Here is a 70,691-nt window from a genome sequence, read left to right as displayed (position 1 = left end):
AACACATCATCTTCCCACAGTCAACTTCCTCTTCTTCTTCTTCTGCTCAGAAGATGAAACATGTCATTGTTCATTTCTGTAAAAGGGGAAGTTGTGACAGAGTTTTTGGCTGTTTGGACATTTACAAGATATTCAGACAGATTAAAACATGAAACAGACTAAGATTAAGAATGAGGAAGTGACACCATATGAACCACAGGAAGTAGGTGCAGCTTCTCTCGACTAAAGCACGACTTTAGAAACTCAGATGATCATAAGAACAGAGACAGAAGAAGGAGAGAGACAGAGAATCATGATGGTTGAGTTCAAATGGATTCAAATGTCTTTATTTCTCACAGCGATGCTTCAGTCCACAGGTAAGAAGACGTATATCACATATAGAAATGGAAGGTGCATTGCAATAATGTACTTTATTAAATATATTTGATTGAAGTAAGACAACAAAATGTGTTGTTTGTTTACAACATGGTGAGTTTAGTGAACTTTTAGAAACAAGGATAAAGAAATATCACAGATTTTTTCTCATTTCAGTTTATTTTCCATATTTTTCTCTGATCTTGTAAACAGGAGCAGCTGAAAACCTTCCAGCCTCCTTCACTGTCAGAGTTGGAGATGACGTCACTTTGCCTTGTGAAAATATGATAAAGGAACAGCAAAAATGTGACGGCACTGTCTGGACCTTCAATGATTCAAGAAGCACATCAGCAGTAGAGCTGGTTACATTTGGACAGATTGGTGAAAATGCCAAAGCTAAATCAGACAGACTGAGTGTTACAGAGAACTGTTCTCTGGTTATGAAGAATGTCACAGTCGAGGATGTTGGTCGTTATAATTGCCGGCAATACAAATCAGACATACGTCAAGGTCAAGACTCTGTGGTTTATCTGTCTGTTGTCTCCGGTGAGTATTTACATCATAATGTTTTCAGATCAAACTGTGAAACATTACAATAATTATGATCACAGTGATGAAGTTAAGTTTACTCTTGTTGTCTTTCTCTCACAATATCTCCATCTTCACCAGTGACTGAACATCAGAAAGATGATGTGGTGACATTAATCTGCTCTGTGTCGTCATATGGACGATGTACACACACAGTGAAGTGGCTGTATGAGGGTAAAGAGGTGGATAAAGATAAAGAAGGTGTAACTACATCACAGTCTCTCTGCTCTGCCTCTGTGCATGCTCCGACTTATCATCACATTTACAAGTCAGAGTTTAAATTTCTGAATTGTTCAGTGACTGATGGTAACAAAGAGCAGCAGCTGTTTCCCTTCAGACTTCAGTCATCAGGAAAGAAACCAGGTGAGAATATGTTGATCTTCAAACTGATGTGAATAAGTACAGAAAATATTTTGCAGTTTTAATATTACATCACAACACAAGTTGTGTACTGAACAACTTTTGTGATGTGTTCATCTCTTCAGGTGAGGCGACAACAACAACAAAAGTGCCTGAGACTGATGATGCTTCATCAAACCTGCGAGGTAGTGACTGTACATTTTTATCTCCCTCTCAGTCAGTCTCACTCAGACCACTAAACTCATAGTTAGTAAAGTCAGAGGACCTTTAAATGCATTGTTTTCTGGTTTGTGTTGTTTCATCAGAAAATGGTTTAATGTTTTGAAATGCTTGAAACGTTTTAAATTGGTCTACATTCATACGGACAGAAACAAACAAAAATTTGAAGTTGGAAGAATGTTCTCAACCCACAGCCATGTGGTCCTTCAATTCAGCTTGTTTCTTTTTGTAAACACAAAATAACAAATGATACTTTTAATAGTTTCTGTTGTATTATAAGTGTTTTGTTGTGCTTACAACGTACAGCTGAAAGCTCCTTAAAGAATCAGTAAGTGGACATTGAGTTAAGTGGGTAATGTGTTTTGTTTGCTTGTTTGGTCAAAGTAGATTCAGATTGTGTTTACATTGGATGCAGTCTTTGTACTAAAAGTCTCAAATTAAAATGACATGTAACTCTCTTCAACAGGAAGCTGCAGCCAACATGCTTCAAATATTTTCATTATGTTTCCAGATTGGCGGTGGCTGCTCATCATTCTGGCTGTGGTCTTAGTGGCACTTTTAATAATTGTTGTGAAAGTCATCAGGAGGAAGAGAGCTGAAGGTGAGAGCACAGAGAAAACTTTTTTAAACAAGATGTTACAACAAAACTGGATTTTCTTTGTGGAAGCTAAAGTCAACTCTCTTTTTTGTCTTTTCAGAGAACAAAACACAGCTGGAGGACAATGTTGTGAGTATAATATCCTGCACAGATGTACTGCATATGTTACACAGGTGTTTTTATTGTACCCTGACTACATGTGTGTTAAGTGAACTGTAAGATGCTTTTTGATCAAACTGTGTTTATTCAGGGACTGACCTCAAACCCAGCAGTGACTCAGTCTGCTGCAGAAACCAGTCAGGGCACGGTGAGATCACACGCTACCGTCTTGATGGTGTCAGATTGTGTGATCAAGATAAAAAGGGAAGTCAGATAACACAAGGGACTACACTAGAGGAGAGCATGAGTAGTCAAACAGAGGTCAAACCACCACAGATAAACTGCTACACAACATGTTGACACGTCATTTGAAACATGAGAGATAGCATGAGCACGTTGGCAGAATTAAAAGAATGTAAAATAATGTTAAACTAGAACAGAATAAAGTGAGAAGTATGAGTCAGATTAAATCTACATGTTGTCCTCTCTGTGCAGGCTGACCCTGGAGATGGTGTTTGCTACGCCTCCGTCAGCTACACCAGGAACACCAACAGGAGAGATCGGGTAAGAAAAACAGGAAATCTTCAGACTTCAAACTGAATCACTTTTGTGTTGTTGTTATTTCATTGTGTTGTGTTCATGTGCTGCTGGATTTCATAAGGTTGCGTTTACTTGCATTATTCTGTATAATATAATATTGTGTGATTTATTTGTTGTGTTGTTTGTTTATTGTTTTCAGGTTCAGGAAAAAGATGAAGATGATGATGATGATGAAGCAGTGACCTACACCACCATCAAAGCTTCCTCTCTTTCTGCTGGAGCGTCTGCTGATCCCAGCAACCTGTACGCCACCGTCAACAAACCAAAGAAATAAGAGGCCACAGTGTAGCCACAGCTCGTACTGATACACTTGTTTTACATTGATAATGGATTTTAGTGAATGCTTGAAGATCTTTTTGAGGATTTTTTGCTGTAACAAGCCTTTTATCCAGTACGGGGTGCAGTAGGTTAACTAGTAGCACATTAGCACAGCATTATGTGGCTGCTTGAAATGTAAATTTACATATTATATGGTACATTTTTCTTGATGAATTTGCAATCAGGAGCTTTAATATGATAATCTGTAAAAAGAGTAAATGCCAGATTGGCTTTGGCGTGTAGGTATCAGGAAACAGGTGCTCTGAGGATCCCAGGTCATTTCATAAACCAGAATACAGAGGTCACACTTGTATTTTGCTTTGTGATCAATAAATCATAACCAAAACATAACCAATCCCCTCCATAAATGAATGGTACAAAACAGGAGGGCCGACTCCTCAGGTCAAGACTCCACTTACACCTGAAGGAGAAAAATCATTCCTTTGAGGACAACAATGTAAACATCTTGGCCAGAGAAGACAGATGGTTTGAAAGAGGAGTAAAAGAATCCATCTATGTCAAACTGCAACAACCGTCTTTGAACAGAGGAGGTGGCCTACGAGACTACTTATCACCCACCTACAATGCTGTACTGAGTTCCCTCCGCAGGCAGCTCAACAACCATTCATACCTGGGCTCACCTAGCCTTAGCAACCCACATGAAGGCCGGTTGGACCAACGACCCACAAGTGGCCCTAATGACTCTGAAACTCAGAGCTCACATGTCCTTAACAACTCTGTAAGGACACTCCCACACAGAGTTTAAAAGCCTGCAACTCCCCTCCAGTTAGTTAGAACTGAAAGAGCCTCTTGGATGAGAGGTGAAACGTCTTCAAGGAACTGAAACAAGTCCAGTTGCCTACGATACTGCACCTAGATTTACCATGACCTGGATGACTGAGAACCTTCATCATTCCAAGGCACTGTTTTGCAAAAAATAATATGCTAATGTTGGACTTCAGTTAAAGATGTGCTAGTTTTTACAGTTATTTTTGTATCTCCTGTTTTGTTTGATATGCATGTCATGGCCAAGAAAGCTGGTTGTGTTTAGTTGTCTTGTGTCAATGTTGTCTTATGGTTTCCGGTTTTATTTTGAAAGTTTACTCTCCTCTTGTTTCAGGTAACTTGCCCCTGCCTCTTGTGTTTTTCCCACAGTCTGATTGTCTTCCCCACCCTGATTGTTTCCACCTGTTCCCCATTACCGTGTGTATATATGGTCTGCGTCTCCCTTTGTCTGATGCCAGTTCGTCTTGTGTGCCAGAGAACCAGCTCGTGCCATTGTCTCGTCAGTAATAGCCAGCATTTTTTTCCATGCCCCTGTCTTGTCAGGTTTTGTACTTTTCTTTGATACTTTGTCAAGCCCTTGTTTTTGTTAGTAGGTTTTCCCTCATATGAGTGGTTTTTCGTTTATTAGCTATAGTAGTGTTTTTTCCTCCTTGTGAGTGATTTTCAGTTGCACTTTAATAATAAAAGATTTGTTTATTTTTCACTTTGGCTCCTGAGTCGTGCATTTGGGTTCAAGTCCTAGTTCAGTTGTGACAATGCAGTCATTTTAACATCTATATCTCTCTCCAGAAATCAATAAATGAACCAACTGACTTATGTATTTTCAGCCTTTATCGACGTAAACAAAAAAATTGCATTTTTTCTTTTATATTTTGTAGAGAAACATCTATAAAGTAATAAATTGCATCTTAAGCTGCTTAAAGATGATCAAAACTGTAATTTTACTATATATATTATAAAATATATATATATATATTTTTATCGTGTGGAAAAACTTTTTTTCACAAGGATTTTTTTTCCTGCATGTGTGAAAAAATGTCTTTTACAAGAGGATATTACTTCAGGGGAGTTTTATTTCCTCTCTGCACTCTAAACACAAGATGCATCTATCACAGTACATGTTATGTAACATGACTGTCATGTCTTTCTTTTGGTGAGGAATATGTCATACTTGGCGCTAATCTGCTCTTAGTGTCACGGTTGAATATTGTATATTATCAGCAAGTCAGATCAAGGATTTACATTTCATGACCTCATATGTAATATTATTCAAATTCTGATATTTGAGCATTTTCTTGCTACACAATAGTTTATGGTCATAGTGTTCACTGTCAGTTGCAGCAGGTAGATTAAAGTGTGTTTGTGTTTTCTCATGTTTAATGTTCAAAATGCCATTATAACATCAACAGTAGTAGTTACCAGCAGGCTCCAGCAGGGGGAGCATACAACTGTCATAATAAGGGTTAATGGTCACCTGTGCTTTAGGAGAATGTGTGTATCTGCTGAGTAGACTATTTGTAATACAGTATGTTCATGTATTGTGAGTGGGATACACAACGGATTTTCATACATTTGGATCTTGGCAATATAAATTAATATGGTTATAATTCGTAGTTATTATATAGAATTGGATGTTTATTCAATACAGCATTTATAGTGCATTGCTTGTTTAATCAGTCCTTCAATTAACAGTTGAACCACATAGGTAAATCTAAAACACCACTGAGGTACATCAGCTCATTTTCACTTGATAAATATTCCAGAGGGAGGTCCACATTTCACTTGTGTGTCCAACTTTTCAAATCAAACATTCTCTGCTTGTGTCTGTGTTTTTGTGGTGGTTGGTTTGTATTACAAACAGTGCAGTGCAGTGCAGTCTCTGCACCTTCACCAGTCAGCTCATGTGGAACATCCTCACCACCTGCTCATATGGACTTATGTATATTCTATACTAAAGTCAGTGACAGGCCTCACTGAGTTGTTACACTTGTGTTCAGAGTGCAGAGAGGAATTAAAACTCTCCTGGAGGAACATGGATGCTTTTCATCTCAGTCAGGACATGAGTGGTGTTGCACTTCTATGGGGTTCCATTTGTGCCAAAAATATGTCGCCATGCGTACTGTCTATGTCTACTGAACATTTGAGAAGACATTTGTCTATGTCTATTAAACGATGAACTGTCCTTGTGTCATTCAACTTTGTCATTACGTCGTGTCGTACAAAGTGTTGTTATGATGTGTGTTGTGATGTGTTGTTTGACAGTGTCATTATGATGTGTTGTTTGACAGTGTCTTTACGTCGTTACTACGTGTCGTTACTACGTGTCGTTACTACGTGTCGTTACTACGTGTCGTTACTACGTGTCGTTACTACGTGTCGTTATTACGTGTCGTTACTACATGTCTTCTTGATGCTTCGTCTGACAACATCGTTATGCCTGGCTACTCGGTAAACTTTGAAGTTCAGTTGACACTCCTTAATGCAACAAGCCACAAACTGTGTTTATTGCCAGAATTGGGACTTTTCTTGGAGGGCATTGTTGCAATGGACATTGGTGACAGTTGGCCCTGTGTTTCCAGTGTAATTTTGTGTGAAACTTCTATATTTTGATGACGCATAGTAACGACGTTGTCAAACGACACATCGAGATGACATGTAGTAACGACACGTAGTAACGACATATAGTAACGACGCATAGCAACGACACATCAAGACAACACATCACAACACACATCATAACAACACTTTGTCAAATGACACATCATGACAACACGATATAATGACAACGTCAAATGACACAAGGACAGTTCAACGTTTAATAGACATAGACAAATGTCTTCTCACATGATCAGTAGACATAGACAGTGCGCATGGCGACATATTTTTGGCACAAATGGAACCCCATATCAAATAGGCTAAGCTGCTAACCAGCCGGTTTGTTTACTCATGTCACGCGAGTCTGCACATGCCCTTCCACACGTGTTGTTCCAAACAAACTGTTAGCTACGTTAGTTTATCTTCTGTTTTAGTCCAGACAAGCAGTGCCGGGCTATCCGCTGAAGGAAAGTATTCCTCAAAATGGCAAAATTATGTTGTGTGTGTGACGTGATCAGTGTGTGTACAAAGTTCCAAAACCAAACATACTTTGTCAGAATTTGTATGTGTGTAGAGGAATCACTTCCTCCAACTTTCAAATTAAAACAAACAATGTTTATTTTGTGACATATTGTTACAGATGAGCCAGCAGGGAGAGAGAAGAGAGGAGAGAGAGGGAGCACTAGGCCCCAAGACGAGTCAGGGAGGAGAGCAAAGAGCGAGAGGAGAGTGGAGAGAGCTTATGAGGAGCCAGGGGGGAAAGCAGAGAGAGAGAGACCACCTGAGCGAGAGAGGAGCGAGGGAGGAGAACGGAGAGAGAGACAGGGACCACCAGAGACAAACAGGAGCGAGTAAGGAGAACAGAGAGAGAGAGGGAGACCACTACAGTGAGAGAGGATCCAGGGAGGAGAGCGGAGAGAGAGAGAGGGACCAGTCAAGGATTTAGGGAGCAAAGAAACTGGCAGACGTGGAGAAAGAGGAGAGACTGACTGACAGACAAGGACATTAATACTAGACAGTACGGAAGACAAGACCATGGAAGACCAGAAGAACAGAGACCAGGAAAGAGAAGTTAGAAGTACAGACAGGAGACTGTCATAAGTACAGACATGTCACAGACAACTACAATGATAAAACAGAAGACACACAACATGGAAGACCAGGGATAAAAGAGGAAAATGGAGACTAGGAAACAGAAAAAAAGAAACTGTTGTCCCTACCAGGTTGGGCTGGTAGAGACACTGATGGTCCAGTTCAGGTACTGAACTAGACCAATGAGAAACCAAAGAGAGACTGTCAATCTTTATTTTCTTTGTTTAATGGTAAAGGTCTATATGCTAATGAATCATGTTTATTATTCTTATGTACATGCTGATTGGATTGTAATTCCATATCTTTGTGGTAGTGTTTTTCAGGTCCTGGGATGGATGAGAGGGAACTGTGGGGTGATGTTAGACACACACACACAAAGAAGCACACTGACACTCACCAAAAAGTTAACGCGCACAACTTTAACCCCTGTTCTTTTCCCCTTAGCCCCTGATGTTCTTGAATCCTAAAATTGCCCCTGGCGCAGGATAGTCTGTTGTCGAGGATTACGCCCAGGTTCCTCGCAGTCGATAAAGGCAATACTGTGATGTCCTTGGGCAGCGAGGGCAGTCTTTCCCCGGGATGAAGAGGAGTTCAGTTTTATGAAGGTTGAGCTTGAGGTGATGCGCAGTTATCCAAGCGGAGATGTCTGCAAGACATTCCGAGATGCACGTTGTAACGTGGGTGCACACAATGTCTCTGTGTGCAGAAGAAATCATTTTAACTCACTTTCATTTAGCATTGTTGTTTACATATTTGTGTGTGTGTTTGAATGTGTTTTCAGCCTTAATGGAGTCAGTAACAGTCTTCTCTTTATTATATCTGTTAACAATATCATCTGCAAATAAAGACATCTTCACCACTTCACTCTACACTGTGTTTTGTGACTCCGTCATGTACTACCAGTGTCATAATGAAAAGTAAATATTCTCTACTATGAATGTCTTGACTCTACTAGTAGTAAACCTTCCCTCTGGTGGCTTGAACAGCTCTGTTCTCTCTGGACATTAAAATATGTCTTAATACAGATAGAAATAAAGTCAAAGTGAGCTGAGAATGTCCAGAAATCTAATAACTCAGGCTCTGACCTAAAATGATGTTAATACATTCCACACATCTTAAATGTCCAACTAGTCGTGTCTGCAGTGAGCACACAGCATGAAAAACCTCCAGACCACAGGTGAAGTATTGTAAGTGTCCAGTTGAAGAGCACATATTGTGGAGGTTTGATGCTGCTGTTGTACCCACATTCTCATCAAAACACTTCCCCTTCACTTCTCTGAGAGAAACAAGTGCAGAGAAAGAAGGAGGAACCAACAGGCCTCAGTCCACTAACATATCATCTTATCTGTGCTCTTTCCAGATGCTACAATATCACCATATGAAACCACGGACATCAAGAGTCAAACTGTGCTGGACAAGGAGTTTGACTCTTCACCTGTCTGTTCATGTGTGCTGTCAAATTCTTTTGACAGTATACATGAACACATGAACCATGAATCCTGTCTGTTTTATGATAAACACTATCTCAGGAAACAGCAAACATTTATCTGAACTAACCATCTTCAGGCGGTCAACTTCCTCTTCTTCTTCTTCTTCTACTTCTTCTTCTTCTCTGGAAGTGAAACACATCATCGTCACAAAAACATCGTGGGACTGGACAAGGCGTAAACTTGAGACTCAGTCATATATGTAATATATTTTTACAGCATTAGATTGGCTCAGTGGATGCAGAACAACATTCCTTTGCACAATTCAGATTTTGACAGAAAAATAAATAGACAAAAACAACAGAAAGACTTACTGCTTAAAGGTCTCAACCACATTAATGCGACAACTGATGCATGAGAAACAAGACTGACACCCTGACAAGAAGTCACACTTTACTACTCACAGGAACGGCTGTGTGGATCGTACACCATAACTAAAGTTCAGAAGCTCGTGCAGTTCAGAGCTTAAGGACATGAGATAGAAGAGAAGATCAATGGACTCATTCAGGTGGATTAAAATGTTTTTATTTCTGATTCTGCTGCTTCACGTTACAGGTAAGGAAGAAAAGGACACGTTTCTCACACATTTACAGACATATCCTCAAATGAACCCTGAACATATGAGTCAAATTTAAGCCGCTAAAGTTTTCAGCTCAAACTGTCTTGTTAGAGCAAAACACTGAAACACGACTATGATTACAGCGATTAAGTTAGTTTTACTTACTTTTACTTGAAAACACATCGATGAGGATGTATGAGAAAAAATGTTAGAATGTAAATAGCACCCACTTAAAATGTCTGTTGTTTTTGTTCTGCTGGAGCGTCTGCTGATCCCAGCAACCTGTACGCCACCGTCAACAAACCAAGGAAAAAAGTAATCATAGCATAGTTACAGCTCAATTCATTACAAAGTTTTACTTTGATAAAAGACAGTGATTAATGTTTTATTATGTTTTTTATTAGAAGATCAGTGTCAGAATGTATTGCTGTAAGAAGCCTTTTTGTCCAGCAGGGGGAGCAGTAGATTAAGTAACAGCACAATGTTAAAAGGAGCTGTAGTAACCAGCGTTGGAAGGAGTATTCAGATCCTCTGATTAAGTCTAAGTACTAATACCATATTGTGAAAATACTCCGTACAAGCAAAAGTCCTGCATTCAAAACCTTACTGAGATAAAAGTCAGAAAATATTAGCAAAATGTGCTTCAAGTATTAGAAGTAAAAGTACTCATTCTGCAGTAAAATGGTCCCTGTCAGTGTGTTCTGTTATATCAGATGTTTTTGGATCAATATTACAGAGAGGAGAGTTTTCTCAACTCATCTATCCGTTTATCACAAAGATTCAACATCAACACAGCTGGAGTAGACATATAAAGTTGCATAAATGGAAATTACCTTGAATTTGTATTTAAAGTTTGACCAGTGTACACCACTTTAACACACTGTGTTTAGGGGAGAACTACTGATGTGAAAAACTAGTATAAAGTCTTTTGTCGCTCCAGAGGAGCCTGCATGTAAGCTGATACATTGCTGCTAGTGATGTCAGTCAGTGGCTCGGTTCCATTGTGGGTAATGTAAGACCCAGGTTTCGAGGTAAGATAAAATAAGAAAAGAAAAGAAAAGAAAAGAAAAGATGTACCTTTACTGATCGCCAAATAATTGCCATTTTATAACCTCAAAATACCCCTGTCTGAGAGTAACAGTAGTTGTTTATTACCTTATTTACTCTAACTCTGCTCATATTAAATAGTCAGAAACTAGTGTGTAGGTGACATACCAGCCTATTCAAAGAGCAAAACGCATGAAACTGCATAAACTTGTATAATTCCCTTAAAGTTTTCTGTCAAGGTTAGGGCTTTAAAAGCTGATATAAACTATAGATTGCTGGATTTGAAATCGTATTATCTACATGGTGCATCAATCATCCAGAGGCTGGTGCCTCAGGAGAGAGGAGAAAGAAGAGAGAGTGGGTCAGTTGTCTACACGATCACCCATTGGCTGTTTTAGGCTCGAGGGCCTCTGTTGTGAAATGAGGGTGTTTTTGATATACAATCACGTTTGTTTATAGTTTGTTTTTTTTGCCATTTTGTCACCAATGAATCATGGAATACTGTGTTTCTGGCTTAAAATTCCTTAAGTGGATATTTGGGAATAAGAGAATACAGTTTTTTGTTGTTGTTGTTGTTTGAGTTTGATGCACTACTGAAACATCCAGACACATTATTGGTGAGATGACAACACTTCATACATGCTAGTTTGTTGTCTAGTTTGTTTATTTGTTCATTTTACCTTGAACTAGCCTAGGAGTGCAATGTTAGACCAGTGGACTGCTTTTCAAACCCTGCAGCAGTTTATCAGATTACATGCAGCTTCCTGTTGAGCCACAAAATGGCAAACTACTTTTTTACATATGCAGTAGCACTCCCCGAGACCTATAAACACACTTTAATGTGAGAAATTGGTGGAGTTACCCTTTAAGTATAGTACTTGTGTACATTTCCATCCACCACTGGTAATAACACAACATTTTGTGGCTGCTTGAAATGTAAATGAGCATAATATATGGAATATTTTGCTTGATAAACTTGCTGTCAGGAGCTTTAACGTGCTTGTGTTGAGTTGCAGTGTACTGTTCTTTTGTCTCCTGTTATCGTTTACATGCAGTAATATTAACATCTAAATGTCTGTTCAGATCATCTTTGATGTTTTATATGAGAAAATGATTAAAGGAAACTAACAGGAAGTGGGACAGCCATCAGTGAAGGAGGGCGTTAAAACCTGATGCAGTCGGCAACAACTGCAATGTGAGCAGAAAAATAGATGACAGCCCCGATAAAGAAGTTACACTTTACCAATTAGAGGAAATGCATTCGACAGTTCTCTGTGAGAAGTTTAGAGACTTACAAGTACAGGGAGCAGAGAGAGAAGAGAGGCACGATGGTTGAATTCAGATGGATTAAAATGTCTTTATTTCTGATGCTGGTGCTTCACTTTACAGGTGAGGATACATATGACATGTGTATGACTGACAGACACATTAAAAAAGCTAATTTATCAATATGATTAATGGGACTTTATGACCTAACCTTCAGTTAGGCAAGACAGTCAAGCAATAGTGAATTTGATTAATTCTGGAAAACAGAAAAAAAGGATGAGGCATATTTGCAATTATTTTTAATCCAAAATTATCCTCAAACTGACACTAATAGTCATATTTTTATTTCTCTTTTTTGTTTATGTTTTTGTCTCTTCTTCTCAGCAGCAGTGACCGGACAGTTGGTCTCCTCCGTCACTGTCAGAGTTAAAGATGAAGTCACTTTGCCTTGTAACAATGTGATGGATGGTCAGAATAACTGTAACAGCACAACATGGGTATTCAGTGGTTCAAGTAGCACATCAGTGGTAGCGCTGGTTGATCTCGGACGGATTGATGAAGATGTCAAAGCTAAATCAGACAGACTGAGTGTTACAAAGAACTGTTCTCTGGTTATAAAGAATGTCACAGTCGAGGATGTTGGTCGTTATGATTGTCAGCAATACAAACCAGACATACGTCAAGGTCCAGACTCTGTGGTTCATCTGTCTGTTGTCTCCAGTGAGTATTTACATCATAATGTTTTCAGATCAAACTGTGAAACATTACAATAATTATGATCACAGTGATGAAGTTAATTTTACTCTTGTTGTCTTTCTCTCACAATATCTCCATCTTCACCAGTGACTAAACATAGAGACACTGATGTGGTGACATTAAGCTGCTCTGTGTCGACATATGGACGATGTAAACACACAGTGAAGTGGCTGTATGAGGGTAAAGAGGTGAAAAAGGATAACCAAGGTGTAACTACATCACAGTCTTCCTGCTCTGCCTCTGTGCATGTTCTGACTTCTCATCACATTTACAAGTCAAGGTTTAAAAGTCTGACGTGTTCAGTGACTGATGGTAACAAAGAGCAGCAGCTGTTTCCCTTCAGACTTCAGTCAACAGGAAAGAAACCAGGTGAGAATATGTTGCTCTTCAAACTGATGTGAATAATTACAGAAAATATTTGTTTATTTTATGGATTTGAAGTTTTAATATTACATCACAACAAGTTTTGTACTGAACATTTTGTTGAGTTGTGTTTATCTGTTCAGGTGAGGAGACAACAACAACAACAACAACAACAACTGATGATGCTTCAACACAAGGTATTGTGTCAGCACTCATTTCTCTTTGTCTCTCTCTCTCTCTCTCTCTCTCTCTCTGAGTGGGTGAGCATTTCAGCGGGTGTGTGTTTCTATCTTTTGTATGTATGTTTGTTTGATTGTTTGTTAGATTTATTACTGCAGTTGTATTTTGTGCTGTAGTTTAAAGCGGTTTGGTTCCGGAGCGGTAACGACCGGCCCCGGCTGGAAGTCTTGCCGACTCATGGAGTCAGAGGCGTGGGGCTGGAGAAGCTCACACGCCGACACGGAGTTAAACTCTGTCCGACTGTTAATTGCTCTGTGGAGGATTGCAGTTTAGCAATCGGAGAAATGGTCGGTTATGACGGTATAAAGTCCACATCTAGGATGAACAATGGAGTCGTCATTTTCCTGGACAGCGTTGATAAAGTGAGCATGGTTGTTGAACGAGCTGTAGGGATCCAGGACACCTTTGTTCAGGTGGTACCGCTGGTTAATCCAGCCAAAAAGATCATTTTGTCCAAAGTCCTCCGTTCATTGGTGATGACATGTTGCAGAGAGAACTGACGAGACACGGACAGTTAATGTCTCAGTCAAACTGATTCCTCTGGGCTGTAAATGTCCTCACCTGAAACACGTTGTCTCCTTCAGAAGGCAGGTCTTTATGGTTCTGAAGAACAACACTGACGAGTTCAACTTCATGTTGAAGTTCAGAGTGGATGATTTTGCATCGCAGTCAATTTCACAATCCATTTTCATACACTCACACAGAAACTGCATGTATGTATTCATGATTTTATTTCTTTTAAGTCAAAAATATCACACCAAATAAAAACTGAAGAAAGAAACAAGTGATAAATGAAAAATACAATATAAATTAAAGCTGCAAGCAGCGATGAACGGGCCCTCGCAGGCCACGCGGGTCGGGGCGTGCTGCTGGCGGGGCGTGCTCCTTACCCGGACCCATTGCCCCGTTATTGTGCGCGCATGTCTTAACTGATAGCCAAAAACGGTTTTGTGTTGATAATAGCGCCACCTGCTGGTGATTTTTGGTGTGTGAGTTACAGATGCCAGTGTATACCACCCCAATCAGTTTCATGTCCATAAGTGTTATGGTGTGGGCACAGTGCCAATTATAAAATGAAACTGCCACCAGAGCGCCACCTACTGTCAGATCGGTAAGATCTTCGTCAGTTATCCTCAGGAGGCCATTGGCAATGAGTCTACCAAGTTTAGTGTTAATCCGACCAACCAACGTTGAGATATAAAATAGTTCAATTTAAACAGCGCCACCTAGGGGTCATCAGCCGACATTTAGCACAGAGCCTAAGGGGCTCATGTGGAATTAGTATCCTGAGTTTCATGTCATTTGGACACACTAATGTGGAGATATGCAACACTTCCTGTTTGGAACGAAATCTGCAGGAAGTTGTTATTTAATAACTTGAGTACTCTTTGGAATATCAAAATTCTTTTAATAAATTTTTGTCAGGAGGGTCCACAGATGCTGTGTGCAAAGTTTTGTGCAAATTGGTGAAATTGCCTGGGAGGAGTTCGAAAAAGTAGGTTTGCGACATTTGGCGAATTTGCAAATTGAGTTCTGGCGAGAAAGTGGGCGTGGCCTACATCACACAGTCCAGCTGAATTCAGGGAACACGTAAATATAAGGTTTAACAATGTGCACCATATTATGTGGGAGTTATTAGGCAAAAACGGTTTGTGTTGATGATAGCGCCATCTGCTGGTCATTTTTGGTGTGTGAGTTACAGGGGCCGGTCTATACCACCCCTGTCAATTTCATATCCATAAGTGTTATGGTGTGGGCACAGTGCCAAATATAAAAAGAAACTGCCACCAAAGCGCCACCTAGTGTCAGATCGGTCGCCCCTGTGTCAGCTATCCTCAGGAGGCCATTGGCAATGAGTGTACCAAGTTTTGTGTTCATCCCACCAACCGATGTCGAGATATAAAATACTTCAATTTAAATAGCGCCACCTAGTTGTCATCACCCAAAATTTAGCACAGAGCCTTAGGGCCTCATGAGCAAGTAGTATCCTGAGGTTGACGTCATTTGGACAAACCAATGTGGAGATATGCAACACTTCCTGTTTGGAACGAAATCTGCAGGAAGTTATTATTTAATAACTTGAGTATTTTTTTGAATATCAAAATTCTTTTGATAACTTTTTGTCAGGAGGGTCCACAGATGCTGTGTGCAAAGTTTGGTGCAAATCGGTGAAATTGCCTGGGAGGAGTTCGAAAAAGTAGGTTTGCGACATTTCGCGAGCTAGTGAAAAAAAACGCCAGGCAGAAATGGGCGTGGCCTATATCAGGAGATTCAGCACAATTCACTGAACGCGTGGATATAAGGTTTTTGAAGGTGCGACAAAGTATGTGGGAGTTATTAGCCAAAACGCACTTTCCTTGATAATAGCGCCACCTAGTGGTGCACGTTCACAACAACAACAGATTATAAAATTTTTCGCCAAGCCTAATGACTTTGCCAAATAAAATCGCCTTTTCATTCACATTCAGGCAGTGAAAAATGCGATCATTTTGGACGAAGGAATAAAATAATAATAATTAAAGCTGCAAGCAGCGATGAACGGGCCCTCGCAGTCCACGCGCGTCGGGGCGTGCTGCCGTCGGGACATGCTGCTGTCGGGTCATGCTGCTGTCGTTACATGCTGCTGTCCGGGCATGCTGCTGTCGAGGCTTGTTCATGCAACAACTTCCGTAGAGGAAACAGAACTGAAGGCAGTGAAGCTGCTGTTTCGTCATTTAGCAATAAAAGCGCCACCTATTGGTCGATTTGCACGAAATTTTGTAGAAATGCTCATCTTGCCATGGAACACAACTGGGAAACGTTTTGTGTTAATCGGACTGTATTTCATCAAGATATGCAAGACTGTGTGGTTTACCACAACGTGCAGGAAATTGTTGTTTTATATTTTGGTCGTTCTTTAGGCTATCACAATTCTTTTAATAACTTTTTGTCAGGAGAGTCCACAGATGCTGTGTGCAAAGTTTGGTGCAAATTGGAAAAATTGCCTGGGAAGAGTTCGAAAAAGTAGGTTTGCGACATTTGGCGAATTTGCGAATGGAAATTCAGTGCGAACGTGGGCGTGGCCTACATCACACTGTTCGGCTGTATTCAGGGAACATATAGATATAATGTTTAACGATGTGCACCATATTATGTGGGAGTAATTAGCAAAAAACGTTTTTTCTTGATAATAGCGCCACCTGCTGGTGATTTTTGGTGTGTGAGTTACAGGGGCCAGTCTATACCACCCCTATGAATTTCATATCCATAAGTGTTATGGTGTGGGCACAGTGCCAAATATAAAATGAAACTGCCACCAGAGCGCCACCTAGTGTCAGATCGGTAACCCCTTTGTCAGCTATCCTCAGGAGGGCAGTGGCAATGAGTGTACCAAGTTTTGTGTTCATCCGACCAACCGATGTTGAGATATAAAATACTTCAATTTAAATAGCGCCACCTAGTGGTCGTCGGCCAACATTTCGCACAGAGCCTTTGGGGCTCATGCGCAAGTAGTATCCTGAGTTTCACGTCATTTGGACGCACCAATGTGGAGATATGCAACACTTCCTGTTGTGACCCGATTCCACAGGAAGTTGTTATTTAATAACTTGAGTATTCTTTGGAATATCAAAATTCTTTTAATAACTTTTTGTCAGAAGGGTCCACAGATGCTGTGTGCAAAGTTTGGGGCAAATCGGTGAAATTGCCTGGGAGGAGTTCGAAAAAGTAGGTTTTTGACATTTCGCGAGCTAACGAAAAAAAACGGTAGGCGGAAATGGGCGTGGCCTATATCAGGAGATTCAGCACAATTCACTGAACGCGTGGATATAAGGTTTTTGAATGTGCGACAAAGTATGTGGGAGTTATTAGCCAAAACGCACTTTCCTTGATTGTAGCGCCACCTAGTGGTGAAAATTCACAACGACAACAGATTATAAAATTTTTCGCCAGGTCTGATCTATATTCCAAGTTTGGTGAGTTTTGGGGTATGTTCAGGCAGTGAAAAATGCGATCATTTTGGCAGGAAAAAAAAAAAAATAATAATCATTACAATTACAATAGGGTCCTCGCAGTTTCACTGCTCGGGCCCTAATAATCATTCGAAAAACAATAGGGACCTCGCAGGTTCCCTGCTCGGGCCCTAATAAGGCATTGCACAAACATTAAAGAATATTCTATTTACATACAAAATAAAAACAGTGAACATGAAAACATGTGACATAAAATGAATTAAAAATACAATATAAAAAAGAATGTCACAAAAACCTTAATAAGTTCAGTGAAAGCTCTGGAGTCTGAAGTGGAGGAACTCCAAGGCTTAGCTGAGGCCACGGGAGACCAGCGCCATACTGACTTAAAAAGTCTCTTTCAGCCAACCTGCTGAGTGTCTCAGCTCAGGCGGTTCTGGTTAGGTCCCACTTTCAGACTGTAGCTCAGACAGATGTTCCATCACACTTCTTCTTTGGTCTGGAGCGCAAGAATTGACAGAAGAGGTTAATTCACAGTTTAAGGTCTGACACTGGTCCGGTGCTGACTGATCGCACTTCAATCCACAAACATGCTGTCAATTTTTACAGTAACCTGTTTAAATGTGAGCACAGAGAGGAGCATGCAGTGTCTCAGAGCTTCTATACTGGTCTTCCTCAGGTTGAGCAACAGAGTAATGTAGAGTTGGAAGCAGCTCTCTCCTCTGATGAGCTCTATGCTGCTCTGCAGAGCATGCAGCAGAGTGGGAAAGCTCATGGAATAGACGGTCTACCTGTTGACTTTTATAAGTCTTTCTGGTCGGTGGTGGTGGGGGATCTGTTGGCAGTGAGTGACAGTCTCACCGGAGGGCGTCTGCCACTGAGCTGCAGGAGGACAGTCCTTACCTTACTGCCTCAGAATGGTGACCTGCAGTTCATCAAAAACTGGAGGCCTGTGTCACTGCTCTGATCTGATTATAAGCTGCTGTCCAAGGTGTTGGCGACCAGGCTGAGCAGAGTGATGAACAAGTGATTCAGTGTGATCAGACCTACTGTGTACCAGGCAGGCTGATTTCTGCTAATATTATTTTGATTTGTGACTTTTTAGAGATCTGTAAGCTGTTTGGCCTCAAAGCTGGCATCATATCAATGGATCAAGAAAAAGCTTTTGATCGTGTTGAGCATGAATATTTATGGCTCACGTTGAGCTCCTTTGGTTTTAGTCCTGGTTTTATTGATAAAGTTAGGGGTTTTGTATTGTGACATTCAGAGCATCCTGAAAATGAATGATGGTTTGAGTGCTCCTTTTCAGGTTCAAAGGGGAGTTAGACAAGGCTGCACTCTCTCTGGCATGTTATATTCTTTAGCAATCGAGCCTTTGTTGCACAAACTTAGAGCTGACCTTCAGGGGCTGACTATTCCAGGTTGTAATACACCTTTAAAATTGTCAGCCTATGCAGATAATGTGGTCATCCTGGTGGACAGCCAGCAGGATATTGATGTGTTGGTAAAAGATGTCGTCCAGTTTGGCTCAATATCCTCAGCCAAAGTTAACCGGGACAAACGTGAAGCTCTCGGTGTTGGTGGACTGGAGAAGAAGCTCAGTTTAATTGGGGGGTTGATTTGGAAGACAGGGGGGCTGAAATACTCAGGAGGGTTTTTAGGTGATCCTTTGTTTGTTCTTAATAACTGGGAGAATGTTCTCGAAACGGTCAAAGGTCATTTAACAAGGTGGAAGCAGATTAAAACCAAAATGTCCTACAGAGGTCGAGTCCTCATCACTGACAATTTGGTATCATCCACTTTATGGCATCGTCTGTCATGTGTTGACCCCCCACCTGACCTGCTGTCAAAGATCCAGGCTCTTCTTGTTAACTTCTTCTGGGACAGACTGCACTGGGTGCCTCAGTGTGTGCTGTATCTGCCAAGGAATGACGAAGGACAGGGCCTGATCCACCTCAGCAGCAGGGGGGCTACCTTCCATTTCCAGTTCTTACAAAGGTTTCTGTGTGGTCCTGCTGATTTAGTGTGGAGGCTGCTGGCTTGCACCATTTTGAGTCAGTTAGGTGGACTTGGACTGAACAGATCTTTGTTTCTGATGGACTTAAAGCAGCCAAACATCAAGGAATTACTTGATTTTTATCGTGGACTGTTTAAGGTGTGGAGCTTGTTAAAGAAGAAGAGGCTGGGACACTACAACTCAGTGTACTGGCTGCTCCAAGAACCAGTTATCTATGGGACCCGTTTCAGTGCAGGCTGTCAGGTGGGGTCCACTCTGCTCAGGCAGTTCTGTGTGTCTAATGTGGTGACTCTGGGAGATGTAGTTCAGCTCGCAGGTGCAAACATGGACAATGCAGCTCCTCTTGCCTGCTGCTTAGAGGTGAAATCGATTCGGGCTGTCTCTCTGTTGCTCAGTAAATGAGAGAAGCTCTCACACTTAGTGAGCAGACTTTGTTACAACAGTATTGTGACGGCTTTATTAAACCTGATGAGAACGCTGTTTTCCCTTCGGTGAGCATTACCCCAGACTTCAAGGACTGTACAGGACTGTTCTTAAAAAGTGGGATTCCTCTGAGTTTTCTTTTCAAGATGCAAATAGAAAATGAATGTATAAAACGTTTGTCAAAGTTTTGCAGAGGGACAAACTGAATGGTAGAACTGACACTCCATGGAGAGCTCACTCAGGCCTTAGTGATGGTGTTGGACCTGAATGGAGAGCGCTGTATAAACCACCATTGATCAAAAGAGTTGCTGACCTGCAGTGGAGGGTTTTAGATGGTATCGCCGCTGTGAATGTGTTTGTCTCTGTCATTAACTCTGATGTAAGTCATGTCTGTCCATTTTGCACTCATCGTGAGACTGTTTTTCATTGTTTCATGGAGTGTTGTTGACTGCTGCCTCTGTTTACAATGTACACGTTTTCAGACTATTTGAGTGAGTGAAAGTTTTTTCGAAACATATGTTCATTCTGGGCTCCAGGTACTCTCAGAAAAATAAAGACAGCCAGCTTTTTAATTTCATTGTGGGGAGGGCAAAGATGACCGTGTATCTGAGCAGAAGAAACAGAATAGAGAATAGAGAAAGCTGTGGATGATGATGCTGACAAAAACAACAGAAAGACTTACAGCTTAAAGGCCTCAACCACATTAATGCGACAACTGATGGGTGAGAAACAAGACTGACATCCTGACAGGAAGTCACACCTTACTACTCACAGGAACGGCTGTGTGGATCGTACACAAAAGCTTAAGTTCGTAAACTTGTGCAGTTCAGCGCTTAGAAACATGAGATAGAAAGGAAGATCGATGGATTCATTCAGGTGGATTAAAATGTTTTTATCTCTGATTCTGCTGCTTCACGTTACAGGTAAGGAAGAAAAGGACATGTTTCTCACACATTTACAGACATATCCTCAAATGAACCCTGAACATATGAGTCAAATTTAAGCCGCTTTGTCATGTCTCTCTCTCATTGTTTCCTCATCAGTAGCTGTACAGACGAAACCCTTTGCTGTCACACCTGGAGCTCAGGTCAATCTGCCTTGTATCTGCCTCTAACCCCAGGAAACTATCCTCCATGTTCTCTTCCCTCTCACCCCTCTTACCCCTCCCCCTCCTTCCTTCCTCACTGCTGATGACTTTGCAACTTACTTTACCAAGAAAGTAAAAGACATCATCTCCTCATTTACTTCTGTTCCCATCCAGAAAGCATCTCCCCCAACCCTCACCTCTGATGGCCTTATCTGCTTCTGCCCTCTCTCCTCTGAAGATGTTCACACACTAGTTATGTCCAACCGTGCCACCACCTGTTCCCTCAAACCCATTCCCTCCATCCTTCTCCAAGACGTCTCACATGACATCTTGCCATTCCTCACCACCCTGATCAACTCCTCCCTCACTTCAGGCCTTATTCCAGCTGCTTTCAAGACAGCTACAATAAAGCCACTCCTAAAGAAGCCCACCCTATACTCAGCTGATATCCAAAACTACAGACCTGTATCTCTTCTTTCATTCCTCTCTAAAATCCTGGAACGCGCCGTCTACAACCAGTGGCCCTCCTCACACTGACTGAGTCCCTCCGTGCCACCAGAGCCTCGTCCCACTCATCCGTCGTCATTCTCCTCGACCTATCTGCCGCATTTGACACAGTCAACCACCAAATCCTCCTCTCCACTCTGGCTGAACTTGGCATCGCTGACTCTGCTCTAACCTGGTTCACATTATACCTGACAAATCGCACCTTTCAGGTCATGTGGAATAGCTCCTTGTCCAAACCCTGCTTTCTGGAAACTGGTGTCCCTCAATGCTCAGTACTAGGACCACTTCTGTTTTCACTATACACTAGATCACTAGGCTCTGCAATCCCACATCACATGGATTCTCTTACCACTGTTATGCAGACAACAGCCAACTGTTCCTCTCTTTTCCCCCATCATCCAACACCGACGTTGCAACGCGCAACTCGGAATGTCTGGCAGACATCTCCGTCTGGAGATTGATAACTGTGCATCACCTCAAGCTCAACCTTCATAAAACTGAACAGATTTGCCCTCTACAACATCTGCAGGATCCGGTGTTTCCTCACAAAGGACGCAACACAACTCCTTGTCCAAGTGCTGGTCATCTCCCGCCCGGACTACTGCAACTCGCTCTTGGCTGGACTCCCAGCCTCTGCAACTAAACCACTGCAGTATATCCAGAACACTGCACTGCGCCTCATTTTCAATCTACCCAAATTGTCCCATGTGACCCCCCTCCTCTGTGACCTCCACTGGCTCCCAGTTGCAGCCCGCATCCGATTCAAGACGATGATACTAGCCTTCGAGGCCGTCAACAGAACTGCACCCATCTACCTCCAAACACTGGTCAGACCACACGCCCCAGCACGAGCACTTCGCTCCACTACATCAGATGGCCAGCTGGTACCGCCATCACTGAGAGCAAACAAAGGTGGCTCAGCGAAGTCACGACTCTTCTCTGTTCTGGCGCCTCAGTGTTGGAACAAACGACCAATGTCAGGACAGCAGAGTCACTTGCCATCTTCCGCAAAAGACTCAAGACTCACTTGTTCAGACTACACCTCGACCCCGCATGTGAAGACACTGATTATGATCTGTCTGTTGTCACGAGTTCAGCTCAAACTGTCTTGTCAGAACAAAACACTGAAACACGACTATGATTACAGCAATTAAGTTAATTTTACTTAAAAACACATTGGTGATGTGGCTGTATGAGAGTGAATGTTAGAATGCAAATAGCACCCACTTAAAATGTCTGTTTCACCGCTTCGTCACGAAAACCTTGAGTTGTGATCTTAAAGGAACAATTCACCAAAAATTTAAATTCAGTTATTTCCTTAACCCCATGATGATGGAAAGTCTGGTGAAGTTTTGTAGCCCACAAAACATTTCTGGAGCTTCACAGCAAAACAGCATTTCAGTATTCTCCTAAACAACTGCATGTGGGTGAGTAGATAATGACTGAATTTTCATTTTTGGGTGAACCTATCCATCCAGTTTTCAAGATGATATAATTCTTCTGCATAGGGTTACTGAAGGTCGTAAGATGGATGATGGAAATTTCTTTGTTTTCACTTGTCCAGGTACGACCACAAAACCAGCCACAGCCAAACCAACAACAACACCAACAAGTAAATCAACAACAACAACAGCAGCAGCAGCAGAAAGCACACAATCAGAGACAAACACAACAGCATCTACCATCATTGTAGATCCATCAGCAAGACAGATAAATAAATCAAATATAAGACATATACTATGCAGTTTAAGAACACATCACAGCTCATCATTCATCACAACCCCACTGACAGTATTTTGCCCTTCTTGATTCTCTTTCCAGCTTGGTGGTGGTTCGTCATCGTGGCTGTTGGTGTAGCAGTGCTCATAATAACTGTTGTTGCACTCATGAGATGGAGGAGAACTGAAGGTGAGAACATTCACAGGTTAAACTTTTAACAAACAAGATTTTTTTTTTTTTAACCAGAATTTCACTGCGGAAGTTCACAGTGACACATTTTGTCTTTTCAGGGAACAAAACACAGATGGAAGAAAACACTGTGAGTTTACATCATACAAACTATAAACCAGCTGTTGAATGGGGCAAACAGTGACTACTGGAATTACACCAGTTGAGCTGAAATGAAGTGGATAGATGAGAGAGTGAGTCACTTTAAAACTTCATGTTACTGAGCAGCCATGTTGTCTTCTCTGTGTAGGCTGATCCTGAAGATGGTCTTCACTACGCCTCCGTCAGCTACACCAGGAAGACCAACAGTAGAGCCCGGGTAAGCTGGTGATGAATGAAAACACTTCACGGGTCAGAAAAACAGTAAAGATTCTTTATTTTACCTTTAAAGTTCACAGGCTTCATTTATAAAAATGTTCTTAGATTCATTATACTGAACTAAATCTTCAGATCATTTCCAACAGTGTGCTTACATTCAATTCATAAGAAATGCTGGGCATGAAAAGTCTTGCTAAAAATGGAAATAGACAACTTTTTAACTTTCCCCACCCTCTCAGTGTTTCCCTCTGGTATTACTGTTGCTGCCACTTTCACAAACACAGCGTTAGCAGCATGACTAACACTGGCAGCCTGGCTACTGTCCAAAGTAAAAAACAACAGAAATAATCCCAATTTGACCTGGAAACCCTGATCTCAGTGCTGTGAAAAGACAGAGTAAAACAGTCAGTTGTATTAATAAGTGGGCAAACACATACCAGCGTGGGAACAGACTTTGACACAACACCGGTGCTCTCCATCCTGTGAATGCCCGTCCGTTCACTCTTGTTTTACCTCGGTTTCAATGGCAGACACACTTCATTTGTACTGTAATTCGACCTTTGTTCTTCCAGGAAAAGTCCAGACCGCTGACAGTCTGAATAGCATAGTAAAAGTGAGGTCTATAAGGAACCAATCTAACTTTAAAACACCAAATCAGCTTAAAATGACAGCACCTGCCTTGTAATTTCCCCTGATATAATACCAGCAAAAATGAGGGTTTAGTCAGGAAAAGCCACAGGAACATCAGAGGAGATCGAAGCCAGGAAACATGTATTATTCAGTCGACTGCATAGTGGGTTGACAATCACAGCTAAACGCACAGCTTGGGAGTGTGTTGCTGCTGCAGTGCACATTGCTCATGTAAAGTTCACCACAGGCTTGGACGCATGTGTGTCCCAAACTGTAGTACCCCAACATAACCAGAGGGGAAATCAAGTCTAGACTTTGCTTAGAAATGCAAAGTCTAGATTTCCCCGCCAAAGTAAAGTTTTAAACATAATACATAATACTACTACTGTTTTTCTTAAGTCATACTTGTGATCTAAATTGTTTGTGAGTCTGTTTTATAAATGAGGCCTCAGGTCTACATGTAAAGATTGTGAGTCAGTGTGTTCAACATTGGTTCAGAACAAAATGTTTCAACAACTACTGACTAGATGTGTATATGTACAAACAAATCCTTAACACCAAATCTTCAAATTAAACTGACTTCATTGAATCAGTTCTGTGTTGTTTTGTTGCTCCTTTTAATGTTGTTTCATATTTCCTAAGCATCCTGTTGTGTTTATGTGCTGCTGGATATCATAATGTTGCCTTTACTTGTATTATTCTTTGTCATTCAATGTTATGTAATTTATAAGTTGTCTTGTTTATTTATTGTTTGCCAGATTCTGGGTAAAGATGAAGATGATGATGATGATGATGATGATGCAGTGACCTACACCACCCTGAAAACTTCCTCTTGTTCTGCTGGAGCGTCTGCTGATCCCAGCAACCTGTACGCCACCATCAACAAACCAAGGAATAAGTTATCATAGCATAGTTACAGCTCAATTCATTACAAAGATTTTACTTTGATGAAAGACAGAGATCCTTTGATTAAGTCCAAGTACAAATACCATATTGTGAAAATACTCCGTACAAGTAAAAGTCCTGCATTGAAAGCCTTACTGAGATAAAAGTAAGAAAATATTAGCAAAATGTGCTTCAAGTATTAGAAGTAAAAGTACTCATTCTGCAGTAAATTGGTCCCTGTCAGTGTTTTCTGTTATGTCAGATGTTTTTGGATCAATATTACTGCTGCATTAATGCGTATGTGTCGTTTTACTGCTGTAGATGTTTCAGGCTGAGCTCATTTTAACACCTTCCTATACTGTTGGCTGTGGCTGTCCTGTGAGAACCACATATCTCTAAAAGGTTTCATGGTGTCAGAAGAACAGCCTGTTTTCAGCTTTATGATGATGAAGTTTCCAGCTAGTTTAATTAGTTTAGGAAGGAGGAGATTTTTCTCAACTCTTCTATCAGTTTATCACACAGATTCAACATCAACAAATCTGGAGGTACGTGGTTTTCACTGGACAGGAAGAGCATGAAAAACTGTAATCTGAGAAGTAACTTGTAACCAAAGACAAACATAGTAGAGTAGAAATATAAAGTTGCATTAATGGAAAGTACAAGTACCTTGAATTTGTACTTAAAGTTTAACCAGTGTACACCACTTTAACACATTGTGTTCAGGGGAGAACTACTGATGTGAAAAACTAGTATTAAGTCTTTTGTGGCTCCAGAGGAGCTGCTAGTGATGTCAGTCAGTGGCTCAGTTGCATTGTGGGTAATGTATGTGCCAGGTTTTGAGGTAAGATAAAATAAGAAAAGAAAAGAAAAGAAAAGAAAAGAAAAGAAAAAAAAAGGAAAGATGTACCTTTATTGAACGCCAAATACTTGCCATTTTATAACCTCAAAATACCCCTGCCTGAGAGTAACAGTAGTTGTTTATGACAATAGTTATTTATTTCCTAATTTACTCTAACTCTGCTCATATTAAATAGTCAGAAACTAGTGTGTAGGTGCAAAATGCATGAAACTGCATAAACTTGCATAATTCCCACAAAGTTTTCTGTTAAAGTTTAGGGCTTTAAAGACTGATATAAACTATAGATTGCTGGATTTGAAATCTCATTATCTACATGATGCATCAATCATCCGGAGGCTGGTGTATAAGTGCCTCAGGAGAGAGGAGAAAGAAGAGCGAGTGGGTCAGTTGTCTACACGATCACTCATTGGCTTATTGGAGTTTGACGCACTACTGAAACATCCAGACACGTTATTGGTGAGATGGCAAAAATTCATACATGCTAGTTTGTCATCTAGTTTGTTTATTTGTTGATTTGACCTTGAACTAGCCTAGGAGTGCAATGTTAGACCGGTGGACTGCCTTTCAAAACCCATGCCTACATTACCCAAAATGCAACTTAGCCACTGAGTGACATCACTGGAAGCAGTTTATCAGATTACATGCAGCTTCCTGTTGAGCCACAAAATGGTAAACTACTTTTTTCACACATGCAGTAGCACTCCCCGAGACCTGTAAACACACTTTAATGTGGAAAATTGGTGGAGTTACCCTTTAAGTATAGTACTTGAGTACATTTCCATCCACCACTGGTAATAACACAACATTTTGTGGCTGTTTGAAATGTGAATGAGCATAATATATGGAACATTTTGCTTGATACACTCGCTGTCAGGAGCTTTAACGTGCTTGTGTTGAGTTGCAGTGTACTGTTCTTTTGTCTCCTGTTATCGTTTACATGCAGTAATATTAACATCTAAATGTCTGTTCAGATTATCTTTGATGTTTTATATGAGAAAATGATTAAAGGAAACTGACTTGACTTTAGTCACGAAAAGAGGAAACTGTGGAAACCACGATGGTCAGTTCTCACTTATTCCAGGTACTTGCAAGTCGGTGTAAACCACACAACAGCTCATGTCAGGCATCGGTGAAGGAGGGCGTTAAAGCTGATGCGGTCGGCAACAACTGCGATGTGAGTGAAAAAATAGATGACAGCCACGATGAAGAAGTGACACTTTACTAATTACTTCTCTGTGAGAAGTTTAGAGACGTACAAGTACAGGGAGCAGAGAGAGAAGAGAGAGGCACGATGGTTGAATTCAGATGGATTAAAATGTCTTTATTTCTGATGCTGGTGCTTCACTTTAAAGGTGAGGATACATATGACGTGTATATGACTGACTGACACATTAAAAAATCTAATTTATCAATATGATTAATGGGACTTTATGACCTAACCTTCAGTTAGGCATGACAGTCAAGCAATAGTGAATTTGATGCATTCTGGGAAACAGAAAAGAGGATGAGGCATATTTGCAATTATTTTTAATCCAAAATTATCCTCAAATTGACACTAATAGTCATATTTTTATTTCTCTTTATTGTTTATGTTTTTGTCTCTTCTTCTCAGCAGCAGTGACCGGACAGCCTGTCTCCTCCGTCACTGTCAGAGTTAAAGATAATGCCACTTTGCCTTGTAACAATGTCATGGATGGTCAGAATAACTGTGACAGCACAACATGGCTCTTCAGTGGTTCAAGTAGCACATCAGTAGTAGTGCTGGTTGATCTCGGACGGATTGATGAAAATGCCAAAGCTAAATCAGACAGACTGAGTGTTACAGAGAACTGTTCTCTGGTTATAAAGAATGTCACAGTCGAGGATGTTGGTCGTTATGATTGTCAGCAGTACAAATCACACATACATCAAGTTCCAGACTCTGTGGTTTATCTGTCTGCTGTCTCCAGTGAGTATTTACATCATAATGTTTTCAGATCAAACTGTGAAACATTACAATAATTATGATCACAGTGATGAAGTTAATTTTACTCTTGTTGTCTTTCTCTCACAATATCTCCATCTTCACCAGTGACTGAACATAGAGACACTGATGTGGTGACATTAAGCTGCTCTGTGTCGACATATGGACGATGTAAACACACAGTGAAGTGGCTGTATGAGGGTAAAGAGGTGGATAAAGATAAAGAAGGTGTAACTACATCACAGTCTTCCTGCTCTGCCTCTGTGCGTGTTCTGACTTCTCATCACATTTATGAGTCAGGGTTTAAATTTCTGAAGTGTTCAGTGACTGATGGTAACAAAGAGCAGCAGCTGTTTCCCTTCAGACTTCAGTCATCAGGAAAGAAACCAGGTGAGAATACGTTGATCTTCAAACTGATGTGAATAATTACAGAAAATATTTGTTTATTTTAAGGATTTGAAGTTTTAATATTACATCACAACAAGTTTTGTGCTGAACAGTTTGTTGAGTTGTGTTTATCTGTTCAGGTGAGGAGACAACAACAACAACAACAACAACAACAAAACCAAGGACAACGACTAAATTAACACAAATAATGGAAAAAAACACAAAAGCAGGAACCATCTCTGCAACCAATGATGCTTCAACAAAACCAATAGGTAGTGACTCAACATTTTGAATCAAACATCTGTCTGTTTGTACTGTCTCTCTCTGTCTCTCTCTCCCCCCTCCCTCTCTCTCTCTCCCTCTCTTTTTCCCTCTTTTAACCACATATTGAATGCAACATGCAGTTGAAAGCTCTGGGAAGAATTAGTAAGTGGACCTTGAGTTAAATGAATTGGATGTTGGAGTTTTTGTACTGAAAGTGTTTGATGTTAACTGAAACCATCAAAAAAATGATGGTAAACAAACACTGTTGAAGATCTCATGTAACTCTTCTGTTTTAGCTGAATGATTTTGAACTGAACAGGAAGCTGCAGCCAACATGCTTCAAATATTTTCTTCTTTCCAGATTGGCGGTGGCTGCTCATCATTCTGGCTGTGGTCTTAGTGGCACTTTTAATAATTGTTGTGAAAGTCCTCAGAAAGAAGAGAGCTGAAGGTGAGAGCTCATGAATTTTTTTTAGATAAAACGTTTTAATAAAAGTGGATTTTCTCTGTGGAAGCTGAACTCAATTCTCCTTTTTGTCTTTTCAGAGAACAAATCACAGATGGAGGACAATGTTGTGAGTTTTTTAAATTGTTCTTCACTATAAATTCTGATTCTGTAGCTGAGACATTGTCAATAGACGTTTAAAAAATGAAGGAACAACATTTGCTAACTAAAATAGACCCTATAATAAATACATTTCCTAAAACCTATGATAAATAAAACACATAGTTAAAAACCAAGCAGCATGTTAAAGGAATAGTGCATCAATAGCCGCGAAGCTGCACTTCAGCCTCGTTGTTCTGGTTTTGAGGCTATGCAGCCGTCTGCCTGACGGGAGGGGAGTGAACAGTTGGTGTGCCGGGTGGGTGGGATGTTACATGACGCTCTGCTTCTGCACCTGCTGACATAACTGTCCTCAAAGGAAGGGAGGCTGCTGTTGGTTATTTTTTGAGCAGATTTAACCACTTGTTGCAACCCCTTCCTGTCAGCCGCAGAGCAGTTGCCATAGCAAACAGTGATGGGGGATGTCAGTATGCTCTCCACCACACACCGGTAAAAAGAGGTCAGGACAGCAGGGCCTGCTTCAGCCTCCTAAAAAAAGTACAGGCGATGGTGGGCCTTCTTTATGATGCTAGCTGTGTTGGTGGTCCACGTGAGGTCATTGGAGGTGTGTAGGCCCAGGTGTTTGAAGGTGGATACCATCTCCACAGCAGCTGCTTAAATCTGCTGTGGAGTGTGATTTCCCCACATGGGTCATGATGATGTGCTAATGAAGCAGGATGATGATAAACTTTCACAACTCCTTTATTGCTCAACAAGATGCTGTAATGTTAGTGTTATTCACAATAACAGATCGACACAGCTGGTCTGTTGTGTTGGCTCTCTGTGTATCAACTTATATCCTGTGCACAAACTTACCAAAAAGAGGGAATAAATTGTATCTGGTGTGCAGCCTGTGACATTTTCGACACTCATGTAGTTAAACATGGCCACAACATATATACAATTTACCCTTAATAGCCACTCCAGGCCTCTGTACATTCTTGACACACTGAAGTTGTAGATTTGAAGATGTTTTGACACTCACACTACCTGTCCCTGAATCTTGTGCAGATGTACTGCATATGTTGTACAACATCTGTATTGCGTGAAGTGTAAGATACTTTTTGACCAAACTGTGTTTATTCAGGGACTGACCTCAAACCCAGCAGAAGCTCAGTCTGCTCCAGAAACCAGTCAGGGCACGGTGAGATCACACGCTACACCCTGTACAGTGTAACACCCTCTGAAATATAACTGTGTTTACAGCCTGTACAGTCTTGAGGGCGTGAGAATGTGCAGTTTAGAGGAAAAGGGAAGTCAGATGCACCAGAAAAGAACATGATGTCAAACAAATGAATACAAACATTTTGACACATCAGTTGAAAGTGACATAATATGACATCCTTGAAAAGTTAGTGTATAAATCTACTTCTCACTATGCAGCCATGTTGTCTTCTGTGTGTAGGCTGATCCTGAAGATGGTGTTCACTACGCCTCCATCAGTTACACCAAGAACGCTCACAGCAAAGCTAAGGTAAGTTTGCATTTTGTCACATTTATTGATGTACTGCTGGATATGTTAATGCTCCTTTGCACTGTCATCTTTGAAGGTGTTGTAGTATGTTGTCATGGTTTCCATTTGTCCTGCTGTTATATTTATATTGTGTTTTTTCCTGCCAGGTTCGGGGTAAAAACGATTATGAAGACAGCGGTGAAGTGACCTACACAACTGTGAAAGCTCCCTCCACTGATCCCAGCTGCCTCTACGCCACCGTCAAAAAATGAAACAAACCAGGCTCATGTGATGAGATCTTTGTTAATCTCTGTTAATGTTTTTAATGATCATTTTCAGGATAAATCATTGTATAAAGCTTCTTATAGTGGAGGTGTAGTGGGTTAACATGTGGCAGAATGTAAAAAGGAGAAGCAATGACTCAACATACTGTATATACGGGTGGATGCTTAAAATGTAAACTAGCATAATATATAATACAATTTGCTTGATGAACTTACTGTTGTGCACTATATTTTCTCTTTTTTTTCATTATTGTTGCTATTTTTTAATTCAATATGCAATAATTTGATTGTGTATGCTTTAAATATCCCGGCATTAAAGTATTCAAAGCAAAAACTGAAAGGAGTTGAGGTGAGACATGATTTATTTGAACTACATAAATGATGACAGTTGAAAATGAGCCTGTATGGTTAAATCTGGCACATTTACATGATAGACTCTGGCATTCATGTTAATTAATGTACATTGTACCTTAAAATAAACATAAAGATACATTTAGCCCCAGTACTCTAACTCAAGTAAACGTCTTACAAGTAAAGAGTTTTACCAACAGTACTGATTATTCAGGTAAAATGGCTTCTGTCAGTGTAATATTACTATATATTATACCATTTGAATATTTTACTGAGGCAGTTAGCAGTATTTTTATGTTGGGTGTGGTAAACTAACCTATATTACATACTGTTGGGTGTTTTAATTTACTGAGTAACAATGCATTGTATATTATATGCACATTATAGTTTTTAAAAATTAATCTGCAAAGTTTAACCCACCACTTACATATATGTATTTTCTGCAGAATGCATTTAAAACGTAATGTAACGCATTTTTAAAAGAACTCATTTAGAGTTTTTAATTAGTAAAACTTCTGTCGCACGGAAATTGTTAATAGGCTTTCTTGGGCACCTTTATTTTGAAAAACTGTTTTTCATACCGGAAGTGCCTGCCCGTTGACCCAGAATCGGTTTCCGTCGCTGTGATGTTGGAAGGATTGTAAATTTGGTGCTGATTTTTTTTACCTTCACAGTGGACAAAACACGACTATATTTTTAAAATCATCTTTATTAAAACACGGGAGTGAATGAGAGCTGCTCGGTGAGTTTAAAGGACCAAACGAGGAGAGAAAGGGAACGTTAGTTAGCTGTTAGCTAACGTCTGTTCAGGTGTCAAATGTCCGCGACAGCAGCGGCTGTAAACAAGAAACATCTTAGCTAGTTATCGCTGTCACATTCTCCAGAGTATTTTTAACCTGCTGTTTGCGTTCTTTTGCTAAAATATCAACAACAGACCTTAAAAATACTTGCATTTGTATCGTAACGTTAGCTTACAGCGTTTGTTTTCACCTGCCGTTAGATACGATGATATTCTAGTTAGCATTAGCATTAAGCTAGCTCTGTGCTCTGATCCAACCCCCCGGCTGTGCCTCTGGTTTGCGCTCATGTCTGGTTTGCCTCCTCCTGTATCAGATGTGACTCTGGCAGCCGTCGACCATGAGTAACAGCCACCCTCTGCGTCCACTGGCCTCCGTATCGGAGATCGACCACATCCACCTGCTGTCGGAGCAGTTGGGAGCCTTGGTGCTTGGCGAGGAGTACAGCGATGTCACCTTCATCGTGGAGGGAAAGCGCTTCCCGGCGCACCGGGTCATCCTGGCAGCTCGATGTCACTACTTCAGGTACATGTAAATGTCTACCCAGTGCTTCCTGACACCTGTGTTTAGTCACTTCGACAGATCCTTTGGTAAGCTAACTCCTGTAAGTAGGGATGTCCCGATCAGGTTTTTTTGCCCCCGAGTCCGAGTCCGAGTCCTTTGATTTTGAGGACTTGCCGATACCGAGTCCCGATCCGATACTTTTATAAAACAATAAAAAATGAAGAAGAGAAAAGAAAATTGTGCAGGATGTCCCTTTTATTATATTTTAACACGTGTACTGTTGTAAACTGAGCACATAGGAGGTAGGCAGCTTGAACATTCTTAAGTCAGTACAAAAAAATATTCTTCACATTAGAAGTAGAACAACTACTAGTGCAACATTAGAACTTAGTGCAATCACAGACTCAATAGTCTAGTATATCACAGACTCAATATAGTCTAGTACAAATATAGCAGCTTAACTTAAAATGCCCACACAACAGACATGATAGCAGAGGGCTGCTTCAGCTTCAAAACAAACAGGCGTGCTCTGCGCGCATGCGGTGTTTCTGCGAGCTGTCTGTCTCTTGCAGAAAGGGCTCTGGCTGTGTGTCATGTGACACACACAGACAAGGTCTGATTCGGTGCGGTGCGGTGGTAGTAAATACTAATTTTATTCGAATTTATGTTTAATCACCAATAGCCAATATATTAAAAACTGATAAAAATAATGACTTTCAATTAGGGCTGAACGATTTTAGGAAAAGATCTAATTGCGATTTTTTTTGGCAGATATTGCGATTTCAATTTGATTCACGATTTCCTTCAAATCAAGCTTTCAGTGCAATATTCACATTGTACAGTAACATTAAAACATTAAATGCTATTACTCTAATGCAAGGATGAAAACTAAAGTTAAAAATTGCTTCCAAATGTATTTATTAACAAGAAACATGCACGGCTGATGGCTGCAGTTACCCTAACGGCCGCAACGGCCGTCGTGTCACTATTGAGTCTTATTTCTTGATCCTGCCCCAAGTTCCCAAGTTGGCAAAAGATGCTGTAATTGTAGTCTGTTTGCTACAGTGGGCCTGAGTATCATTTTCACCGGACTTTTTCGTTATGCACTCGTCATGCAAATGCCTGTGGTGATTTTTCAATTGCCGGTATAAATTGGTTGTGTTTCCGCTGGATGTTGCAACTTTAGCGCGACAGGTTTTGCACAGTACCTGTTTCTGGTGCACGTCTGCAGCCTCAAACCCGAAATACTCCCAAATGACCAACGTGCTGTTTTTCTTGGGGATTAAATCCCCTAACTCCGCTTCTGGTCCAGCTGGAGCCATTTCAGATAACGTTAAGGAGCAGGTTAATACTGATTGGTTAGCGTGACCTATCCAGAGTAGCATGCCGCTTCTGATCGGTGAGCTTGGCAGGATGGTAAAGAGACGGCATGTATGTGTAAAATAGTTGACACAACAGATCCTGGGTCAGTCAGGAGCGCTGCAAAAACCGCAGCTTTGGCGATCACATGATCGCGTTGTCTGAAATCGCAATTTCGATCAGAAAACGATCAATCGTTCAGCCCTACTTTCAATATATATATGTACATATATATATATCCGATCCCTGATCGGCTCATAACGTCCGAGTCCGGATCGAGTCTGCAATCACGTGATCGGCCCCGATTTCCGATCACGTGATCGGATCGGGACAACTCTACCTGTAAGCACTGCTTGTCCAGAGAGTTGTTGAAATCCACAAGCCCAAATACACTTTGAAGCACAAATGCCAGACATGTCTTTGTTCCAGCTTCTTTATTGTGAGGATTTGCAGATTTTCTTCATGTTATGTGACAGTAAGTTGAATAAGCTGTTATTTTTTTTTATTATCAATTAGTCTGCTGAATCTTTTCCCTATTTTCCATACTAATTGTTTAGTCTATAAAATGTCACAATTTCCAAGAGGCTAAAGTGACATGTTAAATTGTGTTTCTTTTGTCCAACCAACAGTCCAAAACCCAACGACTCTTCGTTTGCTTTCATAAATGACAAAGAAAAGCAACAAACCATGTAAGAAGCTGGAACCAGCAAATGTTTGAGTTAATTTGCTTTAAAAAAGACTTAATTGTTATCAAGATAGTTGGTGATTCATTTTCCTCCAGTCGACTTTTTGATTAATTGTCTAATCTTTGCAGCGCAAGTGAAATTACTAACATCTGGTGTTTGTGTTGTATCTTACAGCAATTTTACAAGTTTTCCAAACGCACAATATTTGTGTTTTGTGCTCACCAGGAGCGTATAATCCTGTATATGTGATTTACACAATTTTCATGCCTTGTCAGTTTTTGTTATTCGCTACTGTCAGAATGTGTTGGTGTCAGGCTGCTGGCAGCTGGTTCAGACATTTCAAAGCTCCACACTTGTAAGAGTAAGACCTGTTGAAATTTCAGTGGAGAAAGTTAATTAGAAAACATACTGAATGGTCTCCAACTTCCTTTTAGGGCGCTTCTGTACGGTGGGATGAAAGAGTCCCAGCCTCAGGCCGAGGTGTGTCTCGAGGAGACACGGGCCGAAGCCTTCTCGATGCTGCTACACTACCTGTACACGGGCCGGGCCAGCCTCAGCTCCGCCCGGGAAGAGGTGCTGCTGGACTTCCTGGGCCTGGCTCACCGCTACGGCCTCCAGCCACTGGAGGACTCCACCTCCGAGTTCCTCCGCACCATCCTCCACACCAACAACGTCTGCCTGGTTTTCGATGTGGCCAGTCTGTACTCCCTAAGTGCGCTCAGTGCAGCCTGCTGTGCCTATATGGACAGACATGCACCTGAAGTGTTGAATTCTGACGGCTTCCTCACACTCTCAAAGGTAAGAAGCTGCAGGATTGTAAAATAATGTTTTGTTAGGATTTCATCTGGTTCTTTCCTACATTAGGCTAGCCTTCATTTCTTCATATATTGTGTAAATTGTTTGAAATTTTAGAATAATCTAGGAAGTGGATGTCTCTAATGTGGCTTTGGTGGATCATAAACCTGAGATACAGTGGCCTCTAGTGGCAGGTAAGGGATTTTACAAGACAGTGCAACAGAGTTCAGCCTGAAAAGCATGTGTGTCTGAAACCACAGGCTCTTAAGACACAGCATGTCACTTGATGCAACTTCAAGTAAAGTTTATCACACAGAAGCAATCCCATAATCTTTGCATTCCCAGGTAAAGATATTTTTCAACTGTTTAACTGATATTGCATTGCTGACCTGATCTTGTTTCTTTTTTTCAATTATCAATTCAATATAAATATTGATCAAAAACATTTGGCTTGTGACAAATTCTTATCTCAAATTTTCAGAGCCCAAAGTAACGTTACTCTTTCTTTGTCTGGCCAGCTATCACCATGTATTTAATTAATACTGATAGGAAATGCAGGAAAACAAGCAAACATTCATCACAAATGCTGTATTTCCACTGCAAGGTACGGTTCGGCTCACCTCGACTCAATGTGCTTTTGGTGCCAGGTACTTTTCTTTAATTAATTTTCCACTGCAGATTGTACCCCTTTAATTTAGGCAGGATTCTTCATCTTATTATTATCGCAGTGCTGGTTGAAACTGTTGTGAGTGTGAAACATTCAGCAAAAATGGAGGAGATCATTTCATCTGCAACCAAAGAGAGTCTGTGGACAATGTCATAATTTTGTGGGCTGCCATTTTAAAAAGTTTTCTGGGTTGAGTAAATAAAAAAGTTTTGGTCGCTATGTGCAAGTGACAAATCTCTCTGACCAATCAGTGGTCTGCAGTGTTTTTATTCCACCTGAAAACAAAAAAGAGTACAGTTGAGCCGAGCTGTACAATACAGTGAAAATGGGGCATGAGAAGCTTTAGCCACTACATGTTTGCTATTTTGACTTCAACACCTGTTTGATTAAAATACCTGTGTTTGCAGATGGCTCTGCTGACTGTGGTCAGACGGGACTCGTTTGCTGCCAGTGAAAAGGAGATCTTCCAGGCCTTGTGTCGTTGGTGCCGGCAGCACGTGGAGGGGACCGACACACAGGAAGTGATGGCAGCGGTGCGGCTGCCCCTCATGACCCTGACAGAAATGCTGAATGTGGTGCGACCGTCTGGCCTGCTGAGCCCTGACGACCTGCTAGATGCCATCAAGACCCGCTCAGAGAGCCGCAACATGGACCTCAACTACCGCGGCATGCTCAGTCAGTGCTCTTACTCCTCCATCTGCTTTATGTTTTTAGTACAGCTATGTGTTCTTCAAATTTTCAAATGATCTGTCTATTTCATGTCTTATTTGCATATACATGTCTTCTTCTCTGGTTTCAGTCCCAGAGGAGAACATTGCCACCATGAAGTACGGAGCTCAGGTGGTGAAAGGGGAGCTCAAGTCTGCGCTGCTGGACGGTGACACCCAGAACTACGACCTGGACCACGGGTTCTCAAGACATCCCATTGAGGAGGACGGCAGGGCTGGGATCCAGGTCAAATTGGGCCAGGCGTCCATCATCAACCACATCCGCCTGCTGTTGTGGGACAGGGACAGCCGGTAAGAAAGGCTGGTCTCATCCTGATAAAATAAACACACAAACAGTTCCAAACATCAGAATGTGTGTGGTGAATATTGGAGTGAATACTCAGGTTAAATTTATTGTTAAAATAGTTGACTTACTGCACTGATATCTGGTTTTGCTGGTTCTAACAAACTGTGTGGGCAGGGTGATAGAGGGTTCATCTGAAAGCTGTTTTTTGTGACTGGGTGTCAGTTTGTAATGGTATTTTCTCAAAGTGTGTCAGCTTGTTCCAAAAAACCCCAGCAGTGAAGAAAATCACTGTTCTTACAGAATGATTACTGACCCAATTTTGGGACTACTTTAACACTTTTTCTTATCTAGAAAATGTTTTTATGTACTTAGTTTTTTAACTTGTCATGGCACATTATTTAAGACATATAATTGACACTCTGCAGCCAATTAGAATGAGTATTCACCCAGACCATGATGTAGACTGTCTTTATATGATGGCAATGACAAACTGAGTCAAAGCTCATGTACTGATTTAACTTGTCATTTTTGATTATTTTAGGTCCTACTCCTACTACATCGAGGTTTCTATGGATGAGCTGGACTGGGTGCGTGTTGTGGATCATTCCAAGTATCTCTGCCGCTCTTGGCAGAATCTGTTCTTCACACCACGGGTTTGCAGGTAAATCAAACAGTTTGACTCCAGGGTAATTTACACTGACAGGCCCAAATTGTTGTGGACAGGTTGACTTTGTAGCATTTTATACATGTTCACCCTGCCTATTTACAAGAAGACCAGGGCTCGTCAATATGGAACACTTGTACTCACAGTAGTTCAACATCTACTGGTGTTCTGTCATTTTGCCAGACTGGAGATTTCGGTGGCAAGACGAGTCAAAACAAATCTGATTCCATCTCTGTAATTTTTGCCAAGCACAAAAGACTGGTCTGTTCTCTTTGCCATAACTTGCCTTTACCCGGTGTACATAGCAATTCCAGTGTGTTGTGAGGTTGTTGTCTGTAATTGATTTGGATTATATTCTCAGTGTTTACTGCTTGGCAGAGGACAGAGAAGAATATTTTCAAGTGTTTCAGTTCAGTACTTTTTGAGATGCTGGAGACTCTTTGGATTTGGAAGAGATTTGGAATAATGTGGGCATGCCTGGTTTGAGATAAGCATGTGTAAACATCCAAACAGATGTCGGAAGATGTGACTCAAGCTTCCTCTGAGGAATGGTGCTGCACCATCATACAGACACAACCAACATTTCCCTTCCAAAGAACTCAGTTAGATGTGATCTCTCATGCAGGTTTATCTTAAAACAATATATTTTCCCTCAGTTACCAGTGTAATAGGTATGCCTAGCTAAAAGTAACACAGTCTAATTATGGCTGCAGGTAACTATTATTTTCATCCTCAGTTAATCTCTCGATTATTTTCATGATTAACCAATAAATCATTTAGTCTATAAATTGTCAAAAAACGTGGAAAATGCTCATCACAACAGTCCACAGCCCAAAGACTCTCCATTTACTGTCATGAATGACAAAGAAGCAAATCCTCACATTAATTATCATGATGCCTTGCAATTAATTTTCTTTTGATCAATTAATCAACTAATTGGTGCTGCTTTAAGTCCGATAGATAGATAGATAGATAGATAGATAGATAGATAGATTTTATTACAGACTCTAAGTCCAGTTAAGAACAAATACAAAAAGACAGAGAAGGGAAAAACAAAACAAAACAATACAAACAGCGACAACAACAATGACAACAACAACAACACACGGGGGTTGTCTAGCAACCCCTTATTAAAAGACACTTATACCAGCGTTTACAGAGCAGTGACATGTAACGTGTGGCACTAAATGCGATGTTCGTCAGTTCCAAAACAATCTGATTTTCTGAGTTATTCAGACAGATGAACTTAAACATGATGAACTTAAACATGATGTTTCTTAAGACAGATTAGAGAGTGCTGACTCGAGCAGTCACAAACATTTTGGTGGCGCTGGTCCATCTGGGCCGTTGTATGCCACTTGCAGTCTCCGAAGGCTCGTTTTTTTATAATTTGACCACAGATGTGCAGTGTATAGCGGTGTGCAATAAGCTTTAAACAGAGTCAGCTTCACGTCATCAGAGCAACAGCCAAATTTCCGTATCAGTACATTTGCTTGCACATATAACATGCGAGACTGACGCAGAATGTCCTCATCATCAGTCAGTGTGTCTGTGATCACATGAACAAGATATTTCACCTGACTACAGGTTTTTAAAACATGACCTGACAGCTTAAAGTCAGGGAAAACCATATGTTTATCCTCATTTGTTCTGGAGATCATAATGACACTCTTTACATCATTATATTTTATGTCATGTTGCTCTCCATACAAGGAACACACATTAAGGAGCTGCTGCAGACCAGCTGAGCTCGGACTAAGTAGCACACAGTCATCACGTACATGAGATGGTTCACCACTGTACTGCCAAACATACAGCCGGTTTTACACATTTTTAACTCTTTTGACAGACTATTCATATAAAAATTAAATAAAATAGGAGATAAAATGCTCCCCTGTCTGACTCCATTACTGACTTGAAAGGGAGCAGATACACAATTATCCCATTTCACCTGCATTGTTTGGTGAGCATACCAATAAGACAGGATTCTCACTATGTATTTTGGGACGCCTGCTTCGCTCAATTTTTTAAATAACTTTCCATGGTTCGTGCGGTCAAATGCCTTGGAAGCATCTAAAAAACACATAAACATGGATAAGTTTTTTCTTTTGTAGTTACTCAACAGTTCTTTTAAAACATAGATACACATATCCGTACTGTGCTTAGGTTTGAAGCCAAATTGATTTTCTGCAGAGATAATTAATGCATTGACTCTTTCAAGAAGAATTTGTTCAACAACTTTAGACAATACACTAGCAAGAGCAATGGGTCTGTAATTGTCTGAGCTGCATACTTTTCCTGATTTATCCTTGACACCAGGGACCAGCAGCACTGTCATCATAGAGTCTGGAAGACAGCCATGGACCATGAAGGCAGTGAAGCATAGGGCAAGCAGAGGAGCTAACCTTGAGCTGGTAAATTTGAGATGTTCAGCAGAGATAGAATCCATACCTGTAGATTTATTGACTGATAGGTTTCTGATCACTTGATACACCTCATGGTTCTTAATTGTACTCACACCTTCAACATTATCTACTTGATAGCATTCAGTCGGGACACAATTAAATAGTTTAGTATAATGCTGTTGCCAGAGTGCAGCAATTGCATTTGCACCAGAGACTCCATCTACTGTACATGGTAAGGATGGTTTGCAATTATTAACACGCTTTACCTCTTTCCAGAAAGCGTTGCTGTTTTTATCTAAAAGTTTCTTGGCCATGGAGTCAGCCCTCAAAGTTTGCTTGTTTTTACTGATGTAACGTATAGCATATTTATATTTTGCGTTTGTATGCTTCTTATATTCAAAGATAGGTCCCTGTCTTGGTTTACCAGCCATTGCCCAAGATTTAGTAGCTTCACAGGCTTCCGTATAGAATTCAGCCACATACGTGTTCCAGCCAGGTCTAGCTTTCCCCTTCTTTTTTGTTTTAAGAAGAGGCTCACTGGCTTTAAGTAGAGCTGTTACAATATCAATGTACACTGCAGAGATATCCGTTTTATGTTTAATGTTAGAACAGTTAGTATTTTTACAGATGAGTGCCTCTCTTGGCAGATATATGTTCCTCAACAGTTGATCAGTGTGAGTAAAATAGGAAGCAATGTCTTCCTCTAAAAGAGAGGGCCAGTCCACATGATCTGGAATAAAACTGTTTGCACATTTTACAGTGTCAGGTATGTTATCCCATCTAATAACCATCTTTACAGGAATGTGATCTGAGGTAGACGCGTTATATAAAATTTCCATATGTGCCAAAGAAGTGTGAGCATCAGCTGTTGAGAGACAATGATCTAACCAGGATGTGGTGTGCCATGCCTCACTTATATATGTGTAGCTTTCAGATGGCAACAGCTCCCTGCTGGACTGTATTAGATTATTATCTCTACAGAGATGATTCAGGTGGTTAGCAAATACTGATCTACTGTTTGAGATATCTGCATTCATATCCCCGACAATAAAGACACTAGTAAATTGCTCATTTATTAAGAAAGAACTAATAAACGCCAGCTTATTCATATAGTCTTCTTCATTATTCTGGCATTCATATGGGGTATAGACATTTAAAATGACAAATTCCTTATCAAGCTGTGTCAAGTGTATGGCAATACACCAGTCCACACCAAGCCTAATGACATTCACCACTGAGTCCAGTTTCTTATTCCACAGAATTGCCACACCTCCTGGTATTCTGCCCCTTTTTATACCCATGCTGAGGTCAGTGGTGGACTCACCAGCACCATGGAAATTGTCATTAATTGAGTTTAGCCCTTTTAGATCCTGCTTAGCTAGAAAAGTTTCCTGTAGCACAGAATGTCACCCCCCAACAACTGATCCACAACAATGCGGCGCGCTTTATCCTCTGCGCTCTGACCCAAGCGCAGGCCACGGCAGTTGTAAGACAGGACGCTTATCTCCATAGCAACATCAGACTTGGGCTGTCATGCCAGTAGCGGGCACATTTAAAACCCCAGCAGATAAACCGACAGCGTTAACATAAGCGCCAATGAATCCGGCTTGACGAGGTTCATAAAAGCGCCGTACATACCCTCCCTCCGGCCAGAGCTCCGGGTTATACATGTCACCTACATCCTTGCATTCAGCGGATATTTTGAATGAAGCATATCTGTTATTCATGGTGACAATTCTTTGACATAACACCTCACGACAGAGTTTCTCCTCAAGATGAGCACTCAGAGTTTCAGTGTCTATTTCTGGAGAGAACTTAGTGGCAAAAACACTCACCAGTTTCGTTGTTACCACTTTGATCCCTCCAGCTGCTCCAGCGCCCACAATAGTTTTACCAGCTTTCTTCTGCCCCGATGTCGATTTACCGGTGTGTAATCCCTGTAATCGGCCGACTCTGTGCGCTTCCGTTGCCCTCGTTTCACTACTTGGCTCCACTTTGGAGACCCAGGTGAAGGCATCGTTACACCCGAGGCAGCTGCTGGTGTAGCCCTCTCCACAGTTAGAAGCGGCAGTCCCTGTGGATCTCCTTCTCGGTGTTCATCTCTTGGCGCTTCGGTCCCCCCCGCCGAGCCGTCAGCACCACTGGCAGCCGCTGCGCAGTGGGTCCTGCGGCGCTAGCATTCACTGCGGCCGGCACAGCCGTGGTCAGCGTAGTTCTCCAGGGCACCGACCCGGCGGCTCACATCAGCCGTGACAGCGCGCAGCCCTTCGCTGATTTCAGTCTGCAGGTGTAGTGCATGTTTCACGGATGAGACCTCGGTGTGTAGCTGCTCCACTTTCCGGAGTAGGCTGCATACATCCATGTTTGTGAAAGTCACTGGTGGCAACTCATCCAAATAGTGAGATACAAATCTTGGAACATTGTCCCCACACTCGTTCAGCACCTTGAGGCAGCTCTTTATGTTATTGACATCTTTCTGTGCACCTTTATGCGAGATGTTCCGCTGCGTTGTAGGACAGAGCTCAAACAGCGTTTTCTTTGAGGTTTCAATCCACTCTGAGTCGAAGCTGTTGGCAGCTAGCAGGACAATCTCGTCCTGACTTAATGTACTTATTTTCATAGCAAGGAAGTGTAAAAGCTCATCCTCCACTATTGTTTTACCATCAACAGTCTTATATACCTCAGGTTTTAAACGAACTCTGGCAAACGCTATAGCACCTGACCGCCATCACGTGTTAAAGAGAAACAATGACGATACAACAATCCTGCAATAAATCCTCCCTTCATGAAGGTTAAAATGTTTAACTAAAATGGTCAACAAATGTTTTGGTTGAATCTGAAGCAAGGAGAAGTGATCATTCAACTGTAGGATTAATTTGGAGGCTGCAGCTTCAAGTGCTGTTGAATGACAAGTATTTAATATTTTGTCCACCCCATTTTATCATAGAAACAGAAACACGCCTTTGTATGCATTACATTTTTTTCATTGTCAAATACAATGTGTTTCACTGGAGACAAAAAGTAAAATAGAAGCGTAGAAATGTAAAAGGTATGGAGAGACCAATGGAAAAGCAACAATAAAAACAACAGACACTAAAATCAGAAAAGGAATGTGTGAAGCGGAAAGGAAATATAAAAACTAGGGCTGTCAAAGTTAACGCGATAATAATGTGTAATGCAAATTCCTCTTAACGGCATTAATTTTTTTGACATGCGATTTACGCAGTTTGAGAAATCAGGAAGCGATGCAGCAGTAACGTTGTGGATGGCAAGCAGAAACAAACCTCCTTGAGCAGAAATGGATAAAGAAAAGTGTCTTTTGAACGGCAAGTTCAGCATCAGAGCCCTGCCAGATGGTTCTCTCGACAAGAACAAGTACTACGGAGTACTACTTTGTGTTAGTATTACTTAGGAATGTTACATTCTGGTCAATAAGCCCATCTGTTGTTGCTTGTTGGGCTTGAGTTTGCCATGTTATGCTTTCAGCATATGCAATACCTTTTAGGTTATTCAGGAGAATTTTCTGGACAGTATCTGTCATTGTTTTGGATAGTTGCAATTATACATAACATATATTTCCCTAAAGAAAGCATATTTGTCCACTCCCATGTTGATAAGAGTATTCAGAACTTGAAAAATATCCCTCTAAGGTACATTTAGAACAGATAAAAAATGTGTGATTAATTTGCGATTAATCGCAAATTGTCATGGACAATCGTGATTAATCGCAATTGAATATTTTGATCGATTGACAGCCCTAATAAAAACTTAATAGAGGTTGATAGAATCCTAACAGGAAAAATTATATTTTCTTTAGCGTGACTTTAAAGATCTCTGGTGTATGTAGCTTATCATATAGCCTCTGTCAATGTGTTTGATGAAGGGTTGTACCTTAATGTCAGTTTTCTCCTTGTGTCTCAGGTATGTTCGGATAGTTGGAACACACAACACAGTCAACAAGGTCTTCCACCTCGTGGCGTTTGAATGCATGTTCACCCACCGCTCATATACCTTGGAGAACGGACTTTTGGGTAAGTTACAGACACTGACACTGAATAGAAACAAAAGTTGCACTTATCTTTTGATGTTTTAGGTTAATGTTTGTGATTTAGGGGTTTTAGCCTGTTCTATGTTTAACTTTGACTGAGTGTAGTCAGCTAGATCCCTTGTACAGATCATAGCTAAACAAATCTATAGTCCTGTTTTTATTATTATTATTTTATTTATTTTTTTCTGCATATTTCTGGACTTTGAATGGGAGCAGCTGTAATGGAAGCAATTTCCCCCTCGGGGATCAATAAAGTATTTCTGATTCTGATTCTGAATCTAATGTCTTCAGTTCCCAGTGAGAATGTGGCGACCATTGCATCGTGTGCCAGCGTCATTGAGGGTGTGAGCCGAAGCAGAAATGCCTTGCTCAACGGCGACACGCGCAACTACGACTGGGACTCTGGCTACACCTGCCATCAGCTGGGCTCTGGAGCAATCGTCATCCAACTGGCTCAGCCCTACTCCATCACTTCCTTGAGGTACATCTGGACACACCATTTACTCTGGGAACTGGAAACTGGGCTCTGAAATACAGAAATGTCAACATCTGGTGAAGTCATTGTAAAGTCTGTGCTCATGATTCAAACAACAATTTGTCCCTCACTCAGCTGATATTGCAGTTGTATCTACCACATTTAATAAGGGCAAAATTAAGCATCTAAATTATTGAATTTTTCCGGCTCCAAAGTTTCACAACAGCAACTGAAAAGAACAGTGGGGACAGCTTTTCTTCAGTTGTATTTTCATTTTTTTCATAATTGTATTTTCAGGTGAACACCGAATTGTATCTTGAATTGTTTCTTGATTGCAGACCAGGACCACATGGGAATTGTCATCTGTTGTAGTGAAGAGTCATTTTAATCTCAATCTGAATTTAAACCAAAACAAGTAAATAATGTTTATTATTCCTTCTCTTCCACCTGTTCAGGCTGCTGCTGTGGGACTGTGACGAGCGCTCCTACAGTTATTACATTGAAGTTTCCACCAACCAGCAGCAGTGGACGAAGGTGATCGACCGAACAAGGGTGGCATGTCGGTGAGGCTCCCATTTTCTCCTCTGTCACTTCTTGTAACACTATGTTAACCGTAACCTGAATTTCTTGAACACAGATGTCAGAATGATATGTCGAACATGGGATGTAGGCATCTTGAATAACATCACACTCGTATCTAAAGAAATGTAAGGTTTTTTTAGATACTAAATGTGTTAATGACTAAAATCTAATCTATGAAGAACGTGTTTCATCTGATGACATTAAATACAACATTGACAGATGCTTCAAAGTGACTGTAGTTTTGGTATAAAAATAGCACATTATTGTCTCAATGTGGTAACAGTTAAGAAATGCATCTGTTGATTATAATTTAAAAGAGCATCACTACACGCATCCCATTTTAAGGGAATCTTGTCGGAAAATCACTTCCTCAAGGTGACAGGATTAAAAACACTTGGTTATAGTCCAAACACTGCTGACTAAGTCTTCAGTTTTTGGCAGATATACTCTTAAGTAGCTGTTGCTTCTGTAGCTAGTCAGACTGACTTTAAAGCTTTAAAGAACAAAAAGTGCAGGCTTAATGTTTCCTTAAAGTCTATGAAGAATAATCCGCGCCCTCTCAGGAAACCATAATCATAATAGACAAACATTTTGTCAACAAAAACATGTGTAAACAGTGATACAATCAGGATGTTTCATTTTTTTGTTTTGATTTTTTTTTTTTTTACCGCCCTCTCTTACAGATCATGGCAGACATTGAAGTTTGATAAGCAGCCTGCTTCCTTCATCCGAATTGTTGGGACTCACAACACTGCTAATGAGGTGAAAACACTGTTTATTATGGTCATCAGTCTTTCATCTATTTCTTTTTTTAATACTGTAGGAAACAGAAAATCATGTATGTGTTGGTGGCCCTTTTTAAATAAGACCAAAATTACGCATCAGTGACAAACATTTTAATATCCAGCTGGATAACTAGAGGAATAATAGTATCTGTATTTATGTAGGCTGGTTGTTACCATCGTAAGTGGCTGTTGAAGAAGATCAACTTTCAGCCACAAACCAACTTAAAAGAACAGTTTTCTCTCTTACCTGTAGTGCGAATTATCAATCTAGATTATTTTGGCGTGAGTTGGCAAGATTGTAATTGCCTTCTCTTGAATTTAATGGAACTAGATGGAAGTGGGTTTGTGTCGCTCAAAGCACCAAAAAAAGACATTTGAAAAATTCAACAGCAATGTCTCTTCCAGATATCATGACCTGGTTACCCAAGATAATTCACAGACCTTGTTGTGAGCAGTTTCATGTAGGAACTATTTTCTTTCCGTATCATCGCGCAGAAGGAAGCACATATCTATGGACGACAGGCTAGCTAACTAACATCACAGCTCAGCCTAGGTTTTAGCCATTAAAGTTCACATCCTGCGCTGTCAGGCAGGGGTCTGTTGCCCATGAGTCGATGCACTCCTCCTTCTGCGCAGTGATACGGTGTTCCTCAATAATAAATCCCACATGAAACTGCTCACAACAAGGTCTGTGGGTTATCTTGAGTTACTGGTTCATGATTTCTGGAAAGAGACTTTGCTGTTGAGTTTTTCAAATGTTTTTTTTTGGTGCTCTGAGCACGTCAAGCTGAGTGTCATCTAGTTCCATTATATTTCAGAGAAGGTGGACATCTCTACAGCCGATATCTCAAAAACTCAAACCAAAATAATCTATAGGGATAAATAACACTACAGGTGAGAAGGTGAAAAAAATATGTATTTCTGATTTTGGTTTGAACTGTCACTGTAAACAGTGCTGTCTGTGTGATGGTGATTTCTCTGGTTAAGTGTTCGACTCTGATCTCTCTTCAGGTGTTCCACTGTGTTCACTTCGAGTGTCCAGCCCAGCTGGACACGGAGGTTAATGAAGGCAGCCCGGGCCTGGACTCCTCTGATTCTGGGACCGCCTCCCAGCAGCCGCGACCCCAGCGACCTTCACGCACACACAGCCTGCTACCCTCCCAACCCTCCCAGCCCTCCTCCTCCTCATCGTCGTCCTCACAGTCCCATCATTAAGAGCCCCCTCACTTTCTTATTGGAAGGTGTTGAGAGGAGGGGAGACCTCAGAATGCCATTTTGCACAGCCTTCATCATCCAGACTGCACTGCTACAACGCTGCTAAAGGCGATCGTCTCATTGTCATAACTCATGGTTCGTCTGTCATAAGTGCAACATTAGAGACTGGTATATCTGTAGCAGCAGTACTTTTAGGGCTCCAGTCTTCCCGGTTTTGAAACAGAAAGTTAGGTATGACATCCACTGGCTCATACATTTTTGTGAAGGTACTTTTTAGCTACTAAGACTCAAGTTTTTTCCTTCAAAGTCATCAAAATGGAATCTTTACTTCTCCAAAGATGAGGCACACACTGAACTGTGGTTATACTGTACCACCAAAGAGCAGTAAGACCAGGGTGGGGAGGGGGGGTTGCTATCCGAATTTTACGAGTTAATATTTCCAAAAGAGATGGATTTTATCCTTAAACAAGCTATTTTTTTAAGAAACTCTCTTAAAACGACTCTACTCACTTTTCATACCATCGAGCTAACAGAGTAGCAGTCAGGTATTTTTCAAAGTTAGGATTTAAATTCTTCAAACGGTTGCCAAAGCTGCTGAGCGAATGCATTCTGTGGTATTTGTATGCAACTTGCACTTAATCCAATTATGCATTTGCATATGAAGTAATAGCTGTTGAGTATTTGTTAACAGGCTTTCACACCCGAAACCAAAACCTGTGGTTCTTATCTGGTGTGACTTTTTGATAGTTGAAATTCATACCTCAAGACAAACCTCACTGAAGCTAAACTTAGGTCTAATTAAGTGTCTTAATTTGAGTCTTTTAAGCACTTGAATAGCTTAGCACAAATGATTTGGGGAATCAATTAGGTTGTGAAAATCGGGGCTGAGGGGCTCGGACCAAATTATTAATGCACTAGGGCTGCTAGTTTATATCAAGTAGATTAATGAGCAGCTGCTATTGGCACTTTATTTTACTCTAGTACACAGAAATAAAGATTGCAGCTTGGGTCCTCTGACTGAAGTACAGTACTGAAGTGCTGGGTTTGGTAACTTTCTGTTTTTATGTTAATTTAAAAACTTCCTTGCTCTTGAATCTGTCAGGTTTGAGCTGTTTTGTGTGTTTTTGGAGTTTTGTTTTTAAATTAAGCTATCAGTGCTGTGGTTCCTGTTTGTTTCCTTTGTGTCCTGATGTTGCACTTTTGAGTTGTTTGTCTTGAAAAACTTCTTTATTTCAAACCTTTTATTTGATGTTAAGTAACCTCAAATACCTAACTACCCTGGGTGACCTGCTGATGTTTCTATAAGCATTCTTAAGTCATCCACATTTTAGAAGATTACCCATAGTTGGATAAAGTCTTCCTTAATAACTAACCATAGAACTGAAATAGGGCTTTGCTCAAGTTACATTGTAATGTAGAAAACACACTCCCCATCCCCCATCTACCTTTATGTACGTGTATAGTTTTACTTATATAATATTATATTAGTTTTGACCATTGACGTGTGATTGCATTTCACTGCCTCTTGTTCAATACATTGCCTGTCAAAAATGTGATTATGGAAAAAGCTGACATTGTTTATTAATGTTCATTGCTCTGAGGGGTCACACCCGTCTGCTTGCCTGAATCGCTGCTGTTAAACACAGTGGAGGTCTTTAATACAAGCAATACAGTGATCTCCATCTTCTGTTCAGTCTTGAGAGCCTCTGTTACAGACCAGCGCTGGTGATCGATCAGTCAACATTTATTCATCGTGCTCCAGGTGCTGATGCATCATTGGCTCCTTACAAAATGTTGATGTTTTGCTGAAGGAGCTGTTTTATTGTCATGAAACATTTAAAAACACCTCATTTTGAATCTCTGATAGCATTTTGTCTCGTCTCTGTTGTGCAAATACTTGCTTTGTTTCTCAGTTTGTAGGAACAGCATCAAGGTGTTTTAACCAGAACAGTGGGACAGAAAAGATTTAGAAGCTGATGAGCATTATATGGAAATAGTCACACTTGGGTTAAATTTTGGGGGTATTGTCTCTAATATAATCATTGATCATAGGCAGAATTGTTCTAGCCTCCAGGTTGACCATGTGGTGCTAGTGGTTATTGGTTTAATTGCAAATATTATTAGGTAATTGCATATCTGACACTAAAGGCACAGTAGATAGAGAAAAATGAGGGACCTTGAGGCGTCACCTGCATTTTTACCTAATATTTGACACTGCCCTTTAGTAGGGTGCTCTGATAAGATCTAGTTTAAGGCCTTTATCATCTCACTTTACCTTGTGCTTTCATGGCACAATCCAAAGTGAAGTGGTACTTTAATCTGCTCTAACCAACATTTTTACATAAACAATGAGACAGTTGAAAATGTTTAATCTGAAAGGTGGTGCTCGAAGTGACAACTGCAATTCTGAATGTTTTTTTTCAGCTAATTGTTTTTCATTAAACTCATTGTACTCTACCTCTCCAGTGCCAAAAAGCAGACAGACAAATTTAGCCACTAGCTGGTGAACATAGTGGAGCATTTAGCAGCTAGAGAAGCAAATAAATCACTCAGGAGTTGGGGGAGACCACATTTGAGCTAAAAAGAGAGCTAATCTAGCACTGTATATCCTTGATGTATAAATAGCCAACTCTTTTCTAGCATGTTACCCAAAATTGAGGTTCAAGGTTCATGTAATTTTAATTTTACAACACAGGGTTGCACGACAAAAGAAAAAAAGAAATGGAAAAAAATATTATTTTTATGGTGGAGTGTTGAAGATGAGTTCAGGACTCTCACAGCCTGAGAAGAGAAGCTGCTCTGTAGTCTGGTGGTATGGCTGCTATCACTTCTGTATATTTTGCCAGATGGCAGCAGGGTGAACTGACTGTAGGGGTGGGTGGGGTGTTGTCTTTTAGTATATTTTGGGCTTTGTCCAGACATCTCTCTTCAAGGACATCACTGATCGAGCATCATTACATGTGTACCAACAATATTTTGGATGGTTTGAACCATCTTTATATCAGGTTTATAAAGTGATATGTCACGGTTGTGTTTACAGCTTGTTACACTGCTCAATAAAACCAATAGGTGGTTTAATCAGACTGGAACTACCACAAACTCACTAGACAATGCACAGAAACTGACAAAAGGGAGGTTAATAGGTGAATTTCATGAACACATTTTAATGTATAGTATATTTATACTTTATATAATTGATAGTACTGATAATGGTAAGATGGCATCTTATTTCAAGTTGTTTTTATTTCTTTTTAATTACAAATGTATTACTGAGTTAAGTCATCGCTGTAATCGGGTAAAACGGATTACAGTGAAGCCACTGATCAAAGCTAACCAAACCCTTACAAACCCCTTTTTGTACTCATTTTAAGTAAATATCGCAATTACAGTTTGTACTTTCTGGTTTTATTGCGATTTGTTGGTTCAAATGTGCATTTAAATGTCACTTTGTGGCTCTGTTTTGCCTTCATTTCGTTGGGCAATATTGACATTTCTGGTTTGATGGACGCGTTTCCGGCCCAGCATACTTCGTACCAGCGACGTGTGAATAGGGGTGGTCATGAACTGATAAGAGGGGAAGGCCTTACTCAATGTCTTTATTTTCTCTTTTCTCGTACCCTCCCACGTATTTAACGTCGCCATAAGTGTATTTCATCTATATCGGTGGACAGCTGGCGATTTTTCGACGCTTTTTGGTGTCGAGTGAAACACCGGGACGCCCCCCTCTTTTTGTTTGTCGGTCGTAACGTCCGAACGTCCAGCTGATTGCTTTGAGTGCCGTTCAATTATTCCAGCTCAAACTGAGCCGTTTTGTTTGACTCCGCGGAGGAATTTTTCGTGGCCGAAACGGGCCAACTTCGCCACCATTTCTCGCCGACTTGTGGACTTTAAGACAAATAGGACGTTTATCTTTTTGTCTGACTTGAATGCTGGATCGTTTTTCTCATTGAGCGACCAGGCCCCGGACTCATCCCCAGCCTCGCGTTTCCATATCGGTTTTTGTTGGAAGTCATGGGAGACACAAGTGAACGAAGCAAACCTCCGAGTCTACCTCCCCGGTGTCCCTGTGGATTTTGGGGGTAAGTGTTAATATAAACTAGATTAAATCTTGAACTGAAAGGTAAATCCGGATGAAATATGCTCAACGGGTTCAACTAGTCCAAACCCATTGTTGTTGTTCTGTTGTACAGGCCGAGGGTGGGGGGTTGGGAAGTTAGCTAATAAATAAACCTCCTAGCTTGAAAACTAGCTACATTTCCGCTGTTTTCTAACCGTATGACCCCACTTTCGTCGTCTCAGACACTGGCTGTCATTTTTATTCGTTCTGTATCGTGTTTTCAGACAATTTGTGAAGCAGGAGATGACGTATCCGAGATAGAACATGATTTATTGCCAGCAGGTTCCTTTTAAACCTGCCCTTTTTTTCCTTGAATCCCCTCGAAGATAATCAGCAGTTTAACGGCGAACACGTCCCTTCGGCTAAACCCTGAAGCTGAGCACTGTTGATAAAACAGCTTTTGAGTCGTTTTAGACCCTTTTTACATTCGGGCTTGTCAAGTGGTGGATGTGTGTTGCATACCGGATGTGATTCACTGATGTCTCCTGTGTTACCCCAGAGGAAAAATGACTGCATTTAACCTTTTAATCGATGTAACAACGACACTTTAAATATGGCTGTCTGCTTCTCTTTAGTTGTTCCAAAGCACCAGTAAAAACACGCTAAGATAGGACAGCTGTCATCTTATCACTGACCACAGCAATACTTCCATTACAGTAATATTTCTTATTTTATTGTGGCAACCCTCTACTATTGTGTTCATCACAACCAATCAGCCTATACCCCCTCCTGTATGGAAGTACTATCACTACAGAACATTGTCATATGACTTGTCAGTTGGATACCGACCTCCCCCCTCCCTCAAGCCCCATCCCCCATTTGCCTTCATTTTGTGGTGTCCAGTAAGCAAACTGGAACCAGTAACACACCTGTCAATGTCAGGTGACACAAATTGCAGCTTTGTGTTTGTTGTTTATGGCCCTGCCGCCTGCTCTGCTCCGCTTCAGCTCAGAATAACACCTGGCCTGAGGGCTGCTGGTTGTCCTGTCCCACACAGGCTCCTCACACATGTCACTGAAACTCAAGGCCTCTTCAAAACATCTTGAATGAGGCCTGGTTTCGTATTTTAAAGGATTGAATTCAGTGTTTGGGATCCTTGACAACATGGATTGCAGCTCCTTACTCTGGCAGTATTCATTACATCTTTATCCCAAGTATAATGCAGTGTTTTTTTTTTGGTTTGAGCAGCATTACGGTTAATTTAAGGTACGATTGGACTGATACAGAGCGCTAATAGTATTATGTAGTGTTTTCGGAAAGATTTTAATTCGGGTCAGTAGAGCTGCAGTGATAAATCAATTACTTGTCAACTATCAAAGTAATTGCCAGCTTTTTTGGCGATTAATTAATCAGTTTGAGCAATTTTTAAAAGAAAAAAGGTCAGAATTCTGTGATTCCAGCTTCTTAAATGTAATATTTTCTGGTTTCTTTGCTCCTCTCTGACAGTAAACTGAATATCTTTGGGTCGTGGACAAAACAAGACATTTGAGGACGTCACCCTGGGCTTTGGGAAACACTAATCGACATTTTTCACAGTTTTCCGACGTTTTATAGATCTAATCGATTAATCAAGAAACTAACTGACGGATTAATCGACGATGAAAATAATCATTAGTGGCAGCCTTACTTTTCAGTTTCAAAAACCTCAAATAATATTAAGACCAAGTATACAGGTTTTAAATCCAAGACTTCACCATGTGATTTGGTTGACTAGTTCTTCTTCTTTGATTAAAGGTGAGTTAATCAGTGAAATCACCTGATTGAAATGATAACCTGAAAACTAAAACGCTCCATTAAAAATCCACTTCAGATTTCAAGGTTCATATACAGTAAAGTCTTGGAAGTTTGGAAAATGCTCGTTTTAAACGTTTTGCTTTCAAGGTTAGGAAAATGTTTGAATGTGAATGTATTCAACACAATCTGATGTTTCATCAATCTTTCATTGTTTATTTCATCATTTTAATATTTGAAGTGAAACGATCCCATTGTCATGTTTGTTTAGTTAGAAAGTAAATCATAAACTATTATTAAAGGGCTATGACAAAGATATGTGCTGAGTAGTGCACTTTACAGTCGTAAAATAAACTCAGTGCTCTCTGGTCTACAAAATGTCAGGATGGCACCGTTTAAAATGACGTTAAACGTGTCTTCGAAATTTGTGTTCTGTATTACTTGTATATCAGCTGACATACATGCCGGTATAACTGCAACGATTAATTGATTAGTTGTCAACTATTAAATTATTCAGCAACTATTTTGATAAGAGTCAATATTCTCTGATTCCAGCTTCTTGGATGTAAATATTTTCTGTTTTTTTTCCTCCTCTATGACATTAAACTGAATATCTTTGGGTTGTAGAGAAAACGGCATATTTGAGGACGTCATGTTGGGCTTTGGGAAATGCTGATTCACATTTTTCACCCATTTCTGACATTTTATAGACCAAATAATTGACAGACAGTATGACGGATTGACAGAAATTGATCCAAGTTGCAGCCCTGGATATAGCCACAACCGGAGAGAATTGGAGAAATATTGGAAATACTTGCAGCCCTAGTTGAGTCCTTTTCCAGGGTTCAAGGTTAATGGCTTGTTTTCGCAGCCGTCTTATCTGTGTTTGTTTTTTTCTGCTATGCATGCAGCTATCTGATGAACTTGCAGTGTTTCAAACACCTCAACAAGATATTTGACTTGGTTGTGGCACATTTTCTGTCAGCCTTATCAAATATTCAAGTCTCCTTGTTGGAGTATTACCTATATCGGTGGATGGGGGGTACTCTGATCCCTTTTGACTGTATGAATTTTGATTTCTCAACTACTCAGTGTAAAATGCATTTTTTAGGCATCCTGTAGCTGGATAAATTCAGGCTATTATTTTGGCTTCTATAATATTTTTAAGCTTTATTTAAGACTGGGCATACTAATGAAAAATAGTATCAAATTTAGATTTGATTTGCATCAACAACGGTAAAAACCTCTGGATCGGTCTAAAAGTACTGTCAACCGATTGATGGCCCAATTTTAAAGTTGTGAATCAGCTGAGTGAAGCTGCTATGCTGCTACTTCCTCAGAGCTTCTTCAAACTCTCGTAAAAGTTCAAAGGTTAGTGTGAGTCTCTCACGAGATGCGTCACAGTAACGTTAGCATAGTGTTGCTAAGCAACATGTCCGACAACGCCGGCAAGATTTACAATACACTGTCAAATCTAAGAACAAAAGTTTGGAAGAGATTTGGATTTTATAAGAAGGATGGAAAGTTGTACAAAAAGCAGGGTGTTTGTAAGCTCTAGGAGAACAGCGTTTAAGTACAGTGGTAGAGATGGTACCTGGTGAGATGGCATGGTGAAACTTGTGCAGATGACGAGGATGCTAGTAAAGATAGCACTTGCAAGACCATGCAAGACAAAGACATAGAGATTAAACACTTTTTCGAAGTGGGTCAGAGGTAATCGTGGCATCTATATATATATATATATATATATATATATATATATATATATATATATATATATATATATATATATATATATATATATATATATAATCTATCTATCTATATATATATATATATATAATCTATCTATCTCTATATATATATATAATCTATCTATCTCTATATATATATATATAATCTATCTATCTCTATATATATATATATAATCTATCTATCTCTATATATATATATATAATCTATCTATCTCTATATATATATATATAATCTATCTATCTCTATATATATATATATAATCTATCTATCTCTATATATATATATATAATCTATCTATCTCTATATATATATATATAATCTATCTATCTCTATATATATATATATTATCTATCTATCTCTATATATATATATATTATCTATCTATATATATATATATATATATATATATATATATATATATATATATATATATATATACATTTATATAGCAATAATATAATTTTATTGCTAAGGACTTACAGCCTGTCTGATTTTGAACGTATTGCTATCATTAGATGTATTCTGTGACTGCTGGTAGTACTGCACACTGTTAACTGTCATTGTCTACTGACATTATGTACTGAATTGAACCATACTGCACGCTATTTACTGTCTACTGACGGTTACTGCACAGTGCACACCGTTAAGTTAATCCAACTTTTGAGTTAGTTGTCAGTAGTAAACATTTGTCTGATTGTTAATCATAGGTGTGATTTTATTTTTTATTTGACACTGATCATTACTAGGAAGCAGAGGATACAGGCAGTCAGGGACATCCAGTTCAGAGAGGTCCTATGCAGACAGATCCAGCTCAAGATATACATAATAGTAAGAAAAATGCATAGGATTCCCTGGTCTTTTATGAATTATCTACTGTATTTGAAGGTAGCAATGCCACTTTTCTTTCGGATTGTATCGTATCGTACCGAATTGGATTTGAATAGTACTGAATCGTTCAATATTTAAAAGTATCGTCCCTGAATCGTATCGTAGCCCATGTATCTAGATGTGTATTGGATCGTCTTATTAGGGAGAGGTTCACACCCCTAGTCTTTGGGTTTTTGGACTGTTGGTTGAACAAATGAAGCAATTTGAAGATGCCACTTTCTGCTCAGGGAAATTGTGATGAGCATTTTTCACAATTTTTGACAAAATGATTAATCATTTAGTTTTGACAATAATCGGCAGATTAAGCGTTAATGGAAATACTTGTTAGTTGCAGCCCTAGCCTGTTTTCCAGCAGATCCTAATCTTTAACACAGAAAAATGACAGAGTGAGGGTGTCCTCATGAGGATAAAGTGAAAATGTCTGAACTTGGTCGAACTTAACTTCTCTAAATACTTTCATTGGCCACAAATCTGCAATTTTCCAAGGGAATGAGGAGGATTTGGCTGTTCAGTTACATTTTACAACATGAATTGGTTCTTAGAGGCAGCATGAATTCAAAATTAATGGAAAGGTGCAGGCTTAGGCGTAAAAAGACCTGTACGTCTCTACAAAAACAAGAGCAGAAAGGAGAGTTTGTGTGTGCAGACAAATAAATGAAACAACTGGAAATGTCAATCAGACATTCCAGTGTGAGCTGTCGCACACAGCCTGTTCCTGTTGTCACAGAAAACGTCCATCAGGGAACTCATCCATTGACAGTTTGTGATTACAGACTGCAAAAACACTCTGGTAGTCAAAGTGTGCTCAGAATTCACTTTACGTTGTAAGTAAATGCAGCTTGTTCGTGGGATGAAGCGTCAGCTTGGCTTGAAAGGCACTAAGACAGTTGTACTCTCTGTGCTCTCTCATGGGTACATGAGAGCCAACCGATAACATTTACTCCATTGTGTTCTTTTTCTTTCAGCTGCGTTATGCAATATCATCTGAGTCTTATACTGCAAAATCGTAGTAATAAAGCTGCTATAGAATACAACTACAATTGTGTCTTTACGTTATTTGCTCAGGGACAAGACACATCTGGTGTCTTGTTAAACATGTTTTATACTATAAATGCTCATTTGCTTATCAGCCTGTCCTTTCAATAAGGAGATGGGTGGAATCCAGCATGTTCTTTAAAAGCTGCCAGAATCAAGGCTGCTTAATAACAAGGGAAGTTAGACTTGCTTGTTTTTTGTTGGTTTTGTTTTTTTGTGAGTGTACCACATCTTTTAGTTCCCTTGATTGTACAAATATATATAAATGGTTACTGGTTTTAACTAAATACCCTTTAGTAGCTGTAATATTATACTGTGTCATTTGTAAATTTTTCCTATAGAACTAATTCTGGACCGAAATTATTATTATTATTAGTAGTAGTAGTAGTAGTAGTAGTGGTAGTAGTAGTAATTAAGGAGACTGATAACTGAGACTTGGAACTGATGCATTTGCATTAAAAAATAAAAATCTAGTGTCAGAATTGAGAATAAACAGTACTGGAACTGAACTGAACTGGAAGTACAATTTACAGAACTACCGTACTTAAGTACAATTTTGAGGTGCTCTACTTTAGTATTTCCATTTTCTGCCACTTTAACTTCCCCTCCACAAGATTTATTTGATAACTTTAGGTACTATTTACTTTGCATTCAGATTATTCAGTGTTGATAGGTCAGTGTCAGTGATCAGTGTTGTGAGTCAGACATTGAGACAGAAGTCACCGGTAATCGGTCTATTTCTAATATGATCAGTTTGTTCTGAAGTAAAGGCATGCAGAGCTTCAGAATGTCATCACCCCTCACCTTTTTAAACAAACAGGAGTTGCACTGACTTTCCAGTAGGGCTGAATAATTAATGGAAATATTATCAGAATCGCAATATGGCCAGGTACAATATCAACACCACAGGAGCTGCAATTTTTTGATGGCGGTGTCACAATGTACTATTTTGAATGAATTATTGTGGTGATGCAGAGGTACCCTGGACGAAAAATCATTTGCTCAAGCGTAGTTTGGTACAGACTTGAGCAAAAATCATGTCATCATTTTAATATTGTTTTCAGTGAAAATGATGCAAAAATGACCTTTCCCACTAGAAACTTGACTCATATCACAAGTAGAGCTGTAATTTTTGAAGAAAATAAGCCAAATTCTCTCATCCCAGCTTCTCAAAGGTGAATATTTCCTAGTTTCTTTCCTGTGACAGTTACCTGAATATCTTTGGGTTGTGGACAAAATGAGACATAACTAAGGAAATAATCGTCAGTTGCAGCCCTAATTGCAGGGCTTAAAGTACTTGGGCGTGGTGCCAGATTTCCGATGTATGACTATTTTAGAAAGAAAAATAGTCTACATGAATTTGTTTTTGACGTGGTTTAACTAATCATCTTCAGCAAAGCGATGGGTAGTTCCACCTACCAATGGTATGAAGTAGACCAACAATTGCTAACCAATCGGAGGCAGAGTAGGGCGGGTCTATCTAAGAAACGTGAGTGCGGTGTGGTAGCCCTGCGACTCGGCTCACATGGAAGCAAATTTTATTAAACCTGACTAACATACAGCCTTTGGAGAGGAGTTAAGAACAAATGGTGCTGGGCATGGATCAAGGAAAATGGTGGAGATGGGAAGCCTTTCAGCACAGCCACCAATTGGGGGAGCTGGGTGCTTGCTTCTGCAGCGTGTATTTGAAGAAGCTACTGTATGGCAGCAGTGAGAGGAAAGTACTCGCTCGTCTTGAATTAGATGCCAGTCACAAAGCTTTGGTCCGTGCCTGTCATATGAGTATGTTACCGGAAACAACGGCTACAGCTGCCAATGCGCCTTCAATGACCGACCATGTTTGCAACCAAAAAATATGTGTGTGCACATTCATAGCAGAAGGAAGCGCTTCAGAGCTTCAAAAGTCAACTTGTCACTTAAAAGTTATAGCAGTATTGTTTACAGCGGCTACTTGCATGCATGCTGCATTCTATAGAGAAGTAAATTGTGCACAGCACATACTGTAAAATTCTTTCATTTTTTGTTGACATTACATCGGAACGTTGTCTGCTTTCTGGCAACTCTTAAGGCCATGGTTATCGTTGTTTTAGTGGATATTCTTTTGTAATTAAGGGCGGACAAAATGGTAGATGCACTGTCTTAGTCTGTATCTCCAGCAGTATAATTATAGCAAAAATATGATGATGACAGATCGAGGTCACCACCAAATTCTTATCAATTGTTACTTTGCCCAAGGCCTGTTTTTCCTCCCAGTTCCTTAGGAATCCATTTATAGCTGATGAGATATCTTGGTGACACACGGGTGCAGTGACTGTAACAGGTGAAACACATCACCTCCTTGGTGGAGGCCATACAGTCTGCATTGCTGCATTAGTCACATAGCTCCTGTAGGAACAATGATCTGAATACCCTACAGACTTCCAGCCTCTATACCATTGACAGGGCTCGCAGCTGACAGAAATGGCAACATTGTGTGGTGGTATGAACGTTAAAGAGAAGTCCAGAAAGGGAAGGAAAGAAATGAACATCAAGAAAACTGTCGTGTGACAGTGTACGTTTCTAAAATACTAAAAATTTAAATCAGTTTAATGATTGAAATTATTGTTTTATTGTCATATAGATGGTCACAAGAATTATTGCATTATGTGTTCTCTTTAGTAGCGTTCTAATGAAACTGAGGAATGACAAAGCTCTCCCTGTCACTGTAAAATCATTGCTCATCATGGCAAAGCCCCCTTTTAAAATGAGTATTGAGTATGAGTATTAAAGATTGAGTATTCTGGTTTACTGTGCAGCCATGACTGAAACAGGTGACTGACAGAGACCTCATCAAGTGAAACCTGCATCCATTACACATCCACCTCCTCGCACTAAAGGCAGCCAATAGCATCTTGAGTATAGTGTGGCTTTACTCTTGGTTTGTCCGACTTGACTAAGCTCTACCTGTAGGTAACGACTATTTTCCTTGTTGTTCATTTAATCTGTTGATATATGTGTTGTTTGGTCTATAAAATGGCAGAAAATGGAAAAAAAATCATGTCTATCAGTTTTTCCCAAAGACCAAGATGACATCCTCAGACGTCTTGTTTTGTCCACAACTCAAAGATCTTCAGTTTACTGTCATAGAGGAGAAAAGAAACCAGAAAACCTTCAAGTTTAAGAGGCTGGAATTGGAGAATTTTAACTTTTTTCGCACCTCAAACCCATAATCGATTATCAAAATACTTGGCCTTTAAAGGAACAGTTCACCCAAAAATGAAAATGTAGTCATTAAATACTCACCTCCATGCTGATGGAAAGTTGGGTTAAGTTTTGTAGTCCACAAAACTTCTCCTAAACAACTGAAGTAGACTACGAAACTTCACCTGACTTTCTATCAGCATGAGTGTGAGGAGATGATGACTGAATTGACATTTTTGGGTGATCTGTTCCTTTGAATTTAATATTTGACAATGAATTGAAAAATTAATCGTTACAACTCTGATGGGTGTTAAATCATTGTAACGACAGGGTACCTAGTTTTGATTTGAACTTAACCCACCATAGTTTATGACATTATAGCCTAACATTTCCTTGTTTGGCTGCAGACAGCTACACAGTAATCTACACCACTAAGTAACAGGAGATGGGGTTTATTTGTATATCAGAAAACATTTTTGTCCCTCTGCTTGTATGAAACCAGTAGTGCCAAAACAATTACTCTAAAACAGTTAAATAATCTGGTTTATTACAACATTATGCTCCCTCTATAAGGGATTTTTAGTGTCCCCATAGCAGCTGTTTGCCTCCCCATCCTCTCTGATTTCCTGTCATCCCGCCTTGAATGGACACAAAGGCCCGACCACCAGACTGACACACAAGACGAGAACTGGGAGGCTGAGATGAAACATTAGGAGCGATTATGAAAGGTGTTATGGTTGACGCTCAGGATGTGATATAATTTGTAATTGAGATATTGAAAAAGGGGTGAGGTCCCACTTGTGTTGGTTACGGAGGCAGTACCTTACTTCAGGATGGCATCTGTCTTCCGCACTCTGCACAAAAACGTGAGGTCGGCTGATATTGGCATATCACAGATAGATTGGTATCAACGCATGTGCACACTCTCTTTCTTTTTCCAGAAGATAATGCAGAAACAGTGCCTGGGGTGGACCATAATTATAAAATTTCCAGTGGAGTTTACTGTTTGAGTGCACTGATGTCATCTTGGACGATAAAGTTTATTGTTAACCTGTAAAATATCCAGTCTCTATTACATACGTATCTTTGTCACAAGTGTTTGATAACTATATTTGAGGGATTGTCGCAAAAAAAATGCATGTATTCAGTGTGTATATAAGAAGATCGTGTACAGTCTACAATTTAGCCTAATTTTCAACTAAGTATATTGATTTTTGTTTGATTTTTCATGCCATGTTATTGTCTTATAACGAAAAATATATAACCTTAGGTTTGTGTATCATAAAAGGTATATGTTGTGGAAACTTATTGCAGGCAAAACTTGGACGTCTGAGAAGGTTATTGACATTCCTTTTCTCTCCTGTCTCCTCAGCTCCAGTAAAACAATGAATCTCTGCTCCAAATGTTTTGCTGGTAAGTCTTTTCTTAATACAGATCATTATAAGATGGAATTACTGATTTTTTTTTTTTCCTGCATGACATCTTTATATCATCTCATACTGAAGAATTTAGAGCAAAATACATGGGCAGAAGATTAAAAAATAAGTGGTGAAATAGAAATGGCCAGAGGTAGTTGTACTGTGCAGCTGTGTCCCTGGGTTTGAAACTGGTTAATACAATGATTTCCAATCATAGCACAGTTATCATTATAAACATGTTTTATGAATTACTACTTTCCCTTAACAAATGTACTAAACAACTAAAGTCAGGGTTGTCATGAAATTATTTTACAAGGGTCAGAGATAATCACCTGCTAGCTAGGAACAGCAGGGAAGATTTTGATTCACCAGTTGATCCACGTTCCAAACCTTAGAAGCTTCATGAAATTAAAGTTTTTTCACTTTATTTATTTTTTGTACATACAATGGCTTAAAATACACACACATGTACAAACAGGGCCTTTACACGTGCACCAATGGAGAGGTGTCAGAGCAAAGGGGGCTACCCTGTAAGGGGCGCTAGAGAGCAGTCAGGTTTTCCCTGCAGACTGAGCTAATGCCGCCCATGTGCTGGGGAGTGACCGAAAGAATGAGATAGATTGGGCAACTCAGACATCTGGAGGGAGCTCGGATTAGAGCCGCTGTACTTTGTGTCGAAAGAAGCCAGTTAAGGTGGTTCAGGCATCTGATTAGGAGGCCTCCTGGGTGCCTCCCTTTGGAGGTTTCCCGGGCACGACAAACTGGGAGAAGACCCTGGGACAGACCCAGAACTCGCTGGAGGGATTACACATCTTATCTGGCCTGGCAGCTCCTCATTAGCTCACCAATGTAGTCACCGTTGGTTTGCACTGTCGCTCTGATGGCAACCTCCACCTGTCTCACCCAACAGAGTAAGCTGTCCAACGTTACCACAGACATACATTCCCTTGATGGGTTTAAAAGTGTCTTGTTCTCCGCACCACATGTCCTCAACTTGGCTGTGTTCAGCCTCAGAAGCTTGAAACAGAGTTAGCCGGCTAAATGTACAGAGGAAGCTAAGCTAAGAAAACATGAATAACAACACATTAACAGCGACCTGCAGAAAAGAAACACTGCTGCCGCAAATTTCACTGAGTGTCTTAGGTTCGCCTAACTTTCTTTAATAAAGTAGCTTCTTGGCATGCAGAGCTGTTCCCACAGACAAGTCTAGCTGAAGCCTGAGGCTAGGTGTGCCAGCTGATTTCAGTTAGGAATGCTAACAATGCTAACAAATCCCTCTAGAAAAATAGAAGGACATGTAAGAGAGTCTTGCATCAGAAATGATGTGTCCACCATTTTGAGGAAAATACTGGTTAAGTTCAAATGTTATTGCTTGTATTAAAAAGGTGGATTCTGCTATATTTGTGAGAGTAATATGTGTTTTTTAATGGCAAAATCAGCAGAATCTTCCTCGTCTGGTTACCTTATTCAGCTTTCTCCTCTTAAATGTAGAAAGTTTGCTTCTCCACAGTGTGACAAGTGTCTGACAAAGAAAAGTGGCCAATTAAAGTTTGAAAATGTCAACCTATGCATTGAGTTTTCTCAATGGCTCCTCCAATCTGGTTTGGGAGGATGGGTTGAAGGTGCACTGCAGCCCTGTCGGTGGCCATGGCAACCAGTGAGTATGGCAGACAGCGAGGACCTAAGGGCCCGGCTTTGAGTCTAGCATCACAGACAGCAGTAAGGCTCAGAATAGACTCAATACACATGAGTATAGAGAGAAGTGGGTTAGTCCACATGTGGAGGAGAAACTCGAATGTAGGCTGACCTCCCTCACCCTCCCTGGAGGGGAAAGAGTAAAGACAATACTGTCATGGATCGATATCGTCCGAGATTGTCAGAGAGGTCTGAAGTGCGGCTCAGTCGACCAAGGTGATCGTGTCTTTCTCTTACAAATCAAGTTTCAGTTGGCAAAGTTGACTTAGAGTCATGTGGTAGTTGAGAGCAGGGAGTGTTTTGAAAACTCCTGAATTTGGTGTGTTTAATGCTGGGACGCAGGATTGTTCTGATACCAGCGTCTGAAATGCCTCCGATGCTGCCAAAAAAATGCTGGAATCTGAATCGGAGAGTAACTGCACCGATTCAAGGTATTTTTTTAGAAACAGGACCCTACTACTTCTCTCCAGATTCCTGTTGTCAGCAACTTAACAGATCTTTTACTGCACAAGTTGCCAATATCCATAAACTTCAAGTAGGGTTGCAGCAATATCTATTTTTCAATGTATACCATGGTATGAAATTTGACTATTATCATACCATGTTCATTTGCTTTTCTAAGGTATTGTATTCTTCCATATTATAGTTATTAAAGACTTCATGTCTGTTGGGACATAATAATAAAAGGCTTCTCAGTATTTGCCGATAGAGGACTTAAGCATCTACAAATTCCAAAGGATTTGGCTTTTTTAGACAAATGAAAGTGATGAAAACTGCCCATCACAATTTACAAGGCAGGTCTAATCCAAAGATATTTAATTCACTGCCATCAGACTAAGATAGCGAGCTAGACTCAGGGAGTTTATGGCACATTTGTTATAAAACTACTTGAATGATTAATCAGAATGTTCTCTAATGCAAACTATTGCATAAAGTCCACTTTTGCTCAGGGCAGTTTGATTCAGATGTTTGACGAAAATGTGTGTTGAATGCTTTAAAGCAGCTATTTGTCAACTGTGGAGTTTCTAAGCTGTTGTAGCTGCACTGACATGTGACTTAATGTTGCTTAAAGCTGCTAAAAGTTACCAAGCAGCCACTGTGTAATCAAAAAGGGAAAAAAAAGGAAGTGCAGAGACAACAGATGTAACGCATGATAGTGCTGTTCAACTCCTGTGGGCAACAAACTGCCCATCAACAAATTTTGGTAAAAAAAAAAGAAAATACATATTCGTATACAAACATCTTGCAAGGTTCATCTTATTTTTTTATTTCAAATTAGGGATGTTCGTGACCACTAATTTTCATGACCTTTTTAAATTAGATGACCAGTCTTAGAATAAGAAAAAACTCTCACAACAGTCAATATGACTACAAATTAATCTGTATGTTGAAACATTGTCCAACAAAATATCTGAGACAGCTACAGTTAACCAGTTGTTAGCGTAAGTAATAGATGTTTTTTTTTTGACTAGAAAGAAATTTTAGTGTAAATTATGTCTGTTGCCTGGTGGCTCCAAATCTGTATTTTCTACACTTGGACTTGCTACATATGATTTGGTATTACAGACTTATTACAGAGGCTCATGTTGTGCAGCTGCATTTCGTTACAACACACCACAACCAGGCGCATGAGTCCACATTTTTGACTCTGTCTCTGTGTCGTCTCTCATTTCTTCTCTTCCTTCTAATGTCTGTATCTGTCTCTCTGCCTGTCCTATATATACATTTCTCTCTGCTTGCCTACTTGCTGTCCTTGACCACAGACATCCAGAAGAAGCAGCCAGGGGAGGACTGCACCTCCAAGCCTATCCAAAGCACTGGGAGTAGCCAATCACCAGTTTTCAGTAGCGAGACGAGCAGTAGCAGTAGCCAATCCCTATTGTCGTCGCCGCCCTCTAGCTCCGAGCAGCCGTCAACCGAAGAGCCCTCGCCCACATTTCCCAGCACAAGGGAAGGTAAGACGGGACAACCAGTGCGGAAAACAAAAAAGAGTTGATAAAGAATGGACTGTCTGTTCTTTATGTCTTTAAATGCAGCGGGGAAGTACAGAGTGAGATAGAGCAGGACAAACAGGAGATAAAGTTATGAGTGGATACAGTCACAGGCTTGTTGGTGCCTAGAACCTATTGGCATCAAGAAAGCTTAATTTCAAGCAACTACAAGGAACTTTAATTTTTTTGTCAGTTCTGGTGGCCCCTTTGGACAAAATATGACAAGAGTAAACTTTGTTTTAGTGCCGCACCACGAGACTACTGAGCAGCTTCTTTCCTCAGACTCCTGTTGGTTTTAATTTTATGACTTATCTTCTTGCTGATGATTTCATTTGCTGTTGTAGGTCATATAGAAGCATCAGTATTACATTGAGACCGTTTCACAACCAGCTAAAAGTTCCTTGTAGTATGTTTAATGTGAATTATATTACAGGACTCAGGAAATGTTCTCGTGTTGCAATTCTTTCAACAATTGCTGAGCTTTAGGCTCCATCAGCCGTGTTTCTCAATCGATATCCGTAAACTTATCAAAAATACGATACTCTTTCGATACCAAGTGTTCAAAACAATACGATCTCTGCAAATGATTAGAATGTAAGAGAAAGTACCTGAGGCTATATAAAACAACCGACACGTCTGCGGTATCGCATCGATTTAAAAGTTTAAAATTCTGGCATCACAACAACCTTAATCACAGTGATGGAATGTAACTAAGTAAATTTACTCAGATACTGTACTTATGTACACTTTTGAGGTACTTGTACTTGACTTAACTGCTTTAATTTTCTGTTACTTTATACTTCCACTTTACTACTTTTTGGAGGCAAATATTGTACTTTTTACTGTGTTACATGTACTTTGCAGATTACGTGTGGCACCACAGTTATAATAATGGAAAACACCAATTGTGATTATCAGAAAAATGCAGAAAAACGGATCTGATAATTGCTGTAGCATACAGTATAGACTGTACATTTATTGCCAGAAAATTACTTTTGATACTTAAGTACATTTAATATCAGATACTTGAAGACTTTTACTCACTTTTACCAAAGAAATATTTTAACACAATATCTTAACTTTGACTATATCACTGCTTAATCGTTAGTACGGTATCTTAAAGGTTGGACCAGTTGTACACGCACAGAAGTTACTGTTCAGCCTGCTCTATCTTCAGATCAGTGCTGTGGTTGAATCACAATAAAGATTCCGGATTCAGTCTGTCTGAATTTTTGACTCACGGCCACAACAATAGTAATCCTCCAGTACAAAGTGACAAAGACACATTGTACAACTGGACGTCACATACACTGTGAGAGATACAATAGACAGTCGAGAGCTTACATTTGTCAGTGAAAGCATCTAGTTTGTCAAATCTGAATGCCCAGTACAGCAGAGCAGCTTATAAAGTCACTATTATTCAGTCTATTTTTGAATTCTAAAATTAGCTTTCTTAAAGCAAGTAAAACGAGCCTTTTGAGGGGGAGACATTATTTGTTTTCACTGTAAATAAACATATTTGAAGAATGTTGTAGATGTTTATTCTGTCATTTTATGGGGCTTTTGAAAAGATTGACCTGCTCTGGAGAGGATAATTGAACAAGACTAAATAATCTTTTATAACAAGTGTTGATTGATATCTGCTTGTTGAGTAGAACACATTTTTGGCTCCTGCTTCTTTGATTCAGGAGACATAAATAGGTCGCAACGATTATTTTTAATAGCCATTAATCCTCCGAAGTAATCTATTATTTGTTTAGTCTGGTGGGATTTCTAACTTTAACAGAAAACCTTGAAAAATATTTGTTTGATACCACAGGGAAAAATGGACACAAACTTAAGGGTATAAAAATTTGAGGAGAGTTTTATCAAAAGTTTAATAAAACAAAGTTTTCAACGTGTCATACATTGTTGGGTAGGAAAGTGAAAAAACGCAGTTTGTACAGGTGTATCAGTACTGTTTAAAATATCCAGAATCAATATTTATCACTAGTTTAGTCTAACATGACAAAGAGTTGTGAAAATGCTCATCACAATTTCCAAGAGCCCAAAGTGACACCTTCAAAACGCTTCTTTTGACCAACCAAAAGTCCAAAACGACGTCTTAAATGACAAAGAAAGGAAGCAAATTCTCACATTTAAGAAGCTGAAACCAGCAAGTGTTGGAGATTTTTGTTAAAAAAATGATTGAAGCGATTAATTGATTTTCAAAATCCTTGGTGAATCTAGGTGCTGTATCGTAGGCCTTGGTGATTCATTGTCTTTCAATCAAATCGATTAATTGACGTATCGTTCCAGCTTTAGCTGTAGGACTCGAATCACCCCTGAAATATTACTCAGTAACATCAAAAATATAAGATTCAGTATGATATACAGTGTGTGACATTGCAGTTGATACTAAATTAAGTCACCTGTCTTCAGGCGTTATACACTTACAGTTTTATGTAACATGTTCAATAAGACTCGTCACAGTGTTTCACACCCTGTCTCACACATCTCTTTATTTTCCATCTGCAGGCATGTCGTCCACAGAAACAGCCCAAGGCACACTCTGCACACCCACAAAACGTCCACGAGAATCAGGTACAGTCAGCCTCTTCTTCCTGCCAGTCGCTCTGTATGACCTGCCCCACTTGGAGCACTAACTTATAAATATATGCCGTTTGTTTTCAGCGTCGGGCTCGGAGAGCGAGGCGACGCCAGAGAAACGGCCACGGACGGACGAGAAGGAGGGGGGCAGCGAGGAGGCCCGTGGGACGCCCAAGCAGAAGAACCGCCGGCGCTGCTATCGCTGCCAAACCAAACTAGAGCTGGTGCAGCAGGAACTGGGCTCCTGCCGCTGCGGTCAGTACCATCATGTGTCATCATTAAACGCTGCGCTTACTTCCACCTACACACCACTGCTTTTAATTTTGCTCACTGTGTTGCCCCACTGCGGCTGAAAATGTGTCGGGCAACAAAATCAGCAGCTGTAGTTTTTTAGTTTGGCCTGAAAAGCTGAAATTACATAAACCACCTCTCTAAAGCAGGTAGGTCAGCCCCAGCGTTTATTCTTACTTTTAAAGTAAAACTTTGCTAATTTTCAACCAGATTTGTATCATTACAATGTGGGTAGTATATGCAGATGAACAATGTTAAACTTCACTCCATGTTGACTGCACCCAGAGCTTCCTGCTCATTTGCTGGCAAAAGTCCACTGGGTGATTCATTTCATGTTTCCCGTTTCAAATTAGACAAACCAAAACTAAGCACTGCCCAACTCCCACTATTTGGTGCGTTTGTGGCTCAGTGCTTTCTGGTTGTTTTAGGTTTTCTACATTTCAAGCAAAAGGAAATACCACAGCCCTTTTTCTTCATTTTCTCGTCATTTAGCACCAGTTTAAAAAATATATGCGTTTAAAATACCCCTTTTGTAGTTGTTAAACTCTTCTTTTTTTCTTTAAAGGCAGATTCCTTAACCCAATTGTAAAAAGGAAAAGCGGTCTCTTACCATCAAAATAAAAGCACAAGATGTTGCTAAATGTCTGCTAAAACGTTTAAGCTTATTAACACTGAGCAAGTTATTAATGTTTAATAATGCCTTTTAATGTTTGTTTACATGTGTATTTTTCGTAAACACGAGTTAAACAGGCCGAGGTTTTAAATTAGGAAGAATTTAGAAACCTTCAAAATGCAGATTTTTCATCTGTTAGTTGGAGTCTCCAAAATTTTGCTTGTGAATGTGTTTGGTATCAAAACATCACGGATGAGGCTTAAATATTCAGCATTTTCTGATTATCAGTTTGGTGATTTTACTGTCAGATTGCTGATAAAATACAGTAATTCAAAAATGTGCTACTGGGCTCTGATGCAGCATCCTCTCATACAATGTCCCACCCACAACAATATCTGATTGGTAACATGTCACAATTAATAGCCTATAAACACTGAATAGTCTGAATCTGTAATGTAACTTGTAACTACATTTATCATATAAATATCATGTAGTGGAAGGGAAAAATTGACAAACTCTCAACTGTTCTTAAAAAATGTACTTGAGTAAGTAGTATTTTGGTTTATTCCATCACTGGTTATTCCAAATTTTGACACTAAGATCAAATTTTTTTACTGCAAATGCACATCGGTTCCAAATATCGTTTATCGTTCTCCTTGATTACTAATAATCCGTATCAGTGTTGGCCCTGAAAAAGACATATTGGTCGACCCCTGGGATTGGTTCACTGTGTCAGAGTGCTTTTGAATGAAGCCAGGTAAGGTGTCTAGCACAGATGCATGTTTTGGAGTGGATGATACTAGACTTCATGTGATCTCTAAACACACGCACTAGTGACTGAATAAATATAATACGCTGAGCAGCACTTTATTCAGCATAATTTAGATCTTTTAAATGACCTGTTATTTTCATTACTTTCCTTCAAATTGTATCGTGTATATCAGTCAAAGGCTTGTTTTTCTATCTTTATGATTGTCAATAACCTTTGGAGAGGTGAAACCACTGACGTGATGATTTCTTCCATACAAAACAGGAATAACGGTTTATTGGGGTCACTTCCTCCCTCACCACTCTGTTTTCTCATTCCCTCTCAGGCTATGTATTCTGCATGCTTCACCGTCTACCCGAGCAACACGACTGTCTGTTCGACCATCTGGGCCGCGGGCGTGAGGAGGCCGTCCTCAAGATGGTGAAGCTGGACCGCAAGGTGGGCCGCTCGTGCCAACGCATCGGGGAGGAGTGCTCCTGATTGGCCACAACATGTGACCAGCCATCCAGTTAGAGATGAGGCGCTTACAAAAAGGAGGAGGAGGAGGAAGGAGAGCAAGGAGGAGTGACAAATGGGGTGATGGGTGGGAGGGGGAGGGAGGGAGGGAGGGAAGAAGAGGAGGGGGGGGAGGCAGCACGGTCGTAACATCCTGCAACTGACCCGACAATTCTGGATCTGAGCTTAACGCCGCCCTGTTGATGTCCTGATTTCCTGCGTGGAGCGTCTGTTTGGACTGGACGAGGCCGCTCCGGCGGGCCGACAGGGGGCCTGGTGGTTGTTCTGCGGAGCCACGTTCAGTATCGCATGTTCACACACACAGCCTTAACCCAACCCCCAGTCGTCAGAGGAAGGACGCCGCAGAGACGAAATCAGTCAGTCGTACATCACGCACAGCTCCACTGTTTCTCGCCACGGTTTCCTCCTCTCTGCTCACGCTCCTTTTTTTCAGTACAGGAAGTTACGGAAGATGAACTGTTGTAGCGTTCGGCTGAACTGATCCGTTTGGATTGCCATTTCGACAAGTTTTTTGTTTATTTTTTATTTTCCATTTCTTGGTCGCGGGTGAGGGGTCTAGCTCTGTCCCACGACCACTCCTCAGGTCGTCATCAAGGGGTTGGAGTATCAAACCTGTAACCCCGCCTTCCTCTTCTTCTTCTTCTTCTTCTTCTTCTTCTTCTTCTTTTTTTCTTCCACCAACATTTAGGTCCATGTGCAGCATCACTAACCACGTTTTGCTCGTGCATGGTACCTGCAACAGTGTATTTGTGCAGGTTTGAGTGTGGTAATGTGAGGCAGTCCAAGGATGCTGTCATGGTTTGATTTTTTTTTTTTTTTCTTTTTTCCGTGTGGCCGTCATGGTGATTAGCTCT

General features: G+C 40.3%; 4 protein-coding genes across 5 annotated transcripts; all 4 read left to right on the top strand.

Moving 5' to 3' along the window:
• The first annotated feature begins 11,942 nt into the window (after positions 1-11,942).
• On the top strand, positions 11,943-25,944 carry LOC141018086 (uncharacterized). The gene is made up of 9 exons (XM_073492964.1): positions 11,943-12,091; positions 12,353-12,688; positions 12,812-13,093; positions 13,231-13,284; positions 22,873-22,920; positions 23,130-23,216; positions 23,318-23,346; positions 23,506-23,574; positions 24,962-25,944. Exons 1-9 carry the CDS (start codon positions 12,031-12,033, stop codon positions 25,109-25,111), a joined length of 1,116 nt encoding a protein of 371 aa, XP_073349065.1. The 5' UTR covers positions 11,943-12,030; the 3' UTR covers positions 25,112-25,944.
• Positions 25,945-27,238: 1,294 nt separating this feature from the next.
• On the top strand, positions 27,239-31,242 carry LOC141017695 (uncharacterized). The gene is made up of 9 exons (XM_073492428.1): positions 27,239-27,299; positions 27,560-27,895; positions 28,019-28,300; positions 28,438-28,569; positions 28,923-29,012; positions 29,108-29,136; positions 30,253-30,309; positions 30,571-30,639; positions 30,786-31,242. The coding sequence occupies exons 1-9, from the start codon at positions 27,239-27,241 to the stop codon at positions 30,888-30,890; spliced, it is 1,161 nt and encodes a 386-aa protein (XP_073348529.1). The 3' UTR covers positions 30,891-31,242.
• Positions 31,243-31,857: 615 nt separating this feature from the next.
• On the top strand, positions 31,858-48,805 carry btbd9 (BTB (POZ) domain containing 9). Of its 2 annotated transcripts, XM_073493385.1 has the most exons (12): positions 31,907-31,995; positions 32,367-32,575; positions 34,543-34,602; positions 35,034-35,397; positions 36,469-36,736; positions 36,861-37,080; positions 37,617-37,736; positions 44,066-44,175; positions 44,484-44,673; positions 45,123-45,230; positions 45,933-46,011; positions 47,046-47,341. In XM_073493385.1, exons 2-12 carry the CDS (start codon positions 32,391-32,393, stop codon positions 47,247-47,249), a joined length of 1,908 nt encoding a protein of 635 aa, XP_073349486.1. In that variant the 5' UTR covers positions 31,907-31,995; positions 32,367-32,390; the 3' UTR covers positions 47,250-47,341. The 2 variants fall into 2 exon arrangements, with proteins under 2 accessions (XP_073349487.1, XP_073349486.1); XM_073493386.1 differs by lacking the exon at positions 34,543-34,602 and having other exon boundaries at positions 31,858-31,995; positions 47,046-48,805.
• A 2,032-nt stretch (positions 48,806-50,837) lies between these two features.
• LOC141017990 (AN1-type zinc finger protein 3-like) lies at positions 50,838-69,891 on the top strand. The gene is made up of 6 exons (XM_073492832.1): positions 50,838-51,328; positions 61,328-61,368; positions 64,832-65,023; positions 67,577-67,642; positions 67,733-67,903; positions 69,647-69,891. The coding sequence occupies exons 1-6, from the start codon at positions 51,261-51,263 to the stop codon at positions 69,799-69,801; spliced, it is 693 nt and encodes a 230-aa protein (XP_073348933.1). The 5' UTR covers positions 50,838-51,260; the 3' UTR covers positions 69,802-69,891.
• The last annotated feature ends 800 nt before the right edge of the window (positions 69,892-70,691 follow it).

This window comes from Pagrus major, chromosome 22 (assembly GCF_040436345.1).
Source record: "Pagrus major chromosome 22, Pma_NU_1.0".
NCBI lineage: Eukaryota > Metazoa > Chordata > Actinopteri > Spariformes > Sparidae > Pagrus > Pagrus major.
Note: the sequence above shows the minus strand (reverse complement) of the source record. Positions and strands in the feature narration are given on the sequence as shown.

What these genes read in the sequence shown, in the direction of transcription:
- LOC141018086 (XM_073492964.1), top strand. Translation starts at nt 12,031, where the DNA reads ATGGTTGAATTCAGATGGATTAAAATGTCTTTATTTCTGATGCTGGTG. An exon ending in ACCAACAACAACACCAACAA is followed by an intron (nt 22,921 to 23,129) that starts GTAAATCAACAA and finishes TTCTCTTTCCAG; the next exon opens with CTTGGTGGTGGTTCGTCATC. An exon ending in AGACCAACAGTAGAGCCCGG is followed by an intron (nt 23,575 to 24,961) that starts GTAAGCTGGTGA and finishes ATTGTTTGCCAG; the next exon opens with ATTCTGGGTAAAGATGAAGA.
- LOC141017695 (XM_073492428.1), top strand. Translation starts at nt 27,239, where the DNA reads ATGGTTGAATTCAGATGGATTAAAATGTCTTTATTTCTGATGCTGGTG. An exon ending in GTCATCAGGAAAGAAACCAG is followed by an intron (nt 28,301 to 28,437) that starts GTGAGAATACGT and finishes TTATCTGTTCAG; the next exon opens with GTGAGGAGACAACAACAACA. An exon ending in TGCTTCAACAAAACCAATAG is followed by an intron (nt 28,570 to 28,922) that starts GTAGTGACTCAA and finishes TCTTCTTTCCAG; the next exon opens with ATTGGCGGTGGCTGCTCATC.
- btbd9 (XM_073493385.1), top strand. Translation starts at nt 32,391, where the DNA reads ATGAGTAACAGCCACCCTCTGCGTCCACTGGCCTCCGTATCGGAGATC. An exon ending in AAAGAAAAGCAACAAACCAT is followed by an intron (nt 34,603 to 35,033) that starts GTAAGAAGCTGG and finishes ACTTCCTTTTAG; the next exon opens with GGCGCTTCTGTACGGTGGGA. An exon ending in CTCACAACACTGCTAATGAG is followed by an intron (nt 46,012 to 47,045) that starts GTGAAAACACTG and finishes ATCTCTCTTCAG; the next exon opens with GTGTTCCACTGTGTTCACTT.
- LOC141017990 (XM_073492832.1), top strand. Translation starts at nt 51,261, where the DNA reads ATGGGAGACACAAGTGAACGAAGCAAACCTCCGAGTCTACCTCCCCGG. An exon ending in AAAACGTCCACGAGAATCAG is followed by an intron (nt 67,643 to 67,732) that starts GTACAGTCAGCC and finishes GTTTGTTTTCAG; the next exon opens with CGTCGGGCTCGGAGAGCGAG. An exon ending in ACTGGGCTCCTGCCGCTGCG is followed by an intron (nt 67,904 to 69,646) that starts GTCAGTACCATC and finishes ATTCCCTCTCAG; the next exon opens with GCTATGTATTCTGCATGCTT.